Source organism: Gossypium hirsutum, chromosome D07, assembly GCF_007990345.1.
Source record: "Gossypium hirsutum isolate 1008001.06 chromosome D07, Gossypium_hirsutum_v2.1, whole genome shotgun sequence".
NCBI classification, from domain to species: domain Eukaryota; kingdom Viridiplantae; phylum Streptophyta; class Magnoliopsida; order Malvales; family Malvaceae; genus Gossypium; species Gossypium hirsutum.
In genome coordinates, this window is record NC_053443.1 from 3,935,914 (window position 1) to 3,995,328 (window position 59,415).

Sequence of the window (59,415 nt, forward strand, 5' to 3'; positions counted from 1 at the left end):
CTAAAAACTAATCTTAACTTTATATAAATGTATGTCCCCATTATTCTCAAATATTACTATTCATTTGACTATTTTTCCCAAATACCCTAATCTTAAAGCAAAGTTTTAATGGTAGTGGTATCATCTCTAAGTTACTTATATTTTGATTGGTGGTTCAATTCATAACGTGCGTATTTTTATCGATTAATTATTTATATGTCTATTAGGTATATACTCTTTCCACTAATCAAGGCGTTTGATTTGTTGTCAAATTAGGTTATCCAATACACTTGAGGAGATTATTCTGAAGCAATTTAAGTGTCTTTTATATATTTTTGTTCATTTTTAGTTCTAAGCATTAATAAATATTTTTGTTTAGTTTTACACCCTTTTGAGACCCAAATTGGCCAAATGTGCTATGCGGGACCTAACAATGTAATTGAGTTGGTGTAGGGAGACAAGGGCTCAAATTCGAGGAGAAATTGAGTCTTTTTCCAGTGATATCGTGACACCAAGGGATACCCCTAAGACCCTAATTTAGTTATTGTTTTAGGTATCGCGACACCGAAGCTTGGGTGTCGCGATACCACTACCTGACGGGTGAAAAATTGCAGGGGCAATTTTGCGTCCAAACAAACTTAAGTTTGTTAATTTTTCATAATGGTCAATGCTAGGTTAAAATTTTAATAAACTATAAATACTACTTTATAAGCTTTTGATTTTAAATTTTGTTGGTTGAACATTTCTCCTTAATTTTTCATAGTTTTTAGGTTAAGTTTTCTTTTCATTTCTTTTTTAAATTAGATTTAGAATAGATTTGATTTTTTTTGTTTTCTATTTTTTTTTCTTTTATTGTTGAAGACTATGCAAAAGAAAGATGATCAAACTTTTGGGTTTCAATGGATTTCCATTAATTAAATGAACATTTTCTTAAATCCTTTACCTTTATTTTATACTTACCATGTGTTTGATAAAATGCTTGTTTGAAATTTAAGTTTGATTATGTGCTAAATTGGTTGGTGGTTGGTTGATTGGCTATTTGTTAGTTTAAGTTAATGTTTATTATTGATTAATTGATTGTTCGATTATATTGAAACACGCTAGAATTGACGCTTCTAGTGGAAAATCTAGATAAATGAGACCATGAGGAGATTTTATCATTAGATAGTTCGATATAATTGTGTCGAATAGTGAGACCAATAGGAGATCTATATGCCTAGGTGAGACCAAGAGTAGAATCTAAGTGATAACTTTTAGTCTAGGATGAGACCAATAGGAGATTCTTAACTAAGAGTGACAAATAATATAATCAATATAGGTTTATTAGCTTACTTAACGAGTAACGAATCAATCGACCATAGTTTTTTTATCATTTCCATTGTCTAAAGCAATAGGTAAGAAAATTAGATTTGTTTGTTTAATTGATAATTAAATTTAGTTTATAAACAATTTATTTTGGAATTTGCACTAATAATTTCTGGCTTGATTAAATTAGTAATTGCTTAACTTGTGATTAACTTGATAAACATATTTACCAATTTGACAATCCCTTGGATTCGATCCTTAGAATACTTAGTGTTCCATTGTAACATTACAAATATTACAATTGACCTATCACATTTACAGTAAAGCCACTAGATTTTTAAGTATAATAGTGTTAAGTTATAGCTTTGGTGCACGCACATTGGGGCGTGGTCAGCGCTCCCACTCCATGAACCCTCAGGGCTCTCCGCAAAGCTAGGAGACAAAACCTGAGGTCCCGAGACAATACGAACAATTATTGAGTCTGTATCGACTGCCTAATGGACGACACTTAGAAAACTTCTGTAATGGCCCAAATTTGAGGTTATCGGAACAGTGGTTTCGGAACCACAAATCCGATGAGAAAAATTTTATTTTTCTTATATTTTTATGGTCTACAATTTCACAAAATGATTTTTTAAAAATTTCGTTCGAAAATTTCGACGTTTGGGCACTCAATTTAGTCAAAAGGACTAAATTGTAAAAAGTGCAAAAGTTGAGTTCTACATGTTAGAGGTGTCCAATTGTTATGAAACTTTAAATTGGAGGTCCTTATATGGTAATTATACCATTGGTAACTTGGTAGACAAAAATGGACATGAGATAAGTGAAATAGAAAAATTTTAAGTTAGGGGCAATTTGGTAATCTAGTAATTAAAATGAATTAAAAGGGAAAAAGATGGAAAAAATCATCATCTTCTTCATATGAACGAAATCAGCAAGGGGGGAAGCCATAGTTAGGGTTTTCAAGCTTCCAAGCTCCATAGTAAGTGATCCCAAGCCCCGTTTTTAATGTTCTTTACGTTTTTGAGATTCCGGTAGCTTAATTTAGCTTATTCTAGCAATAATTTAACCTAAGGTTTATATTTGGAAAAATACCCATAGGTGAAAAGTGTTTATTTTGATGTTTTATGATATAATATGAAGCTATAAATTATGTTAAACAACTTTTGCTAAGCGATTTTAAGTGAAAACGAGTAAAACGACATAATCGGTAAAAATACCTAATGTTCATAAGTACATGTTAGAGTGGGAATTTGATGTTGCCATAGAAGGGAAAAATGTTCAGAATGTTATAAAACATAAGAATAAGAGATGAAGTTTAATTTCCGAGCCTTGGGGAAAAAATGTAATTATGTAAAAGTTTAGGGGTAAAATTGTAATTTTGAAAAAGTTAGAGTCGAGGGCTGTTTTGATGAATGTGATTATTAAATAAGTTAAATTTACTATTTTAGATCAAGAAGTACGAAACTCGAGATTAGACAAAGGGAAGAATAAAGTTGAAGACTAAGTTGGTGAATTTGGCTATAATTGGTACCGAGGTAAGTTTACGGTAAATAAATGCAATATTTCAATATTTATTATTAATGCTGTTAATTTCCAGCAATTATGAATTTATTTTATGAATTTATTTGATGATGATCCAAGCATGAAATGATAGAGAATTAAAATTTAAAAGTCCCGTTGATACATAAGGATGGTACTGGATACGAATGTCATGACATTTGGGTAAAGAGATCCCATGTAAGACCATGTCTGGGACATGGCATTGGCATCCTTAAGATCATGAGAGGTCCCCTGTAAGACCATGTCTGGGACATGGCATGGGCACCGAGACGAGAGGTCCCATGTAAGACCATGTCTGGGACATGGCGTTGGCACCGAGATGAGAGGTCCCCTATAAGACCATGTCTGGGACATGGCATGGGCACCATCACGAGAACATCCCATGTAAGACCATGTCTGGGACATGGCTTTGGCATGTTATTATCAGAAGAGACCCGAGTATCCTTATTATTCCAATGTAGCTCAACGGGCTTGTAAACGAATCATGTTCATGAAAGTTCAGTTTAAAGCATAAATGGCAAGCTCAGGTAAGTTGTAAGACTTAAGAACTTATTATACTATCAATTGATGTTCAACGATGCAGCAAGGATTGAGTAAGTTATGCACACAAGTATTCTAAGTAAACAAGTAAGAGAACTAGTATGAGATTAACTAAAGAGTAAACTAGAGATATAGACATTGAGTTTAATTATTTAAGTTAAATATTGTTATTTATTTGCTAGTAAACTTACTAAGCTTTATGCTTACTTCTTTTATTTCTCTTTCTCTTATAGTATTGCAAAGCTACTTCAAGGATCCTAAAGAAGTCGGAGATCGTCCACACTATCAACTACAACTGCTCGGTATTTTATATCGAAACACGTTTGAGTTATGGCATGTATAGGGATTTAGTTATTTTGTATGTTTGTAATGATGATTTGCTAATGAGTGATGTGTAAGTATTTGATGATGTATGGTTATTAAAATGATTAAGGATGAAGGTGTTTGTTGTTATGAAAGATTAGGTGATAAATTATGCATGGAAATCATGAAAGGATAAAATTTTGCAAAGAAACAGAATTCAGGCAGCACAGTGACGTGAATTTGAAAAATCACCCAAGATATTATAAAATGAATTAGAGGGTGAATGATATATGGAATTAAATCTTGTTGAGTCTATTTTCATGGAAAAATAACGGTGTAGAAAAAGGAAATTTATATTTTAAGATATGTGAATTTTAGTAAGATAGGGTCAGAACTGTTTTTGGAGTCCCCTGTTCTGAGTTTAGAAAATAATTAAAAATTGTACAAAAATGGTTATGAGTTGAAATTTACATGCTTAGATTTCTTAATGAGTCTATTTTCTGTAGAAACAAGTAAGAACTTCATATGAAAATCCTACAGTGAGAAAACTTATTTTTAGTGACTAGAGGTTAGGGCAGTCAGGTGGTGAAACAGGGGATACTTTAACTAATAAAATGTACTAATTTGCTGAACCAAAAATTCTAAAAATTTTATGGTGAGTAGATGTATGAGTCTAGTTTCAGGGAAATTTTACGGAATTAAATTTCGAGTTCTGTAGCTTAAGTTATAATTAATTTAGTAACTGCTGCGCGATTGGATAGATTTGCTACGAATAATGAAATAAATTTTCAAATCTAGTTTTTATGCTCCGAATTGGTAAGATAAGCTAAGTAATGCCTCGTGCTCGACTCCGGAAACGGTCTCAGGTAAGGGGTGTTACAACTTCTCCCTCGATCCCTTTAACAATATTCATTATTATAAATAATATATCAATCATTAGGCACTACTTAAAAAAAATAACTTTAATGTATTGTTTTACTTAATTGAAAACAATTTATTATTGGTGCTTTATGACATATTTAATCATTTTTCATTTTTCATTTTGGGTATCGAAAATTAAAAATATATATAATTAGGCATTACCATTAACAAACGTTTTTATTCTAGTCACCCGACTTTAATAAGTTTTCATTTTGGTCACCTGTTGTTAATTAAATATTATTGTACACTCATTTTAGTCACCCAACTTTAATAAATTTTTATTTTGGTCACTAGTCTTGTCTTTTTAAAAATTAATTTCATTTTTATAGGAAAAATCATTTTATCTTTTTAATTTCCTTTATTCTTTCCTTTTTAGAATTAATTTTAGTTTTTTCAATGAAAGAGAAAAGCATGAAATTTTACATGGAATTATATGAGTTTTTATAAGGAAAAACCAATTTATCTTTTTATTTTTATTTATTTTTGATTTTTTTAAGAATTAATTTTTGTTTTTTTCTAGGAGAAAACTTAGGGTTACAGAAAATTACTTAGGTTTTTACAAGGAAAAACCATTTTTATTTTTAATTTCCTTTATTTTTCCTTTTTCAGAGTTAATTTTTAGCTATTTTTCCTTGAAAAGGAAAATAAAATCCAAGTTTCCTTAGAGGAATACCTGGGTTTTTATAGACAATTGAGGTATAAGGAAAAACTTGGGTTTCTTCTCAATAGATGAATAAATCAATTTCCTAAAAAAATTCAAGTTTTTAAAAAGTAAATAAGTGACTAAAATGAAAACTTATGAAAGTTGGGTGACTAAAATGAGTGTACAATAACATTAAATTAGCGAAGGTGACCAAAATGAAAACTTATTAAAGTTGGGAGACTAAAATGAAAATGTTTGTTAATGGAAGTGCTTAATTTGCAATTTTTTTTAATTTTGGTGCCTAAAAATGAAAAATTATGAAAGTTGGCTAACCATTGGTGTAGTTTACCTTATATTTTTTTAGTCAAAGATGGCTTACGTCATAATTACTCATTAAGAATTATTTAGTTTTTATAAAGATTAAGTAAGATTTCTGTTATACCTCTATCCCAACCTTAAGTTCCAATTAGACTTAGTTAAAAGTCTCATCTATTCCATCCTAATTAAGACTTTGATACGCTATGCCACCCTAATTTCTAATGATATTCATTCGGAGATAACATTTATCACACGCTAATGAAGCCACCTTATGTAATAGGGTATATATATAACAGAGCAATACATGCTAAACTTCTCTTCCTCTCTCTATATGGCCTTATCCTTCACCAAAAAAATGAGATTCCATGACATATACCAAGACCCTGTCCAATATCTCCTAAAGCTCGTAAGAATTCAACTAGCGGCTCTCATTACCACTATGGCATGAATTGCCCTTAATCACCAAACCACTAGTAATTTTTGACACCATCAAAGTGTGAACTACCCTTAACCACCAACCTCCAAACCTTGTATTAACAATTAGTGTTGTTAGTAAAAATTAGAAAAAGAAGCCATACCACAAGGTAGAGATAAGAGAAAATACAAAGAACATTATTAAATGTGTCTAAACACGGAGGCAACAAAGATGTTTCTCTCAATTATATCAAAATGAAAAATTGAAAAATCTCACTTGATTTTATGTAAAGAAATATTCCTTATACCTGTAGAAATCGCCTTTTCAAGCACCCAAAATAAAGAGGGCCACCCTCTCTTGCCAAGGGACCACTCTCTTCTGCCAAAGGCCATTTTCACCCACCAATGGGCCGTTCTCACTCACCAAAGGGGTGTTTTCCCAATCAATGGGCTTCTTCTCGCGCATTAGGTGTTCACCTATAACATCTCTAACCCTTATCTGTCACCAGAATAGGGTTACGGAGTATTACCGAACTTTACAAATTAAATACGGACATTTCCCAACCTTTGTTACACATATTAAGAATCAATCATATAACACTCATATTGTCCCTTAGATAGACCCTCGAGGCCCAATATTCACCTTAGAAGTGAATCGGGACTAAACCAGGTACTCATGGAATTTTTCTCAAAATCTCAAAAATTTTCTTAGAAGCAGAAGACACATGCCCATGTGGCCGGGTATGTGACTCACACGGCCAGGAGACACGCCCGTGTGGCCTGCCGTGTGGCTCACACGGCTAGGAGACATACCCGTGTCTTAGGCCGTGTGGGCATTTGATATGAGGCACACGGTCATGTCCCAGCCCGTGTCCTTACCCGTGTAACTCTCTAACTTAGGTCACACGGCCAACCACACGTCCGTGTGCTAGGCCGTGTGTAAAAACCTGGGTATTCTGTTTTGAAATTCAAGGTGCAAGGGACACACGGCCAGACTACACGCCCATGTGCCAGGCCGTGTGTCACACACGGCTGAGACACACGCCCGTGTCTCTGCCCGTGTGGACGAAAATAGGTCATTTTAAGGCCACTTTTCTCACCCATTTTGACATTAACTTGCACTCAACATTCACATACACCAGTTTATCCCAACCAAGCAATCAATACAAGTTAAAACATGTTCTCAACATGACATAACATCACAAATATTTCATTTACTTATACTTACATATTTAACTCATTTAATTGATTTATCAAATTCTACTACTAGTTACATACATACAAACATTTAAGATTCACAACCACAATTCAAACTATTTCATTACCAAATCAACCCTATACATGCCATATAAACCAAAATTTACATTGCAGAAACTACCGAAATAAACTGGATAGTGTAGCTTGATGTGTTGATCCGATCTTCCGACTACACGTTAATCTACAAGAACATTAAACAACACGAGTAAGCTTAATGAAGCTTAGTAAGTTCAATAAGTTAAACATTGATCTTGCCAAACTTAATATAATAAAATAAAATAAATTGTAAATAAATCATACATTTTTCCCTGTCAAATACAATATAATCAATAAACACACTTCCTTCAGATCAATATCAATAATAATCTAGAAATTTTTCAATTCAATCACATAAGTCTCTTACCATTTCTTACTGAATCGAAGAACGACTTACGGATATGAGTACATCGTTCTTTTTATGCTATAGTCCAATTATGGTCTTACACATGCATTGTCATGGCCCTGCCATGGTCTTACATTTGTAGTGCCATAGCCCAGTTATGGTCTTATCATCAGAATGCCATAGCCCAGCTATGGTCTTACACATGTATCTATACTGTTATGGTCCAACCATAGTCTTACGTTCAATGTGTCATAACCCAGTTATGATCTTTTTATTAAAATGCCATAGCTCAGCTATGGTCTTACACATGTATCTATACTGCCATGGTCTAACCATGATATTAAGTTCAAGATATCATAACCCAGTTATGGTCTTTTTATTAAAATGCCATAGCCCAGCTATGGTCTTACATTTAAACATTGCCATGGTCCAACCATGGTCTTATCCGTCAATTCATTATTTGACACGGAATGATCGTACTCAATCATGCGTTCTACTCGTTTTAAACATTCAATTCAATTTTCATACTTTTATAATAATCTTAATTTCAACAACAAAATTTGAATAAATATATTATACCATTCCTAAATTAAAAAATAATCATAAAAGTTTAACCATATGAACTTACCTGGGTTGGATTGTAAAATTGGTAGTAGTTCAGATACTACTCGGCTAATTTCCCTTTTTCTCGTTGATTTACGAGCTCTTGATATGATGCAAAAATATGAAAAACCAGCTTAAAGGACCTTCAATGGCATTTTTGGATTGAAAATTAGAAGAAGAATAGACTAGAAAAGTTTAGAATTCAATTTATTTAAGTTAATTTCACAAAATTTACAAATTTGCCCTTTAATCACATGATTTTTGTTTTCTTTTCTGCTTATGCCGCCTCATGCCTTTATTTTAGGCATAATTGCTCATTGAGTCCTCCTTTGTTCATTAATTAAGCCATTTAATTACTATTTCTTTAATTAGCAAGTTTTGCACCTTTTTTAATTTAGTCATTTTTAGTTAATTAACTATCGAAACATTAAAATTTTCTAACGGAACTTTAATACTACCTTAATGACACTCTGTAAATATTTATAAAAATATTTACAGCTCGATTTATAAAATCGAGGTCTCGATACCTTGTTTTCAAAACTACTTAATCTAACAAATATTTCTAAAGCATAGTTCACTAATTCATAAGCCTTCCTAAATTCACAATCGACTCATAAACACTATATAATAAAATTTACGAGCTCACTTGTCGGATTTAGTGGTCTCGAACCACTATTTTCGACACCACTAAAAATTGGATTGTTACACCACTACTAAGGGATCCCTTCAAAAACCAGGTGCTCGTCATTAGAGGCACCCTTTGTAAATTAGGTCCTAGAAAATAAATACACCTTACAAACACCAAGTCCCTTCCACCAAGAGACTCACACTTACCTAATCTTGCAGAAACTACTAGGTATTGAACCTCTATTTATAATCTATTATATTAATGTTTATCCACTATTAAGCCTATTGGCTAGAGAAAAAGTTGGCTAGCATCTCTATTATATGTGAGAAAAGCTATCCTCAATGAAAAGATGATGTCCTAAAAGCTAACTAGAATTTGCTCAAAGAAATGAAAGATTAATTGGAAACCATGCGAAAATAACATGCAAATAATAGGGAAATACAATATTATGATTCAAAGGTAAACCATTGAAAAAATTAAAAGATATTAACTATTGCTTAGCATTAACCTCTGTTCCTTCAGGCTTGCATCTACATACATATTATTTTGCCTCTTTAGGTTTGTTTCGCCAAATTCACCTTTAAGTGTCTTTTTTTTTGCCTATCAAGGCTCGCTTCTCCAAATTTTCCTTCAAGGCATTTTATTTCAACTCTTTAAGCCTGTTTTGCCAAATTCACCTTCAAGGCATCTAGTTTTGACTATTCAGGCTCACTTCGCAAAATTTGCTTCTACAAGTGTATACTTTGCCTCTACAAGCTTGCTAAGATTCAACTTATTTGGCTTGTCTTGAATCACCTTTTGAGGCCCTCACCTCTTCAAAAAATTTCCTTTTTAGGGGTTCGCCTTTGTTTGCAATTTAAAGTCTTATTTGAGGTATCACTTTTCCCTCGACTAGAGGATAAAGGAATTGTTATACCTTCACTGGCACCCTAATTCCCAATAGGACCCACCCAAAGGTCCTATTTATCACATTCTAATGAATCCTTCCATACCTCTACGCCACCATAAGTCCCAGCAAGACTCACTTGTAGGTCTCATCCATCACATCCCAATGAATCTCTCCATACTTTATGCCACTATGAGTCCAACTAAAACCCACTTAGAGGTCTCATCTATCACGTCATAGTGAAACCCTCCATACATCTATTACTACCTCATGTATCAAGGCATAATTTCAAGGGGACCCACATTAAGATCCTTCTTTATGCAGAAACCTTGGATCAAGATTGAAGTCTGAATAATGAACTCAAAGTTATTCAAATGAGTGGCTCTTTAATGATTTGATGTGCAAGCTTTAAATAAAATTTGAAATTCCTACCAAAAAATAACTTGAATTAGATGAAGATATTTATATAAAAAATAATCTAAGAACAATTATTAAAAGATGGAAGAAAGAATCCTTAAATCTTGAGAGCAAAATAGGTTTTTATTGGAGCATAAGAAAGCTTATGGCACTAGGGACTTCAAGGATGAGTAAAATGAATTTGTTGAAGATGGATGAATGGTGATAGGTGAATGGATAGATGATTTAATTTCCTTTCGATGTTTGAGTTAAAACACCAACAAAGAACTTCAAGCAATATTTAATCAACCCTTCTAATTAAGTACTAAGCAAGTTGAAGTTATGAAGAATTCCACCAAACAATTCTGGAAAAGAATTGAGTTGAAATTGTTATCGAGAAAAATTACAAGAAAAATTTTCCTTTTGGATTTATTGAAAATAAAAATAATGATACATCTTAATGGCTAGTCATGCCTTGTATTTATAGGCATGTATTAATTACCTTGCAAGGAAAGAAAGTCTAAACCTCTTAAGACCTAGTTAAATAACTTGAAAGTCAAGAAACTCTAAACCTCTTTAAAGTAGGCAACTATGGGCAACAATTTTACTAATTGTACCAACCACTTATTGTTAGAACACCGGTACGCCTTGTGCCATAATGAAAAAAAAATTCGGTGATCACAACCCATAGATCCATGTACAAGGAACAAATCTGGGTCAAAAAGGTTGAAAATATACCTTAAACGATCTATAAAATCATCACTAGTATAGGGTTGAAGCCTCTATTGATGTTGCAAACCTTAGTCGCAACACAAAAAAGTCTTGACCTCTTCATGATCCACCTAGAAAAGAACAACCAGCTGAATTCTAAAACTTTTTCATAGAAAAATAAAACTTGGCTGCTAGTCAAAGTGTTATTTCAAGTAAATCAAAAATTGGGATTCGACCAACCTTCCTTTTATTCAAAACTCTTTTGAATGGTAATTAAAAATTAAGAGGAGAGTTATAAGTTTTGCCAAAACGTGATATGCTCCTTTCTATAAAGAAATATCAGTTTATTTCAAATTCAAACCCAATCCTTATTTACTGAATTTCATTAAATACTATATTTAATAAATTTGATAAGACATATTTATCATATTCACATTATTTTAATCAAACTCTCTATATATGCGCATCGAGTATGTACATATATCATGTTTAATTTTAACATTGTCAAATTAAATTAATTATTAGAATATTTCTATAATCAATTTAAATTTTGTGACATGTTAAATATAATCCTAACTTTAATTGCATTCTGATCGTCCAAACTAAAGGGTGTGGCCCTATAGGATCTTGTAACGTTGGCAATAACATTAAAACATTATAATGTTACAAATAGTGAGTGGCATCTAGCAATACATCACTACTACCCAAGTTGTAGGAAGTTGTGGTTCGACATAACCTTCTATTATATTATTATGTAGCATATCCCTTTATCATTGATATCTAGATTAAACGCAAGTCATGAAATAGTCACACTTGTATAGTCTAATCTCTTGTTTCTTGATTCCCAAGTAGACTAAAATAGACAAATCAATGTGATATCTTATATCAACTCATTTGAGCATGGCCATACATTTTTAATCTCATTGAATCAAGAGGCTTGAGATATTGCTCCCATTATTTAGGAGGGACAAATCCTATCTTGATCACTCACATTCCACTGCACAGATTGGGGTATACCCAACATCATTCTTTATAGTACAACCATTTACGGAAGACGTTTGATTGTGTCAAAGCATGTGATTCACGATGTTGAAACAATGGTGATATCAAGTCTAAGGATCATGCATACAATTACTACTATGAGAAATGATGTGATTATTACAAAATAATTTAAGGAGCATTCTCATTGTGGGTCAGTCCAGTATATTGTTCTCTAACATATACTTATGTGTTGACTTAATATTACATATCCATAACAACACTTGCCATCAATCACGCACTTATTAGTCTCAATGCATTATTGATGTCCAAGCCCACAATAATACTTGACTAAATACATTTAAGAATATGATAGGACTTCATCATTATACAACTTATTTAACATAGAGATAAAGACTGAAAACAATAATGACAATGCATTTATTAATAAATTAGGTAAAAGCATGTTATTACAATCATTATATGATTGGTCTTTGGGCATACTTCAACACTTACTTACTTACAAAGAAATCAAATAACTTGATCCTTAAGAAATAAATAATAAAAATAAATAAGCTTACTTGGAATGCAAGTTTCAGCCATGATTATGCCTTTTATTAGGGGTGGCGTTCAAACTTGTTACAAAATATTCTCTCAGATTTCTTGAATAGCAAGGAACCTCTAAAATAACTCCTAAGAACTGACCAAATACATTATCCAAGGTCGGAACCTTTTACAATTTATTAAATAAGAGTCCTACTTGACACAGTAGTGAAGAATTAACTAATTTAATTATAATGTCCAATTGAAACAAAAAATGAGATTTAAAACATCTTTCTAGTTGTAAAAAAATACATAATTCAATTAAGTAGTTCATTACCTAAATGCAAGAAACACAAACTCAACCTCAATTCAAGAAAATAAATAAACACGAACTCTCCAAACTCAATTATTTGAACCTTGCACTTGTGCGAGGGACTTCCAAGCCTTCAAATTTTGATGTTGATTTTGAACATTCTTAAAGACAAAATCATGCCCATAGATGTTCATCTTTGCTTTAAGCTGTTTGGATTTTAATCTTGTAATGAGTCTTTTCAAAAAAGAAAGACTTGAACTCTTGTTTTGGACTCATGTGAAATGCATCACGGCCATTGTCATCACTGAAGAGGGAGGCTTCAAGATATATATCCAAACTTTATCTAATCTCTCTCAGAGCTCCTCAAACTCATAAAAACTCTTATTAGTGCCTGACAGCACCACTGCTTTATAAATTTTCCCTAATTACTAATTCACTAACAACTCTTTGGCATCAAAATCTAAATGTTTATTATCATCGTAGCTTCTGAAAAAATAAAAATAGAACAAACTAACAAAGCAGTATATGATTGGACAAGATGAATAAAGTTACCAAACTCACATATGATGAACAATAATAAGAAGCTAATTGAATATATTCGAACTACCAAACCAATATGGTATAAAAGAAAGACATTTAGGTGAAAGAAAAAGTCGGTGGTTAAAGAATAAGAGACGTGTAACTTAGTTCATAATAATTGAGATTATCATCTTTCTATCAATGGACCCTACTTGAGAGATGAACATAGTTTTGAAGTTTCGGTGTTTGTGGTGATTGGGATTACCATCGAAACCAACAGCCACCTTTAGAAAAATAAGGACTATTCACACTAGCTTTTAGCGATTAGCACATGGGGGGCGTACACATAGTTTAGCCAAAAAAAAGCCACAAATTAGTCAAAAGATCAGCCAAACATAGCTCGAAGACAATATTATAATAATACTATAAATAATAGTAGAGGCAAACGGAGGCGTGAGCATAAGCCATCATAAACAAATGATGGTTAATAATGGGAGCGGTGTGGATGAGCTTTTCATTGGCAATGAAGCGAGACATGTGGGGGACCAGGACCATGCAGCCCCCTTTGTGGCCAGCCTCTTTTTCCATGTAAAAGTTGCCTACTAATTTTTTTAAGTGATTGGTGCTCTTTGTGATATATTCTCTCCAGGTTTTATGCTGTTAAAGCTCGACATGATTGTACTAACTACTTACCCATACATTTCCCCTTTCACTCCCTATATCTTTTTCCTTCTCTCCCTCTCCAAACAATTGTATTTGAAAACGTGGAATACACTGAAGTGAAAGATTATTGTGAATGGGGGAAGCACATCACATGGATGCCATCCAATGGGAAAGTAAATGGATGTTGGGGCGCTTGGCCACCATATACGGTAAGATTTACATGTTAATTTATAGATGATAATTGAAAAATCCATCCAGTGGTAACACATGTTATATTTTTAGAAAGAAAAATTAAATCACCATAAACTGTAGAACAATATAAAAAAATATACTAAACCGTTCGTTGCATTAATATGTGAGTTTCTAGCATGGCCCAAAATCATCATATGGTTTTGGTTTTAAACCATAATCCATGCCTTCATTACTTAATTTAAACTTTTATATTTATATTTATATATTAGTTTTAAAACAGTGAGATTCTATTAAATTTTAATCAATTTTAAGTTTAATAATAATATAAACATAAATTTCTCTATCAATTTTATTTAGATGTGAGATATTTCACTTAATAAAAGTTAATCAAAACCATATGTTTGACTTTAAAGATTAAAATTAAACTTAAACAATTTATTTATGATGTATTTATTTCATGAAATTTGATAAGTGTTTGCTTCATTAAAATAGTTTGAGTAACAGAACATAACTTACTGACATAAAATTAGTCATTATTTATGAAATTTATTAAATTTAATAATATCTTTTATTTAAACAATGATTTTCAATTGCTGCAACAACAACGGTATCTAATGATTAACACTTATTTATACTCTAATATAAACTATTTTAATATTCTTAGCATTTTATAGCATAAAAATATAAATAATTAAATTGTGAAATAAAAAGCAATTCGAAGGCACTCAACATTAATGTTAAAATTGTTAAAACATTAAAAAATGCCAATATGAAATTTAGTAAGTAAAAGAATTGAAATAAAACTCTAAACTTTGGTTTATTGATCAAATATTTATTTTCTTATTGACTTGCTTGAACTTGAAATCGAAATAACTTGAATTCAAATAAGATTGAACTCAAAAAAACTCGAACCCGAAAATATTTAAACTCAAAAAAATCCTAACTCAAAAAACCCAAATTCAAAAAATCTTAAACTTGAAATAACACAACCCGAACCTACCCGATTGCCACCTCTAGAATCTAAGATATTAGAAAGACCCACAAAACACCTATTCAACTCGATGTGTTTAGTATAGAATAAAACTACCTTTACAAGAGAATGAACGACTTTATTAGCTTTAATGAAACATTTTGGCAATCCCAAATCAATAATCCAAACTTAAAAGACATCAGTATCTTGAGCGATAGTCAACTCAACAACTAATCAATTATAGTTCAAAGATTTAAGCCACGACAAAACCTCCCTAATAGCAAAAGCTTCAATCAAATATAAATAAGGTAATTCGAATAAAAAGGAACTAAATAAAATATATTATATTAAATAATATAAATTTTAAATAAAATTAATTATAATAATTAAATATATTACACATGACTGGAATTTTAAGTTGTTTAAATGTCAACATTCTAGGCCATCCACGTAGGGATAGTGTTTTTTTTATAGAGGCTTTGGTTTAATACTGCTATTAGTATATGTATTGTGCATGAGTTGCGGATTGGGTTCATATATTTTAATTTGGTTATTTTAAGTTTTGGTATTTTTGTCATAATCACACAGTAATTATTAAATTTGTCAAGTTAAATTATGTCATTTTTAAAATCTTATGCAACAAATATATTATTACATGTGAAATGTCATGTCATATAATACTAAAAAACTATGTCATTTCAGCTAATGAATTTAATGGCTACCATTATTGAAATTTTAAAATTTAAAAATATAAAGAGAAACGAAAAATGATCAAATTGGAAAACATAGACTAAATTCACAACTTATGCATAGTGCATGGGTAATAGATTTGACCTAACAGATTAAACCGCTACTATTTTAGTTAAGACAAAAATTTAAAAAGTCGGAAAAGACCAATTAAAAAATATGAAAATTAAAATTTACCAAATTAAAGTATAAAGACTAAATCTATCATTTATACATGATATTTATTTTACATTTGTTGACCAGGTAAACACTTATAAATCAATCCTTAATAAAACACAAATTAACAATGTGTATTATCATCTAGATGAACTTACGGGTAAAACCCTAATATGCATGGATGAAATTGGGTGTAGTACTCGAGTTTTGTGCTGTCAAATGCTGAAAGTTTGTCGTATCATAAATGTAAAAGAAGCATAGGTAAATATGAACAAACTGTTAATTGTTAAATGCAAATGGTTTATTCCATTTTCAGGCATTCCTGAGTAGCCTCCATCAAGAAAGCAACCAAACATGGTGTTGCTGCTTTCACGCTTTTAGTTCACGTGACTTCATCTTTTTTTCATTTTATATCTGTTGATATAAATTCATGTTGGGTTGAAAAGTAGGAAATTTGTGATTTTTTTTTTCTTAAATTCAAACTGAAATTTCTAAAGACGAGTGAAGCTTCCAAGCTCTTAATGGCCGAATATTCTCTAAACACGATGCTTTGAGCATATTGTTGGTAAGAATAAAAGTAATTTTGTTGTATGGTTAAATCCTTCGTTTAGAATAAAACTCACCTCGATCAAGATTAAATTAAGTCCCTCTTAATTTGACTGAAGTCGATGTTAAAAACTAATGAAACCATTAATGGACATTGAATCAACCTTGTGACGTTGACATAGTGATTCACATCAGTAAAAATAAAATTAATTAAAAATTTAAGTCTGTAATAAATAAGTTCATTTAACATGGATAGATTTATCCAAATTCATTTTAGATGTAATTTTTAAAATTTTAATTATTAATGTGGCACTGCTAGATCAACAAAAATAAAATAAAAATAAAAATAATTTAAATCTAAATGAATTTAGACAAAATGTTGTCGTTATCCTAGGCCATTTAAGTATGATTTTTTTTTCCAGATTATTTTGAATATAGCGTTTTAAATTATAATTTTTTTAAAAAAATTGGTGAAGAAATATGATGTGCTATAAGCATGCTTTCATTGCTCTAAAATATTTATCTCAACTACTTGCGTCATATTTAATATCCAAGATTTGTATGTATAAAGCTAACAATTAATACATTTATTATTATATTAATTATTGTATGTATATAATTAATATTATTTTAATTTAATATATAAAAATATATATTAGATGTTGTAAATTTCATTGATAGATGAATATCATGTTGAGACTATAAATAAGAAAAATACTAAATATTTATATATCATAATTATTAAATGTGAAAAAAATGTGTTTTGGAAAGACTACTTGCCTTTTCATCTGGTTTATACTACACACAATACTACAATTGAGGCACATATTTAAAGAACCACATATTTTTAGTATTTGACATGATCGATTAGGCTGTCTCGAATCTATTATGATGCAAAAAAAAATCAAGAATTCAATTGGACACCCATTAAAGAATTAGAAGATTATTGAATTCAAATAATTCTCATGTGATGCATGTTCTCAAGGAAAGTTTATTATTAGACCATCACAAAAAAAAAAGGATTGAACCTCTCGCAATTTTTAAGCGTATTCAAGGTGATATATGTGGACTCATTCATCCACCATGTGGATCATTCAGATATTTTATGGTTTTGATTAGAGGTGTTCATGGACCGGATCAGGCCCAACCAAAATCTTAAGCCCGAGCCTGACCTAGCCTAAAAATGAGACTAAAATTTTACCCAAGCCCCATCGAGATAAAAATGCTAAAACTCAGGCATAGCCCAACCCGCCTGTATTAAATCTTATATATATATTTAAAAACTATAATACATCAAAAATACTAAAAACATTAAAATAAATGTTTCCCAACAAATTGAAAATAAATTAAAAAAAATATGTATGCTTGAATAACACTAAAATATGTGCAACTTAACAAGTAAATGTCTCTAAAATAGTAACAAAATTAACAATAAAACAAGAGTTATAAATATTCAAATAATAACAACAAAATAGTAGCAACTAGCAACATAATAGTGAAATAATAGTAAAATAGCGAGAAAACAATAAGAAAATAATAGCAAAACAGTAAAAAAATAGTAAGAAAATAGCAAAAAAAAATAGCAGTTTTTTTTCTGCAAATTTAGGTCGAGCCAGGCTTGAACAAAAAAAGCCTTACTCGAGGACTATCATGTTTTCTAAATGGGCCTTTTTTTTTGCCCAAGTCTACTTTTTGGGGCCTATATTTTTACCAAAATCCTCCCACTTTTCGGGCGTGTCACCCTGCCCGACAATGAACATGTCTAGTTTTGATAGATGCATCTACTAGGTGGTCACATCTGTGTTTACTATTGACTCGCAACTTGACTTTTGTGAGACTACTTGCTCAAATAATTCGATTAAGAGCACAAATTTCAGATTATGCAATCAAGATTCATATTGATAATTCTAGTGAGTTTACATTCCAAGTTTTAAATGATTATTACATATCAATTGAGATAAAAGCTGAACATCATGTAACTCATGTTCACACACAAAATGGTTTAGTTAAATAATCTATCAAACGTCTCCAATTAATAGCTAGATCATTGTTTATGAGAACAAAATTCCCTATTACAACATAAGGACATAATATTTTGCATGCAGGAGTATTTGTGCGCATTAAACCAACAAGCTATAATAAACCCTTTCATTACAATTTACTTTTAATTAAGAATTAAATATTTTCATTTTAAAATTTTCTAACACGTATATATTTCAATTGCTCCACCATAAAAATGTATACCAAAAAAGGTGGAGACTTAGCAGTGTAGTTGAAGAAGAATCTTTTTGGTTTGTAACGCATGAAGGAGGAATAAGGCTGATACAATTAAAATTTATTTATTTTTTAAGTGTTGATAAAAAGGCTAAAAAAACTTCAAATATTGAAGTAGGAGTCTTTTCATGTATTTACGTATGTATGAATTTACTGTTGAGATTTTATTTTGATTTAAACTAATTTATCATGTGCGATATTTGTTCAAATGTATTATAATTTAAATTTAAATATATTACAATTATCAATTTATTTATCATGAAAATTTAATTTTAATCATAATTATATGAATGTATTTATCGTAATTATAAATTTTATATATTATATAGATTCACACTACAAACCAGTGCAATGCAACAAAGATGAGCAAAACGCTCACTGGTTATCCCCCCAAAAAAAACAATAAAAGGCTCAGTGGCTCACACACTTATTCATTTAGGTTAAATTATGTTCTAAGTTTCTATAGTTTAGTTTTTATACTTTTTAAATTTTAAAAATTTTAATCTTCATCAAACGATAATTGTTAAAATTAAGTTATGTTATTTCAAAATATTTGATGCAGTAAACATATTGTCATGCCAGTTTGTTATTTTCACATATTAAAATAATTTTTTTAAATTTTAAAAGTATAGGGGCTAAACTGATTCAATTGGAGAATATGGATTAAATCTACAATTGCACGCATAGTATGAGACTAGTAATTAAATTTAATCAAATGAATTTAACTGCTACTGTTTAGGTCTGAACTAAAATTACAAATTTTGAAAAGCACAAGAACTACAATTGACTAAATTAAAGTACAAGAACTAATTCGAAATTTTTATAAAATACAAGGATTATTAACATAATTTAAGTTAAGCAAAACCCTCCCTAATTATCCCAGAAAAGGAAAAAGAACATGTAAAACGCTCAGACACATTAATTGCAAATACCAATTTATCATTGAATATATAAATTTACATTAGCAACAAATTTTATAGAAGAAATAGACTCAATTTAAAAAATAAATACAAATAATTATTTATTTTCCATATATTAATTTATACAAACATAAAATCCTTTCTTTAAAATAAATTTATACAAATTAAATATTAACTCGATTAATATATATTATTACTAATATAAATTTAAAAAAATCTGCGAATAATTTTAAAAATTATGTAAAAAGTAACTGATAAGAGATTATTAAAAAAAAACTCTGGGAAATAAAATGAAAAATATCCCCAGTCATCGCACGAAAGAACGGCTAACGTTGAAAAGACCATCGTCTACTCCCCCTTCGATTATCTATATTTGACCGTTACATCCATTTCTCTCTTTTTCATGCTATTTATTAACCGTTACAACGGCGAAGGGACAACGAGTCAGAGACTCAGTGCCCCAGAAAATGCCATGTGCCCCGCCATTAAAACCCATCCTTGTAACGGCTACTTTCCACGCATTCTCACCTATATATAAATACACTCACTCACTCACCAACCCAACTCACCTCTCTTCTTTTATCTAAGCACTCAGTCCTCTGCTTTCTCTTTCAGCTCAGCTTTTTCAGACTTTTGATTTCCCCATGGCTGCTAAAGCTTTTTCAAGAAGTATAACTCCTTTGGTGCTTTTGTTCATATTTTTAAGCTTTGCACAAGGTAAAGAAATCATGGTTGGTGGCAAAACAGGCGCTTGGAAGATACCTTCTTCTGAATCAGATTCTCTCAACAAATGGGCTGAAAAAGCTCGTTTCCAAATCGGCGACTCTCTCGGTATGTAAAGCTACTTATGTCTGCTGTTTCACTTTTGTGGCCATTGTTTAACAATTCCTGTTTGGTGTATTGTTACAGTGTGGAAATATGATGGTGGTAAAGACTCGGTGCTCCAAGTGAGTAAGGAGGATTATACAAGTTGCAATACGTCGAACCCGATTGCCGAGTACAAAGATGGGAACACCAAGGTGAAGCTTGAAAAGTCAGGACCATATTTCTTCATGAGTGGAGCAAAGGGCCACTGCGAGCAAGGCCAGAAGATGATTGTGGTTGTGATGTCTCAAAAGCATAGGTACATTGGAATCTCTCCAGCACCTTCGCCGGTTGATTTTGAAGGTCCGGCCGTTGCTCCAACAAGCGGAGTTGCAGGGTTGAAGGCTGGTTTGTTGGTGACAGTGGGGGTTTTGGGGTTGTTTTGAGTTTGATATCCATTAGATTATTTTATATGTAGTTGAGTTGCTATAGAAATAGCAAATTCATTTTTATTTATTGGTTAGATTATTCTATATTTTTTTGCATATGTTTCTTCACACATTTACGACCAAGCTGGGGTAATCAAGTCTCTTCACAAGTTATGGTTTTGGTAGCCATACCATAAAACCAGAAGGAAACATGTGAGATAAAAAACTAAAATTTTCTGTCAATAATGTCACCAGTTACTCAATTAAAGAAAATACCAAAAAACCAAAATTTAAACCGGAGTTTTTGCATTTTCAATCTTTTATTTGACTCGATAGTGTTTTCCATCCACATCAGGTGCTTTGATGTCTTCTTCTTTTATAATACTTGAATGCCTAAATTCTTACATAAATAAATGCATAATCAAGTTATAGGCTACTTGAAGTCCATAATTACCATTGAAGCTTTCATTCATGAATTTGTTATAATTTAAACTAACACCACACCAACTGTAATTGCAACCAGGGTCTCACATCTCTTCAAGGTAATTTAAGATGTTTTTGTAAGACTTTTAAAGTGGTCCTTCATCTAAAAGGTATAATACAACATAAAGATTCTTTTAACACAAGATCCATGACCCAGAAAACATTCTGTACATGCTATTTTGTCATAATGTGGTGGTGCATATAATATATATATATATATATGTCAATTCATTCCTTCTCTAACCCATCTACAAATGCATACCACAATATTTGAGGAACCAAAGGGTCGTCAAATCTTCAATCAGAGGATCTGACACCTCCAAGGCTCCCCCAACAGTTGCAGCAACTACTTTTCTGCATTTCCCTCTAGCTTTGGTTCAGTTTCAGTGGATTCGGAATTCGAGGATTGCTCCTCTGCGGATGAGGTGGATTTGATCGGTTTCTTGAACTGCACCAAGATCATGGTCATATTATCACAACCCTCACCGGTGGCTGTTGATGGTGCTAAGCACTTGTCAAGTACCCTCTCACAAACAACAGAAAGCTTGCTTTCCTGCATTGCATTCAATAGTTTATACTAAGTATTCAAACCTGAGTATTCAAACATTACAGTTTGACGAAAGTTAGAGATGCTTATATATACATACCGATTTTAGCTGGTCATGAATGAAATCAACTAGTGTCTGACTGGACATGCAGTCCCTGAAACGTAAAATCCATAATTCAAAAGGCATTAGGTATTGAGCCATGAAGAGTATGAGTAATCAACTAAATGAGACATATTAATTCTATTTCTATATAATATAAGGAAAATGCACTGAATACCAGATTCCGTCACATGCCAGAACCATGAACTCATCATCATCACAAAGCTCAATCTAATAGAAAATTAGTAAGATGTAGAAGTTAGTGACTACAAGCTCCAAATATTTTTAGGACTGATATGAAAACATATAGCAAAAGTAGGAGAAAAAATTATAGTATAGTGGTCTGGCCACCATGCTTAAAGAGAATATACTTACGGTGTTTATATCTGGATTTGCAGTTACAATTTGCTTTTCAGCAGACAAAAATTTATTCTGCTTGAATTCCATGTCACCTGCAGCAAAAAAGAATTGATGGATTGAAACTACATATCTACATCTCTTTCTCTCTTTACTTCCCTTATTGATGCATGGAAGCATTCATTTGCATAGGAAGAGGTAAAGTAATTACCTATCGCTCTTGCAAGATTCAAACTGCCATTGACACGTCCTGCATGTATAAACCCCCCAGCTTTTAAGATCCTTTCTTTCTCGACCTCAAGATCAGGTTTGTGATCTCTAGAGAGATTGTATGCCTAAACAAAAGGGAGCCATTTAAGAACACAAATAAAATAGACCATTAATTCAGACAGAAAAGTGCATTCCCTACAACAACACTCATGTTCGATGTCTCGTAATTAAAAGTACAAAAGCCTATCGATCCACTAACAATTAAATTGATTAACAAGGATAATCTCGATTTTTAGAATCTGGCTGAGAAGAAATTATATCATTAATAGAATATTACCTGACCCTTTCTAGATATCACACAACGTGAGTCACCGGCATTTGCAACGATAAGTTGGTTATTTCTAATAACTGCAACACAGGCTGTGCTACCGGAAGTAGGTCCAGGAAAGTCAGAATGAGGGCCCTGATTACAATTATAAAAAAGAAATATAAACTAAACACACAAGTTCTTGTGCCTTAATTGTACAAATAAATTAATTCATGAAAATCATGGATGAATCATATTATCATGCAATCACAGACAAACCCGGATTGTACATTTATGATACCTGCCTCAACCCAAAAGGTAAAATGCAGAGTAAGATATTAATGTTCAAGATGGAAATGAACTCTCCACAATATAATCTGCATAGACACACCATATCAGCTCAAACTAAAAGTAAACAAGTAGTAATGATGTTTGATTTTTCTTCTTTGATCTAGGTTTCCATCATAGTTAGTGGCTATCGTCTACTTTCTATTTAGCATAATAGTTAAGGACAACAACCCGGGTATATTCTTTTTGTTTACGTAAGTACCTCCTCAAAGGCCCAATTATCAACTTGGTCATTACTATCCCCACCCCTTGGAGACCATATCAATCCTTCTATCATGCCAGTAAACTTATTTATTTTATCGCCCAAAATGGCTAATTCTCTCCATCCTCTTTGTCCACGCATCATCTCATCCATTCTGCATTAAATGTAACTCAAGTTAGAAACATATAAAACAAAAAATATATGGAAAGGCATTTCAATACACCTTGTTATTGCTATTTCAATATGCATGGAACATGCATGCGTATGTTTCTGCTAGAAGGACTTAAGCCTTGTGAAATTCACGATGAGATGTTAGCAGGCGTAAAAAGTGGAACAAAATGAAAAAGTCACTCTCACACTTCAAGTATCAAAGAATTGATCAACACACATTGTTAGTAGCAGGTACTAAACACCAAAATCCCTCAAATTATCGAGGCACCAGAACTGCTTTGTTGACCTCCCTAACAATGAGAACATAGTGAAGAACAAACATAATCAAATTACATAACCTGAAAAATGCTTCCTGAAGTGATGTTCCTATGTCCCCAGCTGCATATGCTTCATGCTTGAGAACCTGCTGATGAAGATATTTGGCACAGAACTTTGCAACCACCTTGCCTGCAAGTTATGAATTTGGATAAGTTTACCATGAACGCTGGCAACTACTAAGACTTGTGACCGTATTTGTAAAAATCAGGATGTTATTCTCAAAGCGATCTATAAAAGTATTCACCTTAGCATCAAAGTTAAGCCCCAGCAACTGTGACAACCAGGTCAGGGGGCAGGGAGGGGCCTCGGCCCCCCTGGTTAAATGGTACAATTCAACTTTAGTCCCTCCGAAATGTTAATAATTCAATCTAATCCCTTTTAGCCTCTTTGTTTAACAGAAAAATTGCATTTTTGGCCCCTCTCAAAAGTTAAAAAATCAATTGAAGCCATTTTAATACAAAATTTCTAGCTTTGGCCCCAAACTAAAAAAAAAAAAAATTATCTTGCCCCCCCCCCCCAAAAAAATCACATAATTCATAGGTTCAGCCCTGATGAGGACCCTTTGTAGACAAAAAGTTGAAAAGTAGCTAAGAATTAAAAATCATTTGAAAAGAGAATAGGTTCAAGCTCCTTCAGTAACCTGTATATGGAGCTGAAAACAATCATAAGTACCTGAACCATCCAAGTCTTACCTCCATGACCATCATAAACACCAAAGAACGAAGTAGAAGCATCAAGATCAGGGTATGCAGCATGCTATGAAAACAAATAATAAAAGGTAACTAACATATCCATATAAACAGAATTTGGTAATTTGAAAGAAATATATAAAATGTAAGGTCCAATATATATAACATAAGGAATACAGATGACAAATTGACCCACATTACAAATAGTAAATGACAAAGAACTTCAATTCTATGTTTTGGAAGACCTTTTATAACAGACTAAACATATTTACCAAAATTTTTCCTCCCAAAAAGAAAATTTTTCAACCAGGTAATAGAATGTAGCAACAAGGGTCCAAATTATCAAAACATTTGAAAGTTAGAGTTTTTTTTTTTTTTTTTTTGTTCTTATTGGGTCTAAAGGTTTAATTTGTTACTCACAGCATCTTCCATAGTAGCACGCCATCCTTGCATAGATGATAAACCATATCTAACCCTGTCATTCTCGCCATCTTCAGAGAATTTTTCAGTTTTGGGGGTGCTGAGATATATACCCATCTTTTTTCTGCAGTTGAATGAATTATGTTAAATTTTAACAGCTTTTAAATTCAATTGGCGTATTAGATCCCCATTTTTTGCAGCTAAAGAAAATTTAGAGTGAAATTAATAACTACACGCAACAGAAATTCTTAAGCTAAATCAAACTTAATCTTGAATGGTAATGAAAAAAATGAATGTTGAAAGAAAAGAAATAAGTAAGAGCAGGCAAGAACACGAAGCTAGATTAAATGCTAAGACAAAAAAAAAAACCATAAAAGTTGCACTTGGAAAGCTAGGCAACAAACTAAATAGTCACTAACTTTGGTAAGATCAAATTAAGGTCTTACATAACAAAACAAGAGAAACCCAGATGCTAATTTGATGCATAAAGATGAAATAACACAAGATTCAAGCGAGAAAAAGAATAAAAATTATCAAAAAAAAAAGTGATGCTTTGTTAAAGAGTTGTCAGTAATATCCTTACATGCCCAGCTAAGGAAAACCCTACAGAAATTTCTTGGAAACTGAAAGGAAAAACGAGGGATTATGAGGTGAAACAGACAGGAACTGAAACATTCAAAGAAAGAGGACAAAGGAATAAAGAAGGGAAGGAAGCGGAAGAGGACGAAAAAAAGAAGAAAATCAGAGAGCTTTATTAATTTATTAAATTTTCTTACTTTGGATTGAACAAAAATGATTAATTTTATTTGTTAAAAGCAAGCAATGGCGTGGCAGCGACCATTGTTGGAAAAACATATGTACTTCAAATAAGAAAGAATGTTACTGTTAGCTGTCTTAAATTGAAATATAAATATTAGATTTTTATCTAATTTTATTAGAATAGTTATTTTATATATATATATACACGAGCATCAGATGAAATACAGCATATCATGTATCTTTTATTAATTATTTAATATCATTTTAATATTTTTATGTAATTGATGCATCATTTGATATTTTTTAATCTAGATTCTAAAACTTGAACTTTAAATATTGGATATTGAACCTGAACGCTATATCATGAGTCCATGATCCAAGATCTAATGTAAGTTAAAAAAATTATCAATATGATGTGGTAATAACATTAAATAATTAGTAAGAGATACAAGATGATATAGTATCTCTTTATGTTATTGAAGAGTATCGCTACCACTCGTTAAAAAATATTAAATTAATTATTTTATAAATTGAATCTCTAAATATGTTTTGATCTTAGAATGGAGAATTCTTTTTTTACAAAATCCTTAAAATGAACTTAAAACAATTCATATTATAAAGAGTTAATAACTTATTCAAGACATTATTATAACAAATTCTAGATTAAAATATTTTCCTAATTTTTATACTTTAATTTAGTAACTTGATTTTTATTTTAAGAAATTTATTATTTATTCCTTAATAACTATTTTTCTAATATCATTTATAATAATTTTATTTTTTTGTTAGATATGTGATTTTTTTTAAAATTTCAAAATATTATACAAACAAATTTAATAAAAATTTGAATTTTAAAATTTCAAAAAGTAAAGAGAATAAATTCCTAAAAATAAAAATAAAATGATTAAATTTTAAATAGTATGAAAAATATAGAAACTTAAAAAAGTATATATTAACATAAATTCAAAATTCATATATTTATTTATATTATTGTTGTTGATATGAAGAAAAATATGCATTAATTATATGTTCTTATGAAAGTTGTTTTTATTGCCAATTATTTTCAAATAATTATATGTAAATGTCTTTTAATGTTGATGTGATGACTCTCCCAACATAAAAAAAGTTATTAGAGAAAAATATCTCATACACAATCAAATAATAAGTAATTAGAAAAGTCATAATCTACACATTTTTAAATTTATAATTAAAAATTAAATTTTTATAATTAAATTTAAATAAAAATACTTTCGATAACAATTCAAACTTTTGAAATTTTATTATTATTCAAATAGAAAATAACACATTTGTAACTTTTTTAAAATTTATTAAAAATTTTTTATTTTTCGAATCAAACAATCTCATGAACCCTATATAGTTTTCAGTGGAAGAAGACGCAAATTGCTTGGAATCCAAAACATAGAAAGAAAATAAATGTAAATTAAGGCATTGAATATGGACGGCTGGTCCTGGTTGGTCGACTATTGGCCCTGCTTCTGCAGTTTCCTTGATGGTCACTCCTCCTGAATTTTTGCAAATTTTAAGGATTTTTATTGAAAATATGAAAACATTTCAATTTTTCTTATTCTATTTATATTTTAAAGAGTAATGATTAAATTTATAAAAATTATAATCGCCGAGGGTTAAACAAATTATTTTGCCATTCTTTATAACCACCAAGATTTTTGGTATATTTAAAGTAATTTAAATTTTTTTAGTTCGGTTTCAAAAATAAAATAAAATTTATATGAAAGTGGTTGCTGGATATTGAATTAGGAGGGGGGCCCACAAATTTTGGTTTTTGGTGAACAAGTTGGTAAGTGTGCAAGTCAGGAATCAGTCTAATTGATTGTCCAAGTGAAAGGCAACAAACATAGTCTCTTTTTTTTTTTTTTTCATCTTTTACTAAAACATACTGGTTTTTGTCTTCAATGTAAAATATGGCAGTATAGGTGCAAAGTTATCACGGTAATTACCATGCATACGAATTATATTATGAATAGAATGTACCAGTAGATGGAACAAATACCACAATATTTTTCCAGGAAGTCTTGCATCTGTTGGAATAATTCTGCTTTATCAAAAAAGAAAATGTGTTTTCGTTTTCTGTTTAATAAACATAAGTTTGTATTCCGACCGGCTTGACCATTAACAAATTAGGACCTTCACCGGCTGCCTTCATCAAAGGTGTTTCAGTCTCCTCAGGTTTAAAGTGTTCCTAAACAACACCAAATTAAGCATATTTTAATAATAAAACCTCTGGTAGTAAGTATACCATAATAAATTCAATTATTTTTGAATTGTTAATCTCCCTAAGATTAAAAAACCATATCAATTGGACTTTTCCATAGATACAAATGAGATAAACTACGACCCTACGAGTTTCCAAAGTGATTGAACACCAACATATGGCCCCAAAAGCTCCTCCACCACATACAAACATGGGATAACAAACAGCGCCATGAACCAATTTCACCACAAACATATAACTCTCTACTTGCTTCAACGACACACCCTGCATGATGTGGGCGGGACATCTTTTTCAGGCGGCATCGTCGGCTTCATTAGTGCACATGTCGCCTGCCATTCCATTGAGATAAACAACGTGATCAAATAAATTCCAAAATTGAAGCATTTAGAGCATTTTGTTCAATATACCGTACAATGGAAAACAACAACAGTCGTGATGTACGATGAAACCCAGACCATAGCACATGAAATGAGATATTATTCTAGATAAGGTATCCTTCATTCCAAAAGACTTAGAGATAAGAATATGTGATATGAATTTACAAGGCAAATGAGCAAAATACTGTGAAAAAAGTGTTTGGGGAATGGACTATATATAGCAAGTCATTGTTTTATGAACTAATTGAAACCTGTAATGTAATGTAATGCAGGTTCTTTATGGGTGTCACTGTACTAATGGCTCACCCACCTAAAGCCTGCATATCGATATTTGTCCATGTTTACAGCAGCTACACAGACTTGAGTGCTCTGCCAAGAATTAGGACAACTAAAAACACATATATTACTTACATTCAAGAAAACACTATTTCACTCAGAAAAACACAAGGCAATGAGGGAGATAGGTAACAAACAAGTTTCAATCCCCATATCTGAAAATCACCCCTTTTTGGCACAAGTTGAGCATAGAATAGTTTCAGTACACAAAGGGTAATGCATGTAAAGATAAAAAGTTAAGGCACTTGAATGGACCTTTTGAAGGAAGGAGACACCCCAAACCCGATCGGCTTTGGGTTAAGCGTCATATAATAGTATTTTCCATAACTTGCATAACACAGAGTATCAAAATCTTTCCCCATGATCAAATGCCCCCTTCCATACCACTAATCGAGAAATTCAGAGGAAGGAGTGAATCAACTGCTGCAACCAACCACAATACAAGAAACAACCCGAAGGGTGAAATGATACCAAGAAGTGAATAACCCAACCATCACTATCTAACCAACTACCAATGAACTAACAAAACGAGACTGAATTAGGAGTTGACAAAAGTCTAAACATGACAGTCTCAGAAATTTTTCCAACCATAATCATTCTTATAGAAGAACTACAATAATCTGTATTAGTACTTGACGATTATTAGAATGACAACTCCTTCCGCTCCAAAGGAAGCAATGTGTAAGAATCAAGAAACCTTCCATAAAAGATATATCAGATAACAAAGCAATGTTCTAAAAACGGGCACATCAAATTAAAACGCAAGATTAACCAAATCTATTGGGAATTTGAAATTACTATTTATAACCTTGACAAGATAATATGTTCACAAACATGATTCATCAGGATCATCATTTAAAAAAGACATGAACAACCTCCATACATTGCAACAGCTGTTCATGTTTATACAAAACATGCTCATGAACTTCAAACAAACAGAAATAGAAAACTTATATTAGTAAGAACACATAAAAAAAAGGAATCAAATTATGGACCCAAAGGCAATATACAAATCTTTGAAAAATAAAACAGTAATGCTAGAAACATAGTCTATTTATTGTAGAAAGCCAAAAAGAACTCAATTTGCTCCAAAGGAAAATATCAGCACTGCATGCAATTCTATGTCATAAAAACTTTAAACCAAGATCGAAACAGATGCATTCTTCACTAAATTTACAATCTTTCATTTGTAAATTTGTTTAATGAACTTATTGAAACCTTTAATGTAATGTAACGCAGGTTCTTTATGGGCATAAATGTACTAATGGCTCACCCACCTAAAGCCTGCATATTGATATTTGTCCATGTTTACAGCACTACACAGACTTGAGTGCTCTGCCAAGAATTAGGACAACTAAAGAACCCATTAAAATTAGTTCTTCCATTTAACAATCACTTAAACCCTATTACTTGCATTAGAAAAAACATTCTTCACTCAAAGGAAAAGGCAATGAGAGATGGATAACAAACGAGTTTTTTTTTTTTTTATAAACACATATCTGAAAATCACCCCTTTTTGGCACAAACTCAAACAAAGGTATAGTTTCAGCATACAAAGGCAAATGCATGTGAAGATAAAAAGTTAGGGTTTTTATTGAAGCTTTTGAAAGACGGAGACACCTCGATTGATTTTGTGATTGTAATTTAAAGGTCCATAATTTAGCCTCGACTAGCCAGTTCCGGATTTGCCAACTTGTACCAAAGTTTCTTAAGGAAATCAAATGCATCTCTTTCCTTCTAAGGTTCTGAAATTTTACAAGTTTATTGACAGACAAATCCCTGAAATGCAACTAGACAGTAAAATCAGACTCAAGTGATAAAAAAAATGCCAAAGATGAAGGTCTCAAGACACGACAAAGTTGAAGCCTTTAAAATCACCAGGTTGGATGTTTTGCCAGAATCAATCAACTGACCTTACGAATATCATACTTCTCCAGGGTCATTTGTTCAATATACCACACAGTGCACAATGAAAAACAACATTCATCAAGACGCACAATAAAACCTTGCAGATGGAGAATCAAATGAGATATTCCAGATAAGGAATCTTTCTAAATGACTTAGAGATAAAGAATAAGTGATATAAATTATAAAGCAAATAACCAAAATACTGAGGAAAAAGAGGGTGGGGAGTGGAATAAATGGTAAGACGTTACCCCTAGGCTAGATAAAATTTGATCCTTTGCTTCATTGCTTCTTATCCTACAGCCTTGAATCACTATTATTCGAAACCATTTTAGTCCAGTCATGAATTGTATTCCAGGATCTTTTATCTCCAAGGGCAGCAGATTGACCCTGTTATCTCAGAACAATGAGTTAGGAGTTGAGCTTGGAGCTAAAGATAAAGTGATGAACAAACATAAGCTGTAATTTCTAACCATCTATTAATATAAAGATAAACCAATTGATTCTATTAGGAGAATATAGACATTGGGAAAGGAATCATAGGAGTTTGTCCAAGACTGGAATGAAGGAAAGACTTGTGAATCAGGCAGCTGCTCCACCTTGAATTCGTAACATGCATCATAAATTGCACCAGCATCTTAGCCCGTGGTTGAATGCCCTTTTCCATCTTCGTAACTTGAGGAAGGAGTCATGACTATCTAACCAACTACCTCTGAACTAATCAACAACTGAGCGAAACTGAAGTAGGAGTTGACAAAAGTTGAAATATAATAGTTTCAGAAATATATCCAACCATAATCCATTCATTCATTCATTCTTACAGAAGAACCACAATATTCCAAAATCTGTATTACTAGTTGACAATTAATTAGAACAACCAAGAAGCAATGTCTAAGATGCCTTTCATTGAAGAAATATCAGATGGCAAATGAATGTTCAAAAATGGGCAAATCATATCAAAATACAAGATTAACCAAATCTATTGGGAATTGGAACTCACTATCTATAACCTTAACAAGATATAAATGCAAAATAAGCTAAAAATCTGTCCATAGTTTCACATGTCAAGTTCACAAACATGATTCCTCTGGATCATCATCTAAAGAAGAGAAAAACTACTTGCATAAGTTCAACAGTTGTTCGTATTCATACCACACATGCTCATGAACTTCAAACCAAAAAACCCCCCAGCCTATTACAAACAGAAACAGAAACATTAAATTTATAAGAAAACACAAAAAGAGGATCAAACAATGGACCCAAAGGGGATCGAAAAATAAAAAAAGTAGTGTTAGAAGCATTATAGTTTGTTCATCATAGAAAAGATAAAAAGAAAAACTCAACTTGCTATAATGAACATAAATCAGAACTCATGCAAACCTATTGTTTTATAGAAACCTGTAATGTAATGTAGGTTCTTTATGGGAGTCCATGTACTAATGGCTCGCCCACTTTAAAGCCTGCATATTGATATTTGTCCATATTTACAGCAGCTACATAAGCTTAAGTATTCTGCCAAGAATTAGGACAACTAAAAAACAAGGCAAAGAAAGATAGATAACAAACAAAACAAGTTTCAATTTTTTTAGAACCCCATATCTGAAAAATCATCCCTTTCTGGAAGACACTCGAACATAGAACAAAGACAAACTGCATGTCTAGATAATAGAGAAAAAAAAAAGCTAGGGTTTTTGAATGGACATTTTGAAACCCCAGTTGATGATGAGATTGTAAATTTAAGGCCCATAACTTTTCTCCACGCTTAGCCTAGTTTTGGAATTGCCAACTTGTATCAAAATTTATTGAGGATCAGATGCATTTTCTTTCCCTCTAAGGCTCAAACTCTCCAACCTGGATATGTCCTAGAAATAGTACAAGCTATTGACCCACCAGGCGCCACGCTACTCAATTATCAGCCAGTCATCATCAACAACAGTAAGAAACTTCAGGAACCAACCCAACCATGAAGTTTTTCAAGGTTTTAAATGGGCCTTGACGTATCCCAAAAATAAGTTTACTTGCTTACAAACAAAATTAAAAGTAGTTAAAAGAAAACCAACGTGGACTTTTACCTTCCACTACGAAGTCCTTTTAAACAAACCTCCCACTGGCTTCGCAGGTTATGGTTAACACTGTCCAATATTCTTTTTTCTCGTCTTCCACAGTTGCATTTTAGACAATTAGACAGACACAAAGGAAACAGAGAACGAAACTATGGCTTCCATGTCTTTCTCTGCAACTATTCCGTCTCCTCTTCTTGATTTTTCCCAAACCAAAAAGAACCCAGTTTTTTCTTCATCATGGCCTTCCATGTCTTTCTCAATTCCTTCCATCAAATCCTCGCTTGGGTCTTCAAAATCAGCCTTTTTCCAAAATGGGTTCTCCTTGCCATCGCTTACTGCTTCTGGGTTTGTCTTTAACTCTAGATCTTCAGGCATTTATGCAAGAGCAGCTACGGATAAAACCCTATACGACTACACAGTAAAGGTATAAGCTTGGGGAATATTACGTTGAACAAAAGTTCCAATTTTGTTACTGAATTTTGCTAAAGGATATCTCTCTCTATCTTTTTGAGCAGGATATTGATGGGAAGGATACCCCTCTTGGCAAATTTAAGGGAAAAGTTCTTTTGATTGTTAATGTTGCTTCAAGATGGTATATCATTACAGTATTTTCTAGGGCTGCTTTGAGCTTTTGTCTTTTTTTTTTGTTCTAATTGAAATTTTTTCATTTTGATTCATAGTGGTTTGACAACATCAAATTACTCTGAGCTTTCCCACATATATGACAAGTACAAGAATCAAGGTCAGTTAAGCATTCTTGCCTTGATATTTTGTTCCTTAATAATGTCATCATGTTTTTGTAAGATTTGTTGATAAAACTCTATCTCAGGATTTGAGATTCTAGCTTTCCCTTGCAATCAATTCGGGGGACAAGAGCCTGGATCAAATCCTGATATTAAAAAATTTGCTTGTACCAGGTTCAAGGCAGAGTTTCCTATATTTGATAAGGTGAGTCAAGCTGCTCTGCTATTTGATTAAAGCATTTATGGTAGAGATAAGTTCTTGAAGGACTAAAGGAAGTTTTATGCATCAGGTTGATGTGAATGGACCAAATACGGCTCCCGTTTACCAGTTTCTGAAGTCGAGTGCTGGTGGTTTTTTCGGTGACCTGATCAAGTGGAACTTTGAGAAGTTCTTGGTGGATAAAAATGGCAAAGTTGTTGAGAGGTATCCACCAACGACATCGCCTTTCCAAATTGAGGTATGCAAGTTAATCTCGTAACACTTGAAGCACTAGGGTTTTGATAACATGAAATCAAGTATGATTTAAGATTCTTTGTCTTAAGGCTTGTAATGAAAGATCAATGTTGATACTTATAACATTTATCATTTGTTTGCTGTTTGACTGCTATATATCTTGAGAAAGAACTGGTGGCTTTTTGGATTTTGGATTGATATCAAACATATTCTTCTACTATGTTTGATGCTCTTCTCTTTCCGGGGCATTGAAATGCCGACATTGTATGCAACTCTCTTGTCTGATAGAACATCCAGAACAGTTATTATCTTACCGGTTTCGTCTGGTATCAGATTTGGTGTTGCAATCAAACTCAAAAGCTGCATACCATAATTGAATGCAATTCCTTTGAATTCTCTGAATTGGATTACTGTCAAGTAATACCACTATGTTGGATTTGAAGGGGTTTGTTCTAGTCTCCCCTGTTTGCACCGCTATGTCGAATCTTTTTTCGTACTCGGTGCAATAGATACCGAACATTGACAACGAAAACAAGTCTCTTTGTTTTGATTTGGTTGTTTTATTCTTTTGTTATTTTGGCCTTAATCTCAGAATATGATTCAACGGACTAATTCTTGTTCTTATCATGTGATGGTGTTGTAGAAGGACATTCAGAAGCTCCTCGCGACATGAATCTTGAGGTCACAGTGACTTGAACCGCTTCTGCTTGCAATGAAAATAAGTAGATAGATAGTACAAGTAGATGTCAGGAAAAGAAGATGGAACGGTGTTTTCGGCTATATGTCTGATATGGACTTTTTTGTTTTCTGTTTTCCATGGTCATGGTCTGCATTATCTGATCAAATTTCCCTTTTCAACAGTTATACAAAGTTGTTTACTTTGCCTCAGCTTTTTCAATATCTTCTCACTTTTGCTTTACATGTTTTTTTTCATAATTTTCCTTTAGGAATGAATGTGGATATGAAAATGGTCTTAAAACCTTATTTCCAAAGTTATGACTTCAATACATTTTGATTAAATCCTCAAAGTTAATGTGGTATATATCAAGGATTTCTATTTCAAAAATGTAAATACAAGCCTTCTACAGAACTAACCATTTCTTTATGCCTCAGGTTATGGTCCTATGTCAAAAGCTAAGTCAAATTTAATGGCTTGTTTCATTATTCATATGTAAATATATTTTCTGAAAATTACAATTAAATTTTGAAAATATTTTATTATTTAAATAAAATTCTACTCGGCTTGATAGAAAAAGATCTCTTACCCAAATCAGACATAACTGAACTTATCAAATTGGGGTAAGCAATCCATTCGTATTGAAACAACTTACTTTTTTATTATTTTACAATATAAGATTCCATTTAGTTATATTTCATCACAATTTTAATCATGAGATTTTGTCTTTTGTCTAAAGAATGCATGAGTCACTTTTTTTAGTGGTTCATATGGCTGTACTAAGAATTCAGGGATTCACACAACTCGGTGGAGAATTGGGAGCTAATATGGTACCTATGTTACTTTTAAATTTGCTATATGCTATATACCTATTGTAAGCTCTCCAATTTTTCGAGATCCATGAATTTAGGTAACTTGTGACTCTTAGGATGGTCATGTGAACCTCTAGGTTCTTGGCACAACCATGGGAACAAAGGGGCCTCCATGGATGGGGACAAAATCTTAATGCTAAAATGGAGGGAATGAGACGATAGTAGGGGAGGTCCGCTGGGGAGGGGGATTTTTATTTTCTTTAATATTAATATTAATATAAAATTTAAATTTATTATTATAATTTTTAAAAATACTTATGTATTTATATTTTTTTATTTTTTAGAATTAAGATTAAATTGAGAACATTTATAAATTTTGAGGGTTATTTTTTAAAATTATGACTAAATCAATATAATATGTAAAAGTTTAGGGTTAAACATGTTATTGTATCGGTTTTTTAACTGCCACGTCAGTTTGTCATTTGTAACTTTATAAGAGTGACCAAAACGACCGGACTATGTAATGTGGGTGCTTAAATTGCAAACCTTTTATTTTCAATGCCTAAAAATGGAAATTTTGATAGTTGAATGACTATCTATATAGTTTACCTTTTTAAAACAAAATTGAGTTTATTTTAAAAAACATGTTTTAAAAAATAAAAGAATTTGTTAAAAACAATAGCTATTTTATTAAATATTTTTAATAGTATTTATAAGTGGAATTTTTTTCCATAGTTTTTAAACTCTATTTTTGTAACATTATTTAAAAATAATATTTAATATCAGATTTTAATCTTTTGAACACTGTAATTTAAAATGTTAACATAACAAATTTTCTTAATATTTTTTAAAATTTATTTCTTTACAATATTTAAATACAATAACAGAATTTAACATCAATAAAATATGTTACTCTTTTTTTCAAGTATTGTTTAAATACATATTTAACTTACTATCTGAAATGAAATATTAAAGGGTAAATTATTCAAATGGTCACCCAACTATGCTCATGTTCCTATTTTGGTCACCCAACTTTAAAGTTCTTCAATTTAGGCACTAAATCTTGAATTTATTCATATTTTGGATAAAGGAAAGCCTTTTTCTAACTGGTATAATAACACATTTAGTCATCAATATTACATATTCTATCAAATTGATATTAATTCTAAATAATTCAATAAATCTAACCCTTCACATTTACAAATTTTATCAATTTGATCCTCAAACTTCCATACCAAAAACTTTTAGCTTTTAAAATAGAGGCATTACACAACTATAAATTTGTAAACTCCGAAAAAGAAAGAAAAAACTTCTCTCCGCAAACCCAATAAATATATGATTTGTAAGCAAACATTCAAAGCTAAATTTCTTCAAGGTTTGACTTAAATTTTCCGATCACCTCACCTTAATTGTTTTTATGAATCAGATTGAAAGCAACAATCATACATGATTTGAGGCAAAGCTGCGACAATTTTCATCCATATAAACACTAATCAAATAGAGGTTTGAACCCTTTTAGACTAAATAAAATAAATGAAACCCCGATTTTGTTTAAATAAAATAAATGAAACCCCGATTTTGTTTTGGTGTTAACAGTAAGTAAGCCACGAACAGGAGGGTTAAATTGAATCCATCCATGGCTACTGCTGCTATGATCCAGGTGTTGCCTCAGTCTTACAAACAGGGCAAGCTTTTTTTTTTTGCAGCAGCCACTACTTTATACATTGGGTGTGAAAATTGTGTCCACTGCTTTATTAAAAAAGTTTTATAGTACTATAACACAACTGAACAAGTCTCCTTTACATTCAAATGTAGTCTTTGATAATTGATTCGATAATCAATAACCTGCTTGTTCTGGATGTGCAGTTTCGAGAATTTATCAGCCAAGTAATTAGCTCGAAAAATAGCTCGTTAGTTGAGCGAATTATTATTTTTTAGGTTTTATAAATTTATAGACGTAGAATGTCTTTGTTTTAAAAGTTGAAAATTTTGGTTAGAAAATTTGTAAATGTGAAGGGTGAAATTTATTGAATTATTTAGAATTAGGATCAAATTGATAGAATATGTAAGTATTGAGGACTAAATGTGTTATTATACTAGTTAAAAAAAGAATTTCTGTTATCAATTTAACGGGGAACAAATTCAAATATTAGTGCTTCAATTAAAAAAATTTAAAATTAGATGGCCAAAATAAGAATGCAAGCACAATTAAGTGACCATTTATATAATTAACCTAAATTAAAAATAATAATAATAAACTTTAAAAAATTCAACAAAATAGATTTTATTTACCATGAATTTTTTTTTGAACAATCATTATAGATTTGAGTCTTGTTTTTTTCCACTAAATGCTTAACATTATTCATAAATACTGTTAAAACATTATTTTTATGTTAAAACTACACAATGCTTAAAACTACCCATAGATTCTAATCATTAATTTTCGATTAAAACATTACATGGTTATATATAATTTGATGCCTTAAAGGTCTTGCATGCGGATACATAACTTTTCATTTCTTTTAGGCTATCTTGCTTCTTCTTTCTTTCATTCTTTCTTTATTTATTTTTATATTATAAGACAATGATCAAACTTTAATTTTGGGATTTAATCTATGTACCTTATTTTTAACATAATTTGATCATTCTACTTTTATAATGTTAACTATCTTTAACTACTTTAATCAAAATGCTAATGTTAATTTTTCCTAGGAACACTATTTTAATAAAAAATATTTTATCACAACGAGTTCGAATAAATGTTTTTAAGAAAAAATCCATATAAACATTTTCAATATTATTTGTATTATCACATGACTACCAAGTGAATTTTTATTTTTTTTAATTTTAAAATGTGAATTTAATAAAAAAATTTAATAATGATATCAATTAAAGATTTTAAAAGAAGGAAACTTTAGTATTATTAATAAGGATAGTGTTTTGGTATCACATAATTAAGATCTGGGTTATTGGTATCAGCAGTATGTGAATATTCGAAATGGTCCCAATTGTAATTTGTGTTAATTTTTTATTATAATCGCTTTTGTTATTTATTTACTATAAAAAAATATTAAAGTTTTTTTATCATAAAAAAATAAAGAATCGGCGAATACACCAAAATTTGATGAAAAAAGGGGAACACACAAGTGTAGTCGGTTCTGGAAAGGTTTAATAGTCATCACTCAGTCATTGCTTCGCTCATTGTTCTTTAATAAATAAAATAATCAGAACTTCTCCCAGGTTTAATTCATGATTTGGCCCTTAAAGTATATTTATTTTTTTATTTTGATATTTAAATTTTTTTATCTCAATTTGATATTTGAAGTATCGACTACTTTTTTAATTTGATACCTAAAGTATGTCTCTCATATATTTTTTAGTTCATTTTTTAATAGATATAAAAATAATTGATAACCAATCACAAAATGACATATTGCAACTTTATGTAAAATAATAAATATTTTTATTTATTAAATGTATATACATTAAAAATATGAAAATAAAAATAAAAATATAAAAAATTTAGAAATATATATAAAATCTAGAAAAATATTTTTTTTATAAAATTATAAAAAGGTATTTAAACTATCCTTGAAATTTAAATACATTTTTAATTTTTTTCACGATTTTTATTTTTATATATTATTTTTATTTTTTAAAATCTATAATTATATATTAAAATTTAGCATAAAAATGTCACGTGGCAGGTCAATCTTGACCATTGATCGGTCAACGGTTAATTAAAGTCAGTAATGTTTTTTATATTTAAATATTTAATATTATAAATTCTTATATTTTAATTTTAATTTAATATTTTTATTTTAAATAAATTTCTATTTTTATTGGCCAAAAAGATTACGTGGTACTTTTTCATAGGCCAAAGTTGACTAATAGATTTCTTGTAAATGGACCAAGTATACCAAAATGGGAAAATGTAAGTACTTCAGGGGCTAAATCATGAATTAAGCCATCCTCAAAGCACCCTCCACAATTGCATCCCTGTTTTCCGTTCTCTTTTTCACTCAATCAACCCAAAATAAAAGAACCAAAATCCACACTCTTTTATTCCAAATCCTATCTGTTTTCTTCTTTTAGTATTTCCAGTTGGATAATTTTCTTGGAAAACCATGTTTCTTTCTTTTTATGTTCTTTATCAATATATATAGATCGTAGTATACTGTTATTTATTATTAATAGATTTTTTTACACTTGATAAAAATCTCAGCTTCATACATAAATTCGAAGCCATTTTTGTATTCAACATCAGCAGCATGTGCGCAAGAAACTCTATCTACACTAACCCCAAACCCTGCAAACACCTAGCTGATTACAAGCTCAGGCATGGCTTCAATACTTATGATTCCATCCGAAATTGCCTCAAGACCACCCCTAATGGAAGAACTAGAGTTGCTAAACACACCACTAAAATACCCAGATGCAGTTTCTGTGATAGATATCAAGGAAGACTTTACTTTTGTTTGATGTGCTCTTCACTATGGTGTCCATCCCACATTCTTTTACATGCCCAATCTGAGAAAGGCCATGAGGTAGCTATTGACATGGACAGATCAGAGCTTTATTGTTGTTTGTGTTGTGATCAGGTCTACGATCCTGATTTTGACAAAGTTGTTGTGTGTAACCAAGTCAAGGACTTGCCTGGAGGTAGTAAAAGTAAAACCAATAGTTTTGAGGCAAGTGGTGAGAGATCAAGCAAGAGAAAGAGATTAGATTCTGGGATAGGATTAGATTTGAAGAAATCAGAACTGTTGGTTTCAATGAGAGATCGGAGAGCAAAATCATGTTATCCATTGGGATTGAGGGGATTGAACAATCTGGGGAGTACTTGTTTTATGAACTCTGTGTTGCAGGCTTTGCTTCATGCTCCTCCTTTGAGGAATTACTTTCTGAATGATCGACACAACAGTGTTCAATGCAGGAAAAGATCTGGTGAAAAGCTCTGCTTGCTTTGTGACATTGATGCTATTTCTTCAGCTATGTTTTGCGGTGATCGAACGCCTTATACTCCTGCTCACTTTCTTTATAGGTCTGAAAATAAGTTTGTGCCTTAGTTCAATGCTTGTTTGAGTTACTGATTTTGGTATTTGACTTGCATTATTTGAATGGTATACTGTGGTGCTTTAGGTTATTTTAGGTTGTTTTACTTGAGATCTGTTGTCTGGAATAAGTATTGTGTGAAAGGAAATGGGTTTAAACTAAAACTTCGATTCAATGTCGGCCCCCTTGTCGGATTCTCCATTTTCAGGGTTGTAAAGACTAGTTAGTCTCAAAAATAAACTTCTTTATATTACAAGAAAATGACAAGTTGTTTTGGTTTGTTTTGTCCTCCCTTTCCTTGGTTTCTAAATGCCTAAGGATGGATCATGCTTTACTGATGGATTTATTTTGTTTTTTATTGAAGCTGGTGGCAGCATTCATCGAATCTAGCTAGTTATGAGGAGCAGGATGCTCATGAGTTCTTCATTTCAGTTTTAGATGGGATTCATGAGAAGGAAAGCAAAATACGAAACTCCGGCAAAGGTAATAAGATGCTGATACCATGTTTGCTTGCTTCAATTTCATGTCCTATATACAATTACATTGTCTAAAGCTAGTAATGGTTCTCTATCTCATATGCTACTAATCGATAGCCATAAATACTGTTGTAGAGGACACCAGGCCTAGATGCAGAATATGAAATTTGATTAATTGTCAGTGGTAGTTCGGGATTTTGATGTCGACATGCATATGTTGAAGAGGCTGGAAACAATTAGAACTGACCTGTAGACATACATATATTAACAAACCGATGATCTGGACATAATCTGGGTTTGAAATGCAGTTCTATTTTACTCATGATGTTGTTATTCTTTTACACAGATGATGGAGACTGCCAATGTATTGCTCATAGGGCATTCTCTGGGTTGTTGAGATCTGATGTGACATGTATCTCCTGCGGATTTAGTTCCACAACTTACGATCCTTGTGTTGATATTTCACTCAACATGGACACGAGTAATTTGTCTTCATCCAATGCTAACAAACCCATTAAACCCGATGAGAAGACAAGTGTGTCTACTCTTTCGGGTTGTCTGAATTTGTTTACAAGAGCTGAGAGGTTAGGTTCTGATCAAAAACTTCATTGTCAAAATTGTCAAGAACTACGTGACTCGTCAAAGCAACTGTCTATTAGAAGACTCCCATTGGTGCTGTGTTTACATATAAAGAGAGTCGAGCACTCTTTAGTCAGAAAAATATCGAGGAAAATCAATCAGTATATGCAGTTCCCTTTCTCATTGGACATGACTCCATATTTGTCATCCTCCATTGTTAGAAGCAAGTTCGGGAATAGAATATTCACTTTCGAATATGACAACTCCAATAGTTCTGCAGCATATGAGATTTTTGCTGTGATTGCTCATTCGGGGATGCTGGAGTCAGGACATTACGTTACTTATCTGCGACTAAAGAACCAGTGGTACAAATGCGATGATGCTTGGATATCTGAGGTTGATGAAGGAATAGTGAGAGCTTCACAGTGTTATATGTTGTTCTACGTACAGAAGCTGCTTTACAATAAAGCGAACGAGGATTCAAGTTTCGTGCGTATTTCCCCGCGTAGAGATCCATTTGAATCTACTGCCGGTTGTTCCTAGTGCAACAAACTCATGCAAGCAAGGCCAGCTAAAGATAATTCAAGCAACAATTTTCTTGGATGAAACATTCTTCTGGTATCAAACCAGTCTGAGGTACAAATATCAGAAACCTGATCATCAGATACAAATATTTATATATCCAAATAGCAAATTCTATGGCTACCAGGTATTCCTAGCAGTTATTGGCCAAAAGGGGAAGTAAAAAATCAAACCAATTTTCAAGTTGGGATCCCCAAAACCTCTCTACAAGATCCAAGCTCTGAATTTTTTTAACTGCAGTGCAGGCAGTCGTGTAAAGAATAAACAGTTAACATCATTGTATTGTATGCTCCATGTGTGCTACAAAATTACTGAAAGGGTCATTTTTTTTAATGGTTTGTGCCTTTTCTGTCATCAACTGTGGTTCATCCACGTCTAAAAGTGGTAATGGTTGGTGGGAATCTTTTATATTGTCAAAAGTTGCACGCGTCTGCCTTTTTGAGAAGTCAAGATAAATGACTTCGGGAATACACTAATTTGACATTGTTTCTGTATGGGCTTTCCTATTTGTGTAATTAGAACGAAACTAGAAATTTATTTCAAGAGAAGTAAAAATTGAATTATAATTTTAAAAAAAAAGTTCAAATATTTTTTTATTGTATTAATTTATTATTTTAAAATATTTACAAGGATTAGATTAAAAATTTATTATTTTGATGGAATCAAAATGTAATTTGATCATTATATTAACCTATAATTTCAAAACTAAAAAAATAAACTAAAATGAAAATTTACCATTTTGATTGTTGCTTTGTGACTTTATGGGGCATTTGATATTTTTATTGACCTTAGTGCCTTCCATAAATTGAAAGTTCATTTCAAAAAAAAAAAATTGCAAGGGAAAGATAAAAAGAACAGCTGAAAGCGAGCAGAAAATGATGATGCTTTGAAAATCTGCATTCTTAGCTAAATCATTGACAATGAAATTATAATCTATATGAATATGAGAAATATCGACAATTTAATCTCTGGGTTGAATTTGTATTGAAAAGGAATATAATTTTCCTTTGCTTGATTATCAAGACTTGAGCTTTTGACATGAAATTACCATCAAATACCAACCACTCAACCAAATGGTATATGATTATAGTAAAGGTCAAGCTTTCTAGACAAAATTATCAGTAACTTTGCTTAGAGTTCAACACTGACCACACAAAACCTGTGGTATTTCATCTGAAACTCTGGACAAAGCTGCAATGGGTACTCAAAAATATGTGTGCAAAAGTTAGGAGGTACAATAAGAGCACAATTATCAGATATGATATGAGGTCTTCTGCACTTCGATGCACATTTTTTTTTCTATTAAAAGCACTTTCAGTGAACAGGATTTATTTAATGTGCCAACTTCTTCAGGTGTTGAAATAGTTTCTGTTTAATCCATTGCCTGTCATTAGGCAAAAAAGCTTGAATCCTGTGATCATAGCTGCAAGCCATAAAATAATAATGGTAAAACCAATTATCCCACCAAATAAATAATAAGAACATGGATGCAAGCAACAAATAATTAGGTAAAAGGGGCTTTGCAAAGCCATTGGTTGTAAACTGTTTAGCTTCCCATGGAACGCAGAGAAACCACATGGTTCCACCTATTCAAACAATCCAATAATCTGTTGCAAGATGTTGTCTCCCATATATGTAATGATACTCATTACCCCATGATTGTTGGACCATTCTCAGTATCGAAGTTATACATAAACTTTCCCATCAGCCACATTAATTTCCTTGGATGTAGGACCATGTTACCCAGACTCTTCATTCTTTCTCTCAAGTTTCCATGATTAACACCTCTGTCCGGGACATATTTGGGAAAGGGTATAGAGATATGGTCCTTCCCAAAAATAAAGAACTTACGTAACAAAACTTATTCACATACATATTTGAGTTTCACCAGAAGGAAATAGTCCACTTACAAACTCAAAACACAGTTATTCCTTGGGGTTCAGGTTTTACGTGACATATTCATGCCGTTGATTAACAGTTATTATGATGGACACATGACTACTGAGCATGCAATATAACATAAAATGCATGAGAATGATGCATTATATAAAAAAGGAAACAGTGGAGGAAAAGAGAGGCATACACAAGGGCACTCATATCTGCAAGGCCATCAATAAAATTGTAAAGATCAGCAATGTCGTAAGTGATGTTTCCCGTAGCTGGATTTAGATCCTTAAGTTTCCTTTCGTATAGTCCACATATCCCTGCACATGCCAAATAGCATAAACTGTCAAACTTGTCAAATCTTTAAACAGTGAGAGGGAAAAATTAGTGTAGATTCAATCCGGAGACTCGTGTTGGAACCACTCAAATTCATTCAACCAAATCATCCTCTTAACACAATATGGAAAATATAAATAGTTTAGGACATACATTCTATAGAATGAAAAACATATGATATGCAAAAGGTATAGTCCACTGCCTGCAGAACACAGGCAGTAGGAACTTAAATCCGAATCCCAAACGGGCAATCCAGTCAGTAGAAACAACACATACACTAGTAGGCCAAAACAACAAAAACCAAGAAAAATATAGGCAAAAACATACCATCCATAGCTTGACTTATGGAATCATAATCCATAAATGTTCTGGTTGCTCTGCTCTGTGAAGTTTGCATCAAAATAATGGTGTGCCTGTTTGCCTAAATTTCACGCACAAAAACAAAAGGAGGAGATATATATATATATACACTGCCGACCATATTGATCAAATAAAAATGATTACTATGAAAGTAGGATTGAGTACCATTTACACGCCGGAAAGAATGAATTAATCAACAAGTAATTTCTACAAACGAAATCGTAAATCGTGTAGTAATAGGAAAATAGCTGCGATTCGGTTGGTTTTGTATCGAAAAGAAATTTCTAACGAAACCCTAGTTTGTTGAGGAAAGAACTTGAAATTGAACAAAAAGGGAAAATAAAAGAAATGAAATTTAAAAGCAAAATTAGTAGAATTAAAGGAAAATTAAAGGAGGAATTACCATGTCTGGTTGTTGGAGTGGAACCGAAAGAAGAATGTAAGAGAATGTGCTGCTACCGTTGAACTAACCAAAGATGGAAGTCTCGGAAAACCGAATATCAGAAAGACACAAAATAACAAACAAACAAAAACAAAATTAAAGGGTGAACTACCAAAATTGTCACTTTTTTTCACCTTAGGTTACATTTTAGTCACTTATGTTTAATATGTTACGTTTTAGTCATTTACGTTATCGCCTTATAACATTTTAGTCACCGAACCGTTAATTATCGTTAATGATAAGCTGTTGTGGCACGTTAAATTATCATTTCAATAAAAAAATTAGGTTAATTTAGATAATTAGTCCCCATATTTTTTTCGTTTTGAGCAATTTAATTTTTTTATTTTATGTTCTTTTAACTTTCTTTTTTTTCTTTATTTTCTATTTTCTTCTGCTTCTCCCTTCTCTATTTATTTTAACGTGGTTTTTCTATATTTTCCACCCTTCTACGATTAATAGCTCAGTGACTAAAATGTTACAATGCGATAACATAAGTGACTAAAACATAGCATTTCAAACATAAATGACTAAAATGTAACTTAAGGTAAACAAAAGTGAGAATTTTGACAATTTACCCAAAATTTAAATTAAGAGTAAATTGTGGTTCTGCCACGTCTTTAGAATGGTCGAGGATGACTGAAATATAATTATAATGGCCGCCATTTAACCATGTTACTAGTTTGGGTAAACTACATTCATAGTCCCCCTAAAATAGGGTTTATCCTATTTTAATCACCCTAAATTATTTTTCTTCAATTTAATCATTTTAATTAAGATAACTATTTGAACTAGTCACTGTCATTAAATTTTTCGTTAATCAACTAATGGATTGCTAACGTGGTCTTTTTTTTTTACTTTTGATTGATTGAAGTTAGGAACCTCTCTATAATTAGTCAAAAAAACTATTTTTTGTTTATTTGCAATTTGATGAATTATTTCTTATCTCTTTATTTTTCTTTTCTATTCTCTCTTTGTCAATATCCTCGTCACTGCCCAACAACCACAATCACCATTTAACATCTTCAATCTATTAGTGGATTAACAAAATTATTAACGGTAGTGATTAATTCAAACAATTATCTTAATCAGAGTGACTAATTTAAGAAACAATTTTAGAGTGACCAAAATAAGACAAATTTTATTTTAGAGTGACCTTGTAGTTTACGTATTATTTTTTGGTTAAAATATACCATAAGTTTCTATAATATTTACAAATTTAAAAGTTACTCTTTATACTTTTATTAAACTAATAATTTATACTTTTATTAAATTAATAAGCTAATAAAAGAAAAAAAAAAAAAAAGAAGAATTATCATTGTAAAACATTTAAGAAATAATATATTTTTACTATTTATCGAAATTTTATATCTAGATTAAATTAAATAGTTAATCGGGTTGGGTTGGGTTGTATTATTTTATATTTAAGTATTTAATTTTATATTTTACTTAAGGTAGGTTATTTATTGAAATTAATCAATTTTATTTTTTTATTTTTAACTATTTAAATTTATATTTTAATTAATTAATTAATTGATTTATTTTATATTTGGTTTATTTATATATGAGTAATTGAATATTACGATGATTTTATCGAATTATTCAATTTAAATATCATAAATTGAAAATCGATAAAATAAATTATTTAAGCCGAATAATAAAATAAATATAAACAAAAAAATGAATTATTTCAATTTATTAGATCCAATTTTCTTGATTTATTTGATTTAACCTATATTTTGTACCCAACCACCTATATATATAAAAGGTTTCGTGTCATTTTTATTTGATTTGTATTTCTTTAAGCAATTATTTTAATGTAGTTAGGCTTTTTTATCCTTTCTTTTTAAAAAAAATACTTGGTGAAATGAAATAAGGTGAAAGTTAGACTGAATTTTTGAAAAATACTTCTTATTTTTTTAATATTACTGGATTAGGTTATGTTTTTGAAAAATATGAGATTAAATCGAAATAACAAAAACACTTCCCGCTAGAAGCATTTTTTTTAAGGTTAGGTTTTGTTTTTTAAGTAAGGTTAGGGTTTTGTGGGTTTTAGAGTTTTATGTTTAGGGATTTATAGGATTTTGAGTTTTTTTTTTATATTTTTTAAGTTTATTATATATTCTTTAGTTTTTTTTTTATAAATTTTTGAGATGTAAAGTTAATAACTATTTAATTCAAAATTTATAAGTATCGTATTTACACCAATCGTATATTTAAATTATTCAAATTGTAAAATTCAATTCGATTCATAATCAAAACTCAAGCTACTTGATTTGATTAAATTTTAGTTTGTAATTTTTTTCGATTTTTTTGAATGCAACTGAGTTTTGATCAGTTTTTTTTAGGGGATGTTAAAGTTGATAAGATTTGCAATTGATTTAAATCAAATTACATTAAATATAATAAAAAATTCTTACCATTTGTAATTGATTGACTGAAATGCGTTTGTCATCTTAACGAATTAAAGATTGTGTCATTGTTAATTTCGAAAAACATGAAATAAAATGTAATAGAGAAAATAATTTACGAAAATCTTAAGACAATTTTAATAGAAAAGGAGAGTTGAGAGAGAAATAAAATTTGATTGAGAATTTAAGAGGGAATTGAGAGAAATTTGAGAATGTGTGAGAGAGTTGAGATTGAATTGAAAAAAAATAAAATGGGGGTTTATATAGAAATTAAAAACTGACCGTTGGATGGGTGGGAGCAGTTGGTTCCAACAGTTAGTGGGTAGCCATTGCTCTCCAACGGTTATTTAATTAGTTGTTGGAAAAAATAGTTGTTGAGAGAAAACGTTTCCAACTAAAAGCGTGTTCAGCTGATGTGGCAAAAGACACTTTCAACTGAAAATTTTTTCTGTAAATACACTGAAAATGCTTCCAGCTGAAATTTTTTTCTTTATTTTAACATTGTTGCATCATTTTTCAAAAACTGATCTAATCCAATAAATATTTTAAAAAAACTGGCACTTTTATGTAATTCAGTCGTGAAAGTTAACATTGGTTAATTACTTAATTTATCCACGCACTTCATGGCGCGTAGATTGAAAGATAAAAATTAAAAAGAAATAAGCATTGTCACTGGCAGGCGGCAAATTTGCATATCTTAAATTCAAAAAGAAGAAAACCCTAATTGGGATGCGATTGTGAAAGGGGGAGAAAGGATGGGTCATAATAATCGGACCAATGAGGAGAAAAGCCATCATCAAGCAGCTGATAATTTGGTGAATTTGTTCACCAAAGCAAACCATGATCTTCTCGTCGTTCAGTACAGGCTCGAGAAGGAGTTTCAACAAATTTATCCTGATAATGTAATCCCCAATTTCCTTAACTTTCATTTCCATATCTCTTGGTTTTGCATTATATAGGGTAACTAATAGAAGACAATAATTCTTTTTTCTTTTTAACTCAATTGAAGCTTTATTGAGTGTTGATTGCAGGCGAACCCTATGAAGTTGGTGTCTCGAATAAAGAAGATCCAGGAAGAATTATCGAGCTTGACCGAGCAGTGCCGTGAGCTCTTATCGGCCAAACAGGTTTTATTTATTTTTTCTTCTAATCTAAGGAATCTCAGAGTTTTGAAGTTGAGAGGTAGGCATTTAACTCGGTTGATTCAATTGGTTACTAATTTTAATAACAAATAACTGAGCAATTAAAACCATCTTAGGCCTTGTTTGATTGACAAAATCAACTGAGAATTAATATTTACTTTTTTACACATCATAATCTAAAATAAAACAATTTGATAGAATTTTTTCTATAACAAGTTGTAGAAAATAATAAGTAGATAAGCTTAAGGTATAATATTTTCAATTAATTAGTTTTATTTTATTTATTTTAATATTTTATTATCCTATAAAAACTTTACTGCTAAAATTTGATTTTTGTTTCGAAAAAGTTGAGATGTTTAAAAATTAAGGATAAAAGGTAGAATGTATTCTTTTATAATTTAAAATATATATTTAGCAAATAATCTAATTATATTCATTAATTAAATTTAAGTAATATATCAAACAATTTTATAACTTAAATTCAGAACTTAAATTTTCAGAACTTAATTTTCTGCATGGGTCGAGCTAACCGAATAGGTCGATTAATCGGTTCTAGCTGACTTATGCTCTCCCCGACGAGAGCATGTTTATATTGTAAATTGAGCTTTGTTTAATGGATTAGAGGTGTAATGGAATAGAGGTGTAATGGAATAGAGGTGTAATATCAAATCAACTGTTTGGTTGAATGTAATGGAATAGAGGCGTAATAGTAATCTTGTGTTTGGTTGAATGGAATAGAGGTATAATAGCATAATGGAAAAATAATAGCATAATGGAAAAAACTAAAATGACTAGAATACCCTTAGCATAAATTTGTTTAGGTAAATAATTATTGTTATTGTTATTAAATTTTAATAAGATTATTAATATCAATAATAAATAATTTAATCATATTTTAACATAATTATTATTAAATATATTATAATTAAAATATATAATTTAATAAAATTCTTAATAATCAATATTCTTATATGAATTTATATACTCATTTCCTTTTATATATTAATATACCACATTAACCGGTTTATATTTATATCAATGGCAAAAAAAATTTGGGAGAAGATTTTTGAGGACTGCTTTTGTTTGCAAATAACATCATTCATTCTGTGGGGAAAAAATTATGAATGAGCCTGCTTATTAATTACCTTTTTTATTTTGTACTGAAGTAGTTGCCACTGGTTCAAAAGTCGATATATATGTAATATTATTAAAATAATATTTTTATTTTAATTATTTAAAAATATTTTTAATTAATGCGGTGTATATGAATATACACATTTAATTAGTTTTATTTTTAATAAATTTTTTCTAATTTATTCATTCAATTTTAATCACCTTACAATTTATTCATTGTATTATATCTACAGATCCAATTTTAATATATTGAATATTTGTTTTTTAATCAAGTTCTTTAGTTGATTATATCTAATGTTCCAATTTTAAAAAATTCGAATATGTATGTGCATGCACATTTATACCAGAATACATATTGAAAGAGAGAATGTGTGAAGGGCAAATGGCTTGATACATAATAGAAGGTCAAACCAGAAGATAATTAAAATTGATTACACATCATACTCAATCAAGTGCTTTTAAGAAAAAAATTGATTTATAACACACATGGACATGCATAAATAAATAAGCAAGGAAAGAAAAGGGAATTACTTTCTATCACTCAAAAGGTCAAAGAGTTTTCCACCATATATCTCAAAATAGCTAAGCCACAATTTAAATCCCTGACTGTGATAAACTGGCTGATGCAAGAATCTAATGAGGTCTTGTGCAGCTCTGAGAGGTAATGGCTGCATTGTGAACGTCTTACCACTACCTAAAATAAAAAATATATTCCGTGAACTGGAAATTAGCAACAATACCACAGAACCATGAACTGCAAAAACAAGGAGATGTGAAACAAAAGACTATAAACCAAGGAAAATAAGAAAATGACTATCATGTCTTAGGCTAATGTGATTTCTTTAGTTTACAACAGAGATTTCTTCTCTTTTACAGAAACTAGTTCTTTTAGCAGTAATTCTCTCATCAGTCTCGAAATTCTGAAACCCAATCATATGCATCAATTTTCTACTAATAATTCTAAATATTCCAAATAGTTTCCTCCATTCTGTTTAAAATATCATGTACATCAATTTACAAAAAACTATGGTTCCAACTAGAATCTAATTTCTTCATGACTCTTTGAATTTGGGGTCTGGCAATGTTTCTAAACCAAAGCAACCATTCCTGGTAAGGCATAAGGGCGCAAGAGTAAATGTAAATTGATGGAATATAAAATAAGATTGACGCTAAAAGGAAGTTTACACATTTAACAGCCAAAACTAATTCACTATGAAGTTCTGAGGATTTACAATGATTCAAAAACTACCACTTTAATATTCACGAAAAAGCTATATTTAGAAGAAACTGAAAGGAATAGATGGCTATACACCATCCAAGATGCATGTAAGCTTTGAGATTCAAAAATATTTCCTTCTAACATTAATAGTGCTTCAAGCATACAAAAGCAGAAAATAACATATATAGCACACATGACATTCAGGAAGAAAAGTCTGAAACTGTGCGTACCTGTTTGCCCATATGCAAAACAAGTGGCTTTTATTCGCTGAAAAATTATGGGAATAATTGGCTCAACAGTAACACGATAAACCTGTTGAAGCGAACAAGAGGGGGAAAAATCAATCTTTGGCTCTAGCAAAACACTAAACAAATTGGTCATAATCTACTCAATGTTATTCAGGAACTATGTTTAGATGGCAACAAGGCATTAATTTTTAACCAAGAATTACCTCATCATTAGTAACATGTTCATCCAGAACAGCATCAAAACAGAATTCATGCTTCTCTACGTATGCTGTCAAGTCCACCTTTCATATAATAACCAAAGCATATATAAGCATGAGAAGAGATGACATATCAAACAAGCACCAATAATTCTAAAAAATTCATCTCAACAACACATAGTAACCTCACATTAACTTTTGTGAATAAGGGACAAACCTTTAGCTTGGGTTCATGGACCGTTAAAGCATTCTCATCTACAGTTACTATATCATCCTCCTTCCGAGAAATTTCTTTCTTGTTTAATGGTCTTTTACGTACCTTGTACCATGTGCAAGAAAAAAATTAAGCTTCATAGGAAACTTGAAAATTAAGGCATAGAAGACTGTGCTACGAGCACGCATCAATTGTTCCAGCCCAGATAATATAAAACACAGTGACAGAACATACCACAACTTTAATCTTAGCAACATTATTTTCCCTTGTACTGATCTCTTTTTCATTGGCAATGAATGACGAAGCCGAGGCATCTGTATTACTTTGCTCTTTTGCAATTAAAAGTACATTAACCTAAATCAAATTGCATAGAATCATAGAAACAATAGAAACATAAACAAATAAAATACATGTGGTAAATTAAAAGCGGAACAACAGTACCTGCATGAGTAGATTAGGAAGGAGGCGTTGGTCGATGCCTGTAGAAGTCAAGGGAAAGGCCAGATGCTGCAATCCAGCAGATTGCAACCACCGTGCCATAACAGCATCACCAGCATCTCCGCCGGCGGGACCAGCATTGTTGAAGGACCCGCCGCCTCCAGCGTGATCGTAAAACGCCGTCGCAGCAGCATTGCTTTGCTGCATCTGGCCACTCGTGTGGCGCTGCGATCGCCTTTGCGGAGCCAATTTTTTAAAATTTGTTTATCAATGCTACCATAAGAAAAGAGATCAAATTTCAGAAATAATAATAACAACAACAGCAATACAAAGAAAATAAGAATATAACTAAAAAATTACTTACGAGGTGGAGAAAATCCAAAAATTCGAAGAAGATGTAAATGTATTTCTTCGAAAATGCAATTTCCAATAATTCGTGCAAATTTCTTAAACCTATCCAAGAAAAAAAATTACTCAAATTCACGCATTAAAATTATATAAAAAACAGTAGAAAAAACAAATAAAATTACCAGATAATGTTGAAAAAAAAAGACAAAAGGAAGACGGCGATTGAAGATCTACGAACAGATCTGAGAGAGAAATCAAATTATAAAAGCAGAAAATAGTGTTTGATTTTATTTAATTTATTTGCTTTTTCTCTCGAGAAATTAAAAAAAATCGATGAGAACTGAAATCAAATAGAGGGAAAAATTAAGATTCTTTGTATATAAATACCAGTGCCATGCCATGCCCACCACACGTGAAAAAAACCTATATAAAAAAGAGAGGTAAAAAAGAGAATGAGAAGAGGCGATGAGAGTGGAGAAGAAAGCTAGAAGGAAGAAATAGAAGACGTGGATTTTGGGTAAAACAGAAGCAGGAATGGTGAGGGTAAAACAGGGACCAAAACTGAAAGAGCGCCTAAACTGAGCTCAAAGAAGGGATTAGAAATCGGTGAATTTCACCGATTAGATCAGTAATGGTTTAGCCCTGTAATAGCAATACATTGAACCAAACAACGGATTAAAGGCGTAATAAGTGGGGCCCACCGATTATAGCCAATACACCCAACCAAACATAATGTTAAGCTCTAAATGAAAGTTAGTAATCGGTTGAGCCTTTGAAATATAATTTTTCGTTGAAATTTCATTCTTGACAAGTCATTAAGTGATGACATAGCAATTGATGTAGTAGCCAATGTGGAAAAATGATGGTGTGATAGCTGACATGGCATTTCACATTGTTGACATGACATTTGACATCAAAAAATATTGGTGTTAATGGTTTAATTATTTTATAATAATTTAATTGATTTTTTATTTATTTAAGAGAAAATTATTAGAATATTATAAAAGTTTAAAAAATTATAAAAATCATTAAATGATACTAAAAAATTATAAATATTTAGGAAAATTTTATAAAAATATATTATATATTATAAAAATTTATTAATAGATTATAAAAATGTGGAAAAAATAAAAATATAGAAAATGTATAAAAAGGTATTGAATTTATAAATATTATAAAATATTATTAGTAAATTATGAAAAATATGAAATAATTATAAAGATCTAAAATAAATAAATATTATTAAAAATTTAAAAATTGATGTAGTAGCCAATGTGGAAAAATGATGGTGTGATAGTTGACATGGCATTTCACATTGTTGACATGACATTTGACATCAAAAAATATTGGCGTTAATGGTTTAATTATTTTACAATAATTTAATTGATTTTTTATTTATTTAAGAGAAACTATTGGAATATTATAAAAGTTTAAAAAACTATAAAAATCATTAAATGATACTAAAAAATTTATAAATATTTAGGAAAATTTTATAAAAATATATTATATATTATAAAAATTTATTAATAGATTATAAAAATGTGGAAAAAAATAAAAATATAGAAAATGTATAAAAATGTATTGAATTTATAAATATTATAAAACATTATTAGTAAATTATGAAAAATATGAAATAATTATAAAAATCTAAAATAAATAAATATTATTAAAAATTTAAAAATTGATGCGGTCGTTGAAAGCACCAAAAATATCATATCCCTAATAAATAATGAAAAAGAATAGTAAAAGGGAAGTAGAGTCAAATCCTCAGGGACTAGACTTGCAAAATATCTTATTCCGTGAAATTCTAGGTAGAATCTTGCCCAAGAAAACTTGGGTTACTGAAAAAAATAAAATAAAATAAAACAAAATTAAATATTTGGATCTGAAAACGAAAAATAAAATAAAAATAGATTTAAGAATATTGAATCGAAAATTAGAGAAAGGAAATTCTTATTGGAGATTCCAGCCTCCAGTTGTCTCGTTCCGCCTTAGGTTCAATCCTCGGCTTTTAAATGATCCTTCCCAAACTGAATAAGCCAATTATAGTGGAAGAGGACGCCTACAACCACCAGCTCTAAGGATTTAGACTTACAATTTGGTGGAATCTGACTCTAGCCAACAATCACTTCTGTGGGATTGTCTTATGCTAAATCAACGCTTCTCAATGGCAGATCCCACGCCATTTTGTCTCTTGGGCTCGCCAACCTCTGACGCAGTAAGCTAACGAACCGACTGTGCAACCTTCCCAAAACATACAAAGCGGTCGCCTTTGCATACGTTGAAAAGCTTACTTCTTAAAGGACATGGACGGAAGCGTCAGCCCTGTAGTATGAAGAAACGATGAATACTTATTGAGAAGGCTAAGTACGAATTCTAAGCCTCAAGAACCCTTTTTGGGGAATATCGACAATCTTCGGCTAGATGGGTTTAATGGCTCATGGTTGTGGTGAAAAAGAAAATAAATATAATAAAAATAAAAATTTTATTAAAAGGAAATATGAGAAGAATAAAAGTCTAGACTTTTGGGGAAAGAGTGTTTACAAAAAAAGATCCATTTCTTTTGAGTCACTTCACCCCCTATTTATAGTGCTAGGAGAGATAGTCTAATCCTACTTAAATTCCTAAAAGATAAATACATTTAATTAAAGATAAATAAAGATAAATAAAATAAAATACTAAAAATAATCCTTAATAATTATCTCAATATTAATTATCCTAATATAATTAAAATAGAGTTTAATAGAATAAAATCTCTTATTTTTGCATTTCAACCCTTGTGTCCTCCATGCTTACACTTTTGGCACCAACTTTTCCTTGTGTCGCACATTGGCCCATTTTATCTCTAAATTCACGCTTTTGGCCCTTAATTTTGCTTTTGCCTCAAATTTAGTCCATATGAGATAAAAGATCATAAATAGCTCAATTTAGCAGATCATACTCAGAATAAATATATAATTAATACATAAAAATATGTTATTCTAGAGTGTTATAAAAATTTTATAGAATTTTGTTGTTATTTTTGAAAGATTGGAGTATTTGATTTTGGTAATAAGAAAATAAAAAACTTGAAGTGATTGTCATCAAATTTGTATGTGGTGTCGAGTGAGGGGTTTAAATGCTAATGAGTTTAATATTTTGTAGCTTAAAATGAAGGATGAATAATGATTTTGGTTGAGGAGAAGTGATGTGAGGGAAATTGATAATATGGACTGCAATTGATGTAGACAATGTATGACAAAAAAAAATGGTAGTTTTTTGTTAATTTTTTTAAAAAATCATTTGAAATTATCAAAATATTATAAAAATTTTAGAAAATTTTATAGGCTAAAGGATAAAAAGTTAATAGTAAAAAAATAAAAAAATCAATTAAACTTTTATGGAAAATGTGCACATAATTGAGCCTTCAGTGATGAAAAAAATTGGTTAAATTTTGCTATTAATCCTTATACTATGTATAACTTGTGGATTTAGTCCATTTACTTTAATTTTGTCATTTTTAATCTTTATACTCTTTTTTTTTTAAATTTGGCCTTAACCAAATAATGCTAATTTCATGAACTTAAATTATGCTACTTCGAAAATCTGAAACTACAAACATATTATCATATATGTAATGCCACGTCAACTTGTTTTCACATATTATTTACAAAAAAAAGCCAGCTAACAGATTTTACACTTGTCATTTGCCGGCAAGATTGAAATTTCAAAATTTGAAAAATATAGAGACATGATCCAATTGGAAAACATGGATTAAATCTACAACTTTTCACATTGTACATGACTAGTAGCAAGATTTAGTGAAAATGGATATTACTCTTTACATCAAGATTGAACTTTCAAAATTCAAAACAAGGACTAAAAGTGACTAACTTGAAAAGTAAAAAGACTAAAATTGATCAAATTAAAGTGTATGGATTAAATTCACAACTTACACAAAGTACAAGGATTAATAGCAGAATTTAACCTAAAAATCAATTGGCTCTTCCGTTAATAAAAATCATCATCGACCGGTTTGAATATTAACAATTGCTCCACTAGAAGTTGACACATAACATGCCACATCAACAAAAAATTAAAATTTAAATATAATAATGATTTTTTTTAAAATAATGCACATTTTGGAATGATACTCAACAAATATTTGTATAGATTCATTTTAGACAAATGCAAAACTATAAAAAAAATAAAAAAAAGTACAAAAAATATTGATAATTATTAAGAAATTATAAAAAATTTGAAATATGAAAAAAATACACATTTGGAATGAATCTAGACAATTAATTATTAAAGTTCATTTAAATTTAGACAGTTATTTATCTAGATTCATTTTAAACAATTGTAAAACTAAAAATTATAAAAAGTTAGTAATATATTTAACATAGTATGAATTGTTAATCAACTTTTTTTCCTTTATCGAGAGATTAAGTAAATAGTTTATGGGTATATTTGTGTATATGCATTGCATTCAATGCTTGGAAAATAGTTTGTGGTTATGATTCATAATCATTAACCACGTTAAGTCATCCCCATCGCCATCGCCATCGCCACCATCCTCTTCTTCATCAATCTATTCTTTTTACACATCATATAACATCTATCATTTCAATTTGCACAAACGGCAAAATTTGAGACCTTTCCTCCACCCTTAATGTAACACTCCCTAATCCTTATCCGTCACCGGAATAGGGTTACGGAGTATTACCGAACTTTTTAGATCAAATATGAATATCATTTAATCATCGAGCATACACTTCATAAATTTAATCATATTGTCTCTTTTATGAGCCCTCGAGGCCCAAAATATGTGTTAGAAACAAATCAGAACTAAATCGGGTACTCTAGGAATTTTTCGCAAAATTTCAAAAATTTTTCTAGGTGCAATGGACACACGCCCATGTGTTAGTCGTGCAGACTCAAAATAAACCCAAGCAACTCAAAAATCAATCGTTCAATCACTTTAAAACACAATTTAATACCTTCAAAACATGTCAAAACAAGCATCCTAGTTTCCTAACCAATGTATCCTCATAGGTACCTCACATATATTATCAAAACAATAAAATAAAACACCATTTAAGCCAATTTTAAATTCATACCAATTTCAACCCAAATTTGTCTATATCACTCTCACTTATGCATCAAGTTAAACATTCCATATTAAACCTCAACTTAACACGTATAATCATGTATATAAGTAACCAATATCATCTTATACATTCACTTCCCAAAATGACAAGCATAAGACATCCTAGGTACAAGCCGACACAAAAAGAAATATACATCACCACGTTTTGAGTTCGGGATTGTTGATGGATGCTGAATCGGCAATCTGACTTTAACCTAACCTGCGCACAGAAAACAAACCGTACGCTGAGTATAAACTCAGTGGTATTTCTATAATCCGAATGCTTAAAAGTAAAAGAATATGACATACAATAACTATAGTCATACAATTATTCAATTCATAAATAAGGTATTTATAACACATTCAATTTGGATCATTTCCTATCCCAGATAGCTTTTCACAATATGAACACAATTCATTTGAACAACATTATTGTTCATTCATATTCAATTCATAAATACACAAATCATGTGTCTCTAGCCATATTTTAGATCACCACTCACTGTCAATCATAACACTATTTTATTCAATAACCTCTATTAACCTGACACGGACTCGGACAGATACACGGATCCAACCAAAACACACAAGTTTGACACCCAGTGCCTCAGCGGATAATTCAAAGCAATAAGTTGAGACCTAGTGTCTCATCGGCCATGCCGAAGTAAATTGGTACACAGTACCTCATCGAATTTTTCTGAAGTAATAATTTGACACCCAGTGTCTCATCAACTCGAAGTCGAAGTATCCCTGAACTCTTCAAATCCTATGGCATGCCATCTATATCTGACTCAGCTCGATACAATTAATAGGGTTTCAATTCACTTTTCTAATGTCATAATTATCCAATACTCAATTATCACATAAATCACAATTTCACATACATTCAATTCAATATAAAAAATGCTAACACTTTCCTTATTTACTTACCATAAACATTTAAATAAAAAATACAACAATTAATAATTAAATTCAAAGTATAGAAATACAAACCAGAATTTCCGAGCTACTCCTCGTCGACTTTATCTTTTTCCTTCTTAGTCGAATTTTCCGGTACAGCGTTAGCTACGAAAATTAAAACAATTAAAATTCATCAATACAATACAATTTCACATTAAATATTTCAATTTTTATTCAACTTTGGTCTAAATTCCAATTTAGTCCCTAAACCTAGACTAACTTTATTTCTTCAAAACTAATTTCATATTTTCATTCAATTTCCACTTTAGACTAAATTCAACTCTCTAATTTTACTCAAATCCCTAAATTTTGAATTTTTACAATTTAGTCCCTAATACCCAAAACTTATAATTTATTTTACAATTCAATCCCTTTTCCATTTCTAACTTAAAATTCTATCAATTTAATCCAAAATGCTTAAATTATTCAACATGAACAACATCTAAAAATTCATTATTTTCTAAAATTTTAACATAGGTTTAGTATTTAATACTAAGATTCTAAAAACATAAAAATTATAAGAAAAAGGACTAAATTGACTTACCAATTAAACTTTAAACCCTTGAAAACCCTATTTTTTTTCCTTTTTCTTCTCTGTTTCGTTCTACTTTGTTCTTCTTTTTCTATTCTTTTTCTTTCATTTATTTTATGTTTTAATTATTATAACAATATAATATAATAATATTTACTTAAATAATAAGTAAGTAATAATTATTATAAATGTATGTATTTAAATGTTACACATGCCATTACCAATACCACACACTTGTTAATTTGAGGTTTAATTGCTTATTTAGTCCATTCACTTTAATCTATAATTTAACTTTCTCCCCAT

The 59,415-nt window shown here is 30.8% G+C and overlaps 8 protein-coding genes and 3 non-coding genes across 22 annotated transcripts; 4 read left to right on the plus strand and 7 right to left on the minus strand.

The window, feature by feature from the left end:
- Positions 1 to 20,078: 20,078 nt before the first annotated feature.
- Positions 20,079 to 21,007, plus strand: LOC107953732 (early nodulin-like protein 1). Its single transcript, XM_016889127.2, has 2 exons — positions 20,079 to 20,501; positions 20,580 to 21,007. The coding sequence occupies exons 1-2, from the start codon at positions 20,315 to 20,317 to the stop codon at positions 20,918 to 20,920; spliced, it is 528 nt and encodes a 175-aa protein (XP_016744616.1). The 5' UTR covers positions 20,079 to 20,314; the 3' UTR covers positions 20,921 to 21,007.
- Positions 21,008 to 21,438: 431 nt separating this feature from the next.
- Positions 21,439 to 25,907, minus strand: LOC121219264 (probable protein phosphatase 2C 60). 4 transcript variants are annotated; one of them, XM_041097111.1, is made up of 11 exons: positions 25,638 to 25,907; positions 25,055 to 25,178; positions 24,638 to 24,701; positions 23,966 to 24,074; positions 23,457 to 23,610; positions 22,937 to 23,062; positions 22,601 to 22,724; positions 22,408 to 22,484; positions 22,211 to 22,263; positions 22,033 to 22,087; positions 21,439 to 21,938 (listed from the first exon to the last, which is right to left on the minus strand). In XM_041097111.1, exons 2-11 carry the CDS (start codon positions 25,169 to 25,171, stop codon positions 21,732 to 21,734), a joined length of 1,086 nt encoding a protein of 361 aa, XP_040953045.1. In that variant the 5' UTR covers positions 25,172 to 25,178; positions 25,638 to 25,907; the 3' UTR covers positions 21,439 to 21,731. The 4 variants fall into 4 exon arrangements, with proteins under 4 accessions (XP_040953045.1, XP_040953046.1, XP_040953047.1 ...); XM_041097112.1 differs by lacking the exon at positions 25,638 to 25,907 and adding an exon at positions 25,501 to 25,618; XM_041097113.1 differs by lacking the exon at positions 24,638 to 24,701 and having other exon boundaries at positions 25,638 to 25,835.
- A 2,169-nt stretch (positions 25,908 to 28,076) lies between these two features.
- On the minus strand, positions 28,077 to 32,213 carry LOC107953729 (uncharacterized). 7 transcript variants are annotated; one of them, XR_005915929.1, is made up of 5 exons: positions 32,081 to 32,213; positions 31,282 to 31,420; positions 30,934 to 31,072; positions 29,033 to 29,197; positions 28,077 to 28,393 (listed from the first exon to the last, which is right to left on the minus strand). XR_005915929.1 is itself a non-coding variant. In XM_041097115.1 (5 exons), exons 2-5 carry the CDS (start codon positions 31,347 to 31,349, stop codon positions 28,378 to 28,380), a joined length of 354 nt encoding a protein of 117 aa, XP_040953049.1. In that variant the 5' UTR covers positions 31,350 to 31,420; positions 32,081 to 32,213; the 3' UTR covers positions 28,077 to 28,377. The 7 variants fall into 7 exon arrangements, 1 of the variants encoding a protein (XP_040953049.1); XR_005915930.1 differs by having other exon boundaries at positions 29,033 to 29,200; XR_005915931.1 differs by having other exon boundaries at positions 29,033 to 29,163; positions 31,156 to 31,420.
- LOC121219734 (small nucleolar RNA snoR103) lies at positions 28,701 to 28,806 on the minus strand. The gene has a single exon (XR_005916625.1). It is a non-coding gene; the product is annotated as a small nucleolar RNA snoR103 (small nucleolar RNA).
- LOC121219735 (small nucleolar RNA snoR103) lies at positions 30,004 to 30,108 on the minus strand. Its single transcript, XR_005916626.1, has one exon. It is a non-coding gene; the product is annotated as a small nucleolar RNA snoR103 (small nucleolar RNA).
- LOC121219736 (small nucleolar RNA snoR103) lies at positions 32,084 to 32,190 on the minus strand. The gene has a single exon (XR_005916627.1). It is a non-coding gene; the product is annotated as a small nucleolar RNA snoR103 (small nucleolar RNA).
- Positions 32,214 to 32,524: 311 nt separating the features above from the next.
- Positions 32,525 to 34,830, plus strand: LOC107953728 (probable phospholipid hydroperoxide glutathione peroxidase). 2 transcript variants are annotated; one of them, XM_016889117.2, is made up of 6 exons: positions 32,525 to 33,169; positions 33,261 to 33,337; positions 33,426 to 33,487; positions 33,575 to 33,693; positions 33,779 to 33,946; positions 34,586 to 34,830. In XM_016889117.2, exons 1-6 carry the CDS (start codon positions 32,897 to 32,899, stop codon positions 34,613 to 34,615), a joined length of 729 nt encoding a protein of 242 aa, XP_016744606.1. In that variant the 5' UTR covers positions 32,525 to 32,896; the 3' UTR covers positions 34,616 to 34,830. The 2 variants fall into 2 exon arrangements, with proteins under 2 accessions (XP_016744606.1, XP_016744607.1); XM_016889118.2 differs by having other exon boundaries at positions 34,589 to 34,830.
- A 4,575-nt stretch (positions 34,831 to 39,405) lies between these two features.
- LOC121219265 (ubiquitin C-terminal hydrolase 22) lies at positions 39,406 to 42,455 on the plus strand. Its single transcript, XM_041097116.1, has 3 exons — positions 39,406 to 40,474; positions 40,850 to 40,968; positions 41,308 to 42,455. Exons 1-3 carry the CDS (start codon positions 39,702 to 39,704, stop codon positions 42,081 to 42,083), a joined length of 1,668 nt encoding a protein of 555 aa, XP_040953050.1. The 5' UTR covers positions 39,406 to 39,701; the 3' UTR covers positions 42,084 to 42,455.
- Positions 42,456 to 43,187: 732 nt separating this feature from the next.
- On the minus strand, positions 43,188 to 45,218 carry LOC107953726 (enhancer of rudimentary homolog). Of its 2 annotated transcripts, none has more exons than XM_016889114.2 (4): positions 45,106 to 45,218; positions 44,670 to 44,763; positions 44,206 to 44,326; positions 43,188 to 43,545 (listed from the first exon to the last, which is right to left on the minus strand). In XM_016889114.2, exons 1-4 carry the CDS (start codon positions 45,106 to 45,108, stop codon positions 43,455 to 43,457), a joined length of 309 nt encoding a protein of 102 aa, XP_016744603.1. In that variant the 5' UTR covers positions 45,109 to 45,218; the 3' UTR covers positions 43,188 to 43,454. The 2 variants fall into 2 exon arrangements, with proteins under 2 accessions (XP_016744603.1, XP_016744604.1); XM_016889115.2 differs by having other exon boundaries at positions 44,868 to 45,183.
- Positions 45,219 to 48,214: 2,996 nt separating this feature from the next.
- On the plus strand, positions 48,215 to 49,425 carry LOC121219266 (uncharacterized). The gene is made up of 2 exons (XM_041097117.1): positions 48,215 to 48,454; positions 48,584 to 49,425. The coding sequence occupies exons 1-2, from the start codon at positions 48,308 to 48,310 to the stop codon at positions 48,785 to 48,787; spliced, it is 351 nt and encodes a 116-aa protein (XP_040953051.1). The 5' UTR covers positions 48,215 to 48,307; the 3' UTR covers positions 48,788 to 49,425.
- Positions 49,426 to 50,202: 777 nt separating this feature from the next.
- Positions 50,203 to 52,967, minus strand: LOC121219267 (kinesin-like protein KIN-13A). The gene is made up of 9 exons (XM_041097118.1): positions 52,880 to 52,967; positions 52,675 to 52,734; positions 52,509 to 52,597; positions 52,148 to 52,417; positions 51,941 to 52,060; positions 51,710 to 51,811; positions 51,499 to 51,576; positions 51,278 to 51,359; positions 50,203 to 50,522 (listed from the first exon to the last, which is right to left on the minus strand). The coding sequence occupies exons 4-9, from the start codon at positions 52,349 to 52,351 to the stop codon at positions 50,356 to 50,358; spliced, it is 753 nt and encodes a 250-aa protein (XP_040953052.1). The 5' UTR covers positions 52,352 to 52,417; positions 52,509 to 52,597; positions 52,675 to 52,734; positions 52,880 to 52,967; the 3' UTR covers positions 50,203 to 50,355.
- Between the last annotated feature and the right edge of the window lie 6,448 nt (positions 52,968 to 59,415).

Coding starts and splice junctions, on each gene's coding strand:
- LOC107953732 (XM_016889127.2), top strand. CDS start 20,315: ATGGCTGCTAAAGCTTTTTCAAGAAGTATAACTCCTTTGGTGCTTTTG. Junction 20,502..20,579: donor CCAAATCGGCGACTCTCTCG/GTATGTAAAGCT, acceptor GTATTGTTACAG/TGTGGAAATATGATGGTGGT.
- LOC121219264 (XM_041097111.1), bottom strand. CDS start 25,171: ATGGGTATATATCTCAGCACCCCCAAAACTGAAAAATTCTCTGAAGAT. Junction 22,725..22,936: donor TGATATCTAGAAAGGGTCAG/GTAATATTCTAT, acceptor CCTTTTGTTTAG/GCATACAATCTCTCTAGAGA. Junction 22,264..22,407: donor CAAATCCAGATATAAACACC/GTAAGTATATTC, acceptor ATTTTCTATTAG/ATTGAGCTTTGTGATGATGA.
- LOC107953729 (XM_041097115.1), bottom strand. CDS start 31,349: ATGGAAAAGGGCATTCAACCACGGGCTAAGATGCTGGTGCAATTTATG. Junction 31,073..31,281: donor ATGCATGTTACGAATTCAAG/GTGGAGCAGCTG, acceptor CTGAGATAACAG/GGTCAATCTGCTGCCCTTGG. Junction 29,164..30,933: donor AAATTTTATCTAGCCTAGGG/GTAACGTCTTAC, acceptor TTTCTCGATTAG/TGGTATGGAAGGGGGCATTT.
- LOC107953728 (XM_016889117.2), top strand. CDS start 32,897: ATGGCTTCCATGTCTTTCTCTGCAACTATTCCGTCTCCTCTTCTTGAT. Junction 33,170..33,260: donor TATACGACTACACAGTAAAG/GTATAAGCTTGG, acceptor CTTTTTGAGCAG/GATATTGATGGGAAGGATAC. Junction 33,488..33,574: donor TGACAAGTACAAGAATCAAG/GTCAGTTAAGCA, acceptor ACTCTATCTCAG/GATTTGAGATTCTAGCTTTC.
- LOC121219265 (XM_041097116.1), top strand. CDS start 39,702: ATGTGCGCAAGAAACTCTATCTACACTAACCCCAAACCCTGCAAACAC. Junction 40,475..40,849: donor CCTGCTCACTTTCTTTATAG/GTCTGAAAATAA, acceptor TTTTTATTGAAG/CTGGTGGCAGCATTCATCGA. Junction 40,969..41,307: donor AATACGAAACTCCGGCAAAG/GTAATAAGATGC, acceptor TCTTTTACACAG/ATGATGGAGACTGCCAATGT.
- LOC107953726 (XM_016889114.2), bottom strand. Junction 44,327..44,669: donor CATAAGTCAAGCTATGGATG/GTATGTTTTTGC, acceptor TGGCATGTGCAG/GGATATGTGGACTATACGAA. Junction 43,546..44,205: donor GCAGATATGAGTGCCCTTGT/GTATGCCTCTCT, acceptor TATGGCTTGCAG/CTATGATCACAGGATTCAAG.
- LOC121219266 (XM_041097117.1), top strand. CDS start 48,308: ATGGGTCATAATAATCGGACCAATGAGGAGAAAAGCCATCATCAAGCA. Junction 48,455..48,583: donor AACAAATTTATCCTGATAAT/GTAATCCCCAAT, acceptor TGTTGATTGCAG/GCGAACCCTATGAAGTTGGT.
- LOC121219267 (XM_041097118.1), bottom strand. CDS start 52,351: ATGCAGCAAAGCAATGCTGCTGCGACGGCGTTTTACGATCACGCTGGA. Junction 51,577..51,709: donor TCCATGAACCCAAGCTAAAG/GTTTGTCCCTTA, acceptor ATTATATGAAAG/GTGGACTTGACAGCATACGT. Junction 50,523..51,277: donor TTTTGCATATGGGCAAACAG/GTACGCACAGTT, acceptor TTTTTATTTTAG/GTAGTGGTAAGACGTTCACA.